We start from the raw sequence: 72089 nt of genomic DNA, 5'->3' as shown, positions 1-72089 counted from the left end.
CATTCTCCCTCGCCCCATCCCCATTGATAACCCTTCATGTGATCTCCATTTATGTGATTTTGTTCCTGTTCCAGTTGTTTGCTTAGTTTTTGTTTTTTAGGTTCAGTTGATGATAATTGTGAGTTTGTTGTCATATTACTGTTCATAGTTTTGATCTTCTTCTTTTTCTTAGATAAATCCCTTTAACATTTCATATAACAAGGGCTTGGTGATGATGAACTTCTTCAACTTTACCTTATCTGGGAAGCACTTTATCTGCCTTCCCATTCTAAATGATAGCTTTGCTGGATAGAGTAATCTTGGATGTAGGTCCTTTGCCTTTCCAGGCCCTTCTTGCCTACAAGGTTTCTTTTGAGAAATCAGCTGACAGTCTCATGGGCACTCCTTTGGAGGTAACTCTGTCCTTTCCTCTTGATTCTATCCTTATCTTTAATCTTGGGTAAGTTAATTATTATGTGTCTTGGTATGTTTCTCCTTGGATCCAACTTGTTTGGGACTCTTTGAGTGTCCTGGACTTGCATGTCTAGTTCTTTCACCAGATTGGGGAAGTTCTCTTTCATTATATGTTCAAATAAGTTTTCAGTTTCTTGCTCTTCCTCTTTTCCTTCTGGCACCCCTATGATTTGGATGTTGGAACATTTTAAGTTGTCCCAGAGGTTCCTAAGTCTCTCCTCATTTTTTTGAATTCTTGTTTCTTCATTCTGTTCCAGTTGGATGTTCATTTCGTCCTTTCATTCCAAATCATTGATTTGAGTCCTGGTTTCTTTGCCTTCACTTTTGGTTCCCTGTATATTTCCCTTTGTAAAGCCTTCATTTCTTCCTTTATTTTGCGACCATACTCAATCATTTCTCTGAGCATCCTGATTACCAGTGTTTTGAACTCAGCATGTGATAGGTTGTCTATCTCCTCATTGATTAGTTCTTTTTCTGGAGTTTTGATCTGTTGTTTCATTTGTGCCATATTTCTTTGTCTTGTTGCACCTGTTACATTGTAAGGAACAGAGCCTTAGGTATTCACTGGGGTGGGGCAACCCACTTTGCTGCATTGTGGTGCTGTATGTGGGGGAGGGGTTAGATCAATGTTACTTGCTAGGTTGCTCGGTTCTTGCCCCACTTTCTGTCATTTCCCTTGCTTCCCACAAGCAGATTGCGCCCTTTCAGGTGCCGATTCCCAAGTGGGTGGTTTTGTGTATGTTCTAGGACCCCGTGGATCTCTCCAACGAACTCCCCTGTGAGGCTGGGAGTTTCTCCCACCACCTCAACCTCCACATGTTTTTATAGCCAGAGGTTTTGAGGCTTTATTTCCCCATGCTGGAACCCTGGGTTACATGGTCTGTCTCGCTCTTCAGTTGTTCCTTCTGGCTTATCTGCCCATGAATGTAGGATATCCCAGTTCACCAGTTGCTGACTTGCTGTGTGTCCTCTTTACCCTGGCTTCCTACCTCCTCCTCTTCTACCAGTCTGGATGAATGTTTCTTCTTTAACTCTTGGTTGTTGGATTTCCATGCAGTTTGATTTTCTGGTGGTTCTGGTTGTTTTTTGTTTTTAAATTGGTTGTTATCCTTCTTTTGGTTGTGTGAGGAAGTGAAGTGTATCTACCTATGCCTCCATCTTGGCTGGGACTGTATTATCAAGTTTAAAAAATTTAAAAAAAATCCTAACTCTAGTTGTTTCTGTTAGTACATGAATTAATTAGAGGGATTACAGGCAAGAAACACAATATAGTCAAACCTCAGTTCTTGAATGTCTCCCATCTCAGACAATCTGTTTCTCAACCAAGTTGCTCACAGAGAAAATGTCTCAGTTGTTGATGAAAACTTCGGTTCTCGACCCAACAACTCTTCATGCTGATACCTGTATGATCTTTAGTCACATGTCTCTTAGGTGACAAAGGACATTCAATTTTTGAACAAATCGTTTCTCAAACAGCCTTCCAGGGTGAATTAAGCTGGAGAACCAAGGTCCCACTGTCTATGCTAATCTTCCCTAGCCCCACCCATGTGAGCATTCAATAAGTGACTCTACAAAGGCAAAGGGTCAATTAAATCCAGCTATAATGTTCATAGAAGGAAGTAGTAGAAACTACTCCCATCTCCTTATGAACTCTTACCTTTGGTTCAGGGGCCAAGGGGTATCTCTTGGTTATGGATGTGACGGTAGTAACTCTCACTTGGTTAAGGAAGTAATGATAGTGATTCCACTTGGACCATGGCTTGGAGGCTACCAGTTGCACAATCTTCTTTACTTACTCAAAGAGAAATAAAGGCGTACAGTAGCCTCCTAACTTCTCCCCTGAGCAGACAGTATTTGTGCAGCTCTTCTCTGTGACGAGGCTCAGTCCTCTTGTAAGGGTTTTCACCACCTGTCATCAGAATCAGATCAAGTTCTTCACTGCTTTGCTTCTTTAAGGATGTGACGTTAGACATAACTTGTTTCCTAGTAATTTATTTATTTTTTTAGATTTATTTATTAGGGGCTAGGATCAGTGATTGACTCAATTCATGTACCTTTGCCTTGTGACAGAAAGTTTGGTTAAACTGAAAACTAAACTTTTTCTATCAGCCCTTGCACTCCACAGCTGACCCCTTTGGTTAACATTATACCCTAAACTTATTTAGGACTTACAGTGTTTGGAATAAGACATTTATTAAAGATAATAAAAGAGCAGTAACAAAATGAGAATGAAGAAAATCCAGAGAGGAAAAACCTCCTTGGAGCTCACAGCTGTGTGGTATCTGAGGGCTCAACAGGAGAAGTGAAAATAATATGATCGTTTAATCCTTGTGATGTGGCAAATCCTTGGCCTCTTATCCATTTTGTTTCTGTTCTTTTATTGTACTTTAATCAACAATATCTGGACCTCAGGCACAGTGACTGGAGTGAATCGGACTCCTCCATTCATGGGGTCATGTCTATGATCCACGTATGCCTCCCTCATGCTTATTTTCTCTTCCTCTTCTTCCTCTTTCCCTACTTCCATTGCCCTTCCCTCTACAGCAGGGGTGTCAAACTCATTTTCACCAGGGCCCCATCAGCCTCACGGTTGCCTTCAAATTCTCCTCCTCCTTTTACTGAGGTGCAATTAATGGGCAGTGAACTGAATATATTTAAAGAACAAAATTTGTTAAATTTTGACATATGTGTATATGTCACCTGTGAATCTGTCACCACTGTGAAGATAGTTAATATATCAATTCTTCTGAAAAGGTTTTTTATGCGTTTGGTAATTCTTCTCCCTCTCTCTTCCCTGTTGCCCAATACTGCCCCCATCCCCAGGCAACCCGTGATTTACTTTCTGTCACTATAGAGTAGATTGTATCTTCTAGAGTTTTAGAGTACATAGTTTTACAGAGTCATTGTGAGCATCATTGCTTTGAGATTCGTCCTTGTTGTTGTGTGCATCAGTAGCTTAATCCTTGTCATTGCTAATATTCCATTATATGGGTATGTCACAATCTGTCCATCCATCCACTTTTCATGGACATTTAGGTTGTTTCCAGTTTTTGCCTAGTAAAAATAAAGTTGTTACGAGCATTTGGGCACACACCTTTGTATGGGCATAGGTTTTCCTTTCTCTTGAGTAAATACTTAGGAGGTAGAATGGCGGGATCATATGGTAGTTGTATGTCTAGCTTTATAAGAAACTACCAAGCTCTTTTCCAAAGTGATTGTACCGTTTTATATTCCAACCAGAAGTGTGCGGGAGTTCCGTTTCCTTCACATCCTCAACAACACTTGGTATAGTGAGACTTTTTAATTTTAGCCATTCTAGTAGGCACATAGGTATCTCATTGTGGTTTTAATTGCCATTTCCTTAATGATTAATGACGTTGAGCGTCTTTTCATGTGCTTTATATGCTGTCTATATATTTTTCTTTGATGAAAGATCGTTAAAATATTTTGCCCATTTATTTCTTTGCTTATTTATTTGAATTTTCAGTGTTCTTTATATATTCTGGATACAAGTTCTTATCAGATATACACATTGAAAATATTTTTCCCAGTCTGTGGCTTGTCTTTTTGTTCTCTTAACAGTGTGTTTCAAAGAACAGAAATTGTTAATTTTTATGAAGCCTAGTTTATCAATCTTTGTATTATAGTTTGTACTTTTCTGTATATTGCTTAAGAAATCTTTGCTTAGTCGAGAGTCACAAATATTGCCTTTGTTTTCTTCTATACATTTACAGTTTTAGGTCTGTGATCTACTTTGATCTAACTTTTATATATGTCATTTTTTTCTTCTTACAGATTCTAATTGTTCCAGCACCATTTATAGATATAACTACCCTTTCTTCATTGAATTTCCTTATAAGCTTTGTTGAAAATTAATAATAATATATGTGTAGGTCTATTTATGCATTTTCTCTTTTATTTACTTATGTGGCCTATCCTTTCACTTCTACCTCACTGCTTTATAGTGAGTCTTGAAATCCAGTAGCATAGTTCTCCAAGTTTGTCTTTTGTTTTTCAAAATTGTTTTAGCTGTCCTAGATCTATAGGGGACTGGTCCCCGTGGCAGTGGCGAATGTAGCTCAGCCCTGGTTTGGAAAACCGACAGGCGTGAGGCGGCACACAGGAGCCAGGCCCACAGATCGACTTTCCCATGGGAAACCAGGCCTGCATTATATCTAGGCTGCTTTGTGGCTTGCTTTTGTTAAAATGCCCTCATCCTGAATTAAGGCAGCAAATGTTTAATGCATATCTCTAAAGTAACTTCCTAAAGACTGTACTAAACCTCCCAAGGATGGAGTATAACCAGTTCAACCACTTTTTCCCCTTGCATTTGCAACCTCCTTTTCTTTGTTATCTGTAAGAAGTAATCAGCAACATCCTTTTCTTTGTTATCTGTAAAAGGTAATCACCTAAAGCAAACCTGTGCATAATGGATGAGGACCTTCCTTGATGTAATGCTCCCAGAAAAGCAATAAAAGCCTGTCCAGGCAAGGGTCAGGGAGCTCTCTCACTCAGAGAGTGGCCACGCTGCCCCTTTTCTCCACAGGACTTCTGCAGTCCTTGTGAATTTGTTTGTCACATCCATGACACCGGGGACACTGCTGGCCAGAGTCCGCATCATAGGTCCTATGATTTTTTTCTGTATATTTTAGATAAATATTTATGTTATTTTGTACATTGATGAATATATATGTGGGAATTTCTAGGTCAGTGGGTACGTTCAAATAGGCCCACTAATTTAAACTCTCCAGCAATATATGACTTAAAGTGCCTATTTCTCTAACTCTCATCAAGCAAAGGTGAAGTGAACCACAGGCTCCTGACGTTCATGAAGACTTCCCACACCTGGCTCCGTCCTCAAAGGGTAATGATGAGCTTTTAGTTAGGAGAAGGTCTTTCAGATTCTTCACATTGAATCAGCTAGAAGACAGATCTTTCCCTTGCTAGTTAGTAACACTCTTCTCTCATAGCAACCTTTGCTGATGGTAAAGTCTCCATTTCCATATTAATACTGAGATGGTGAAGGAAATAAAGGGCTAAAAAAATGATGTGATGAAAGCTAAGGAAGGAGTGATTTTCAAGGTGAAGGGAGCATTCATCAATATAAAATGCTAATGAGATGTAAAGTAACATGATGAGAGAAGAGTATGCAATGAAACTAACCATATAGACATCACCTTTCATCAGCTTTCATTGGTATGCTGGTGACAGATGTGAAATCAATAGGAGGTAAGGAAGTGGAAAAAATGAGTTTAGAAGTCTCTTTTAAGAATTTTGTTATAGCAGGAAGGAAAGAGATAATATCTAAATACAGGGTTATATGCAGTGTCAATATATTTTCACATATATGTGAGAAAATAGCTCATGTTTATAACTTGAGGTAAAAGGTTCAGTTGAAAGGGAAAGATTAAAAATGCATGCAAGACCAAGATCCTTGAGACAGCGGATAAATATGAGACCCAGAGCACACATGGAATAAATAACCTGGGGTAGAAAGAGTGTCTCTTTCCCATGGCAGAGGGGAGGATGGGTAAAGATTCTGATATATTTGAAAGTAATAGGGAAGAAAATGTAGACTGTTCTTGCCTGGTGAACTCCATTTTCTCAGCAAAATAAAAGACAAGGCCACATGCTAAGAATGAAGGAGGAAGTGATAAGTTTGGGATGTATGAAGGTCAGAATTTTGGAATTTTTAGAAAGGGAAAAGAGAGACATCTGCTTAGAGAATAGTATTGCTGGTCAGCACGGAGAGCTCAGATGAGGCAAGAGGCCTTTATGTTTTTAGTGATTTCGGTCTGCACAGTTTCATGATGATTGGCAGCAGCCCACGTCAGATTAGTTGCAGTAACAGTGAAGGCAAATGGTAGGAATGGTGATGGGTGGGTATTTTTTTCTTTAATAAGAAAGGCACTTAAAAAAAGATTTTATTTATTTATTTTTAGAGAGAGAGGAAGAGAGGGAGAAAGACAGGGAGAGAAACATCAATGTGTGGTTGTGTTGGGGACTACTCTGTGGTTTTGGAAACTGTAGACCTGTGAGAGCAAGCTCTGAAAGGGGCTGGTAAGTGTCCCCGGAAAACCAGGTGAAAACGGAGGTGGCAGGCATGATCCGACTCTGACACCGAGGGTTCCCGTGGGAATCATGCCTGAGATGTACATTTTGTTCTTTGAAGCCTGCTCTGCCCAGCGATAAGCTGTCGGCATAACCCAGATGTTTGAGTTCAAGGCATAAGGAGTGAAGCTCCCTGCTTCATGATATACGCATTTACAACCATCTGGTGTCTGCATGTCTCACAGATCCCGACCTGAAAAGATTTCTGTGTTTTTTCAATTGTTATCTATAGAGAGTGTCAGTTTTTTATGACTATAGGCTTTTGGACACGGATTGATAAGCTATGCACGTGTGCTGTATCCCACTGCACTTCCCAACCCTAATAAGAGCCATGTCACAGAAGGGCTTGGGGCATTCTCCACTAGAGGGAATTGCCACCCCCTTTCCTGCTGGGCCAACAAGATTGTGTCTGGGACGACTCTTTATTCTCATCTGTGGCCGCTGGGAGGATTCCACAGGATGGAGCTCCCCGACATGGTTGCCTCTCATGTGCCCCAACCCCCACTGGGGACCTGGCCTGCACCGAGGCATGTGCCCTGACTGGGAACCGAACTGGTGACCCTTTCGTTCGCAGGCTGGTACTCAATCCACTGAGCAACACCAGCCAGGGCAAGGGGGGGGTGGTATTTTACAGGGTGGTTTCAGGAGAGAAAAAAGATGTCAGCAAATAGAATTAGCCAGAAGTAGACAAGAAACCAAAGAGGAGGGGACTCTGAAGTGAGGAACATGCTGGATAGAAAAAGATTTGAGAGTAATAGTATAGGAGATGGGCATTTTTATTCATATAGCCTATTTCTCTATAATATATTCCTAAAAGTGAGAGTCATGAGCTGAAATGTATGCCAAATTAAAAATGCTACCACAAGGGACATAAAGAAAAGAATAAACAAATGGGATATCATCAAAATGAAAAGCTTCTGCACAGCTAAAGAAAACATCAGCACAATGAAAAGAGAACCAACTGTATGGGAAAATATATTTGCCAATGATACCTTAGAAAAGGGTTTGATCTCCAAAATACATAAAGAATTCACACAACTCCACCTCAGGAAGGCAAACAATCCAATTAAAAAATGGGCAAAGGACCTGAACATACACTTCTCCAAGGGGGACATACGGATGGCCCAGAGACATATGAAAGGATGCTCAGTATCACTAACCATGAGAGAGATGCAAATTAAAATAAAACACTTCGCACCTGTCAGATTGGGATCACAAATAAATCAACAAACAACAAGTGCTGGAGAGGATGTGGAGAAAAGGGAAGCCTAGTGCACTGTTGGTAGGAATGCAGAGTGGTGCAGCCACTGTGGAAAACAGTATGGTATATCCTCAGAAAACTAAAAATGGAATTGCATTCTGACCTGGCAATTCCATGGCAGGGACTATACCCTAAGAATACCAAAACACCAATTCAAAAGAACCTATGCACCCCAATGTTCATATCAGCACAATTTACAATAACCAAGTGCTGGAAGCAACCTCAGTGCCCATCAGTCAATGAGTGGATCAGAAAACTATGGTACATTTATACAATGGAATACTACAAGGCAGAAAGAAAGAAGGAGCTCCTACCCTCTGTGACAGCATGGATGGGTCTGGAGAGCATTATGCTAAGTTAAATAAGCCAGCCAGTGAAAGACAAATACCATATGATCTCACCTACAAGTGGAACCTAATCAACAAAACAAACAAGCGAACAAAATATAACCAGAGACATTGAAATAAAGAACAAACTGACAGTAACCAGAGAGGTGGGAGGTGGGGTGGCAGGATAATGGGGGAAAGAAGGGGTAGGGTTGTCAAAGAACATGTATAAAAGACCAATGGACAAAGCCAAAGGGGGGTAGGATTGAGGGTGGGAGGTGGGGGTGGGTGGGGTTGGGGAGAGTGGTGGGGGTTAAAGGGAGACCACTGCACTTGAACAACAACTACTACAACGAAAGTGTTACCAGATGCTACCTGATTACTTTACAGAAAGACTGCAGCAATTTTACCTCCACTAGCCATGGGTAAGAATATCGGACCTCCTCTGCCCCTCTTCTCAGTTCCACACGTTCTCAATGTGTTTAATTTTGGCTTCTTATTATTACACGAGGGAGGGGAGAAATGGCATATCCCAGTTATAGTTTGTGTTTGTCTTCACTTCTAGTGTGTTTGAGTTTCTTCTCAGTTATCTGTGTTTTCCTCTGAAATACCTGTTGTTGCAAGCATTTTCCCTCTATCATTTGCTTTTAGACATTATGGAAATTTTTTCTTTCTATTCATACATTTCAAGTTTTAATAAAGTCAAATCTCTCGTCCCCTCCCCAACTGTGGACTCTGGTGTTCCCCATAGAATCTCCTACCTGGGATCATACACGCATCTTCCATACTTTTTCTGATGTTTACATTGTTACTATTTTGTTCCACATTTTAATTATGAATTCATTTTTGCTGTTTCGAGTGTAGGTCTAACTTGGAGTTGAGAAGATAACTGAGCTCTGGATCAGAGTCCTGGATCGTTGTGAAGGAAGGAACAGGTGTGAGGATGACCGTGATAAGAAGGAGCAGAGTCTGGGGTGGGCTGATGGCATGGGCCTCAGAGGAGCCTAAAATACATGACATAGAATTTATCATTTGAACCATTTTTAGGTGTACAATTCAGTGGCATTAATTATACTCATAATGTTTTGCAACCTTCACAACTATCTATTTAAGGAGCTATTTTTTATAGAAAGTTTTTTAAGATTTTATTTTTAGACAGGGGAAGGGAGGGAGAAAGAGAGAGAAACAGCAATGTGTGCTGTTGCCTTTTGAGCGCCCCCCTACTGGGGACCCAACCCACAGGCCAGGCATGTGCCCTGACTGGGAATCAAACTGGTGACCATTTGGTTCACAGGCCAGCACTCAATCCACTGAGCCACACCAGCTGGGTCGTTCAGTAGTCGCTTTTATATGCTGAAGAAATAATGGCCTGAAATCAGCAAAAGGAACAAGAATGCAAGAGCACAGATGTAGACTTTCCTCTTCTCACCACTTCCACTTCCCTTTCCACTTTGTCGGAAATGTAGCAGCCACATTTTGAGAGGACGTCATTTTTAAAAAAATAGTTGGGTTAAGTGAATGTGATAACCACTACATTATGGAAAAAAAAAGTTGGGTTTCAGTTAATGCAGAGAAGTGTGAGAATATTCTACACAAAGGTTAATAAGACAGGGTAACCGGTTTCAATGTAAAAGTGTTCCATGAGCACACCAGGTAGCACCCAACCTCTGACAGCGCGGTGAGAGATTGGTCAGGCTGTGGAGCCCAGATCAGGCTCCGGGCAAGAGTGTGGACGGGTAGCACAGCCAGGCACAGCATTTCGTGCTGACTCAGATTAGGCACTGCTTTTGGCCTGGTTGGGGTATACACCTGTTACTGCCAGCAATCAATTCTAAAGAAATGTTTGTACAAGTGCACAGAGATGTATGTACAAAGAACTTTGGTATACTTCTACAATAGAAAAAACTGGGAACAATTCAAATATCTATCAATATTGAAATGAATAAATTAGTTCACCTTTTGCTTGCTTTCTTCTTTATTTTTCTTCATTGTGGAACAAACCTTTTAAAATGAAAATCTTTTGCCCTGGCTGGTGTGGCTCAGTGGATTGAGTGCCAGCCTGTGAACCGAAAGGTCATTGGTTTGATCCCCAGTCTGGGCAGAAGCCTGGGTTGCAGGCCAGGTCCCTGGTTGGGGACACACAAGAGGCAACCAACTGACAACCAATTGACAAATGATTGATGTATCTCTTTCACGTCAATGTTTCTTTCCCTCTCTTTCTCCCTCCCTTCCCCTCTCCCTTCCCTGTCTCTAAAACCTAAATAAAATCTTTAAAATGAGAATGTTGTTATCTTATACCTGTGTAACTAGAAAACAATAAAGACCAAAAAAAAAAAAAAAATCCAGTCTGCACCCTCCAACAAAACTCTCACGCTGGAATGTCAGCGAGGAGTTCTCCGGGGCTGGCAGTGCAGTGAGAGCCTGCACGTGGGCTGTGGGCTTCTCCAGAGCTCCTTCCCCGGTGCAGGACTGGTCTGGTTTGGCCGCCACGGGATGGGAGCTGGGCTGCAGCTGCAGCGTTCTGTTTGTGCTGTGGTTATCGAGTGCACCCTCTTCTCCTTTCTCCCCTCCTGCCCAATTGTTAAAATCTACTCTCAAAAGTTGCATTTTTGGTTTTGCCCCTAAAAACAGGTTCTGTCTTCAGAAAGGTCACCTGTTTGGTCACATGGCTGTAGGGTCAGTGACCTCACGGTACACACTCCAAGTTCTGTATTGGATGTCAAGAACCCTCTGAGATTTTGGCCTGTTTTAGCTAATACAACAGCTGCGGTGGCTGGAGCTGCCCTCACGGATTTGGTCCCAAACGCTTACATATGAGACATTTCTCCACGGGTTGGCTAGAATGTGCTCTGTAGATCTCTTTCCAGTAAGGGCCAGCACGGAGTACTTTTTTTCTTAGTTCTTTCTGATTTTTGTGAAAGTAATTTTCCCTGACTGCAAGACCCTGCGTGACTTATAACCAGTTATTTGCGTCTAAGTGCTGCCTGCTGTGACAGGAATAGAACGCTCACTTTCCTGAAACCGATTAGTTACACCGGTTCCTAGGATGGTCATACGTTATATATATTTTCTCTTACAAAATGTTTTGTCCCCACTTGAGAGCAGTGGAGATATAGTGGCAGGACCAGTGCTGGAGTCAGTAAGACAAATCTGTATTCAAACCATTTTTCTAATTATTGCTGTGTGACTTTAGGCAAAATGCTTAACTTCTCGGAGCCTAAGTTTAGCCCTACTATGTGATCATTGTACGTAATTTAGCCAGTCTCCTTACTCTCTGTGACATCTACCTGTTTGGTTCCTTGGAAACTCTCATCGTAATCTGTGATTCTCTTCTTCATGGGTTGCTCCCTTAAAATTATTATTTGCTATGTTGTGACGATGTGCATGCTCACAGTGTAAAATTCAAAAGTTACAAAGGGATGTATCAGTGAAAACAGTTTCTGCTCTCTCCTGTGATTGCCAGCTCACCCGGTCACATTCCCGGGGAAGAATACTGTTGAGTTTTTGTGTTCTTTTCCAGACATAATCTGTTCGTAACACAAGCAGTTAGGTACACGAGCACACACACATGCACACACTTAACTCAAGTTTGCACTGTTCTGAACTTTACTTCCCCCTCAGAGAACAGTGCACCTCGAACCTTTCTGTTCACACTCATTAGAACTGCCACGTTCTTCTCTCTGGATGAATGGGGTCCTAGTGCGTGGATTTAGGATTTATTTGGCTAGTCTTCTGTTAATGGAAGTTTCGATCACTCCTCTCTTTTGTGTTTACGAACGATGCTGCAATATTGTATTTCCACAGGCATAATTCCGTGCTTTCTGAATGTTTGTAGACAGGTCAGTTTGCTCTACATTAATGTACAGATTTGCACTCCAACTGTCCGATAGTTTCATTTTCTCTACATCGTCACCCATGCACTTCTTCATCAAACGTTTTGATCTCTGCTACTTTTAGGGGTAAAAATTGTTTTCTCATTGTGATTTTAATTTGTATTTTTCTTATTAAGAATTATAGCAAGCATTTTTTTCACATGCTTAAGAGCAATTCGTATTTCCTTTCCTGCGAAATGACAATTTATAGCCTTTATCTTTTTTTAAATGGGTGATTGATCTTTTCCTAAATAATTCATAAGAAAAAAGTTCTTTAAGTATTAAATAGCCATTTGAGTGTGATACAAACTGAAAATACACTGTCTTAGTTTGTCATTTTTCTCTTAACTGTACTTGTGTGTGATCATTTTTTTTCCTAGTTAGAAATTTGAGATTTTTCGTATCAAATTCATTATCTTTTCTTTTATGAATTCTGGGTTTTATGTCACTTGAAATTCTTCGTTCTCCATTCTAAAATTAAATTAGCTAGGGGGGCGTATAAGACAATTGACCTCAGAGAAAGGCATAATCATAGAAGCATCAGGAACTCCCTAGAATTGGCATTGTTGTGGGAGGAAGGATGAGAATTGGTGCACCTGCTGGTGAAGCTTTGAAATGAGTGCAGTGCTTACATCTACGAAGGCCCGTCCAGGAGGCTTCAGGAACCACGCACAGCAATGCAGGCTCATGACTCATCAAGTATCGTTGGACTCAGAAGCAGAGCCACACTCGCAAAACATCGTCGGAAGACTAAAATAAGCCGGGAGATGCTCTTTAAAGATGCAAAATTCTGGATAGAAGCTTTCATGTGAATAACCAAATTCGTGAGAGTACGAAACTTAGCCAGGGATGACAGTGAGAGAGTATGACACAGACTTGACTTCTGTGGTCTCAGACTTTCTGCTGAAACCTGAAGCTGAAGATAGTAGGTGATGAGAAATCTTATATTCCAAAGAGAGTCCTTATACATACTGCACAGGCCTTGCCAAGCTGATTTAGGGACAATTACCAACAGCCCAAAGAAGGACAAAATAAAGACTGATGACAGACAAATTCTGTGAAGGAATCTGTGGAAGACGAGCTGGCTGGGGTGTCCCACCCACCCCGCCCCTGCCAAGCCAAGTGAGAGGTGAAGCCAGAGGGCTCCTGGGAGACTTGGGACACTGCTTGCTGGAGGTGGACCCAGAGTCTTACTCCCTGACTCTGTGCGGCTTCGCTATGGGAACTTGTAGATTTGAGGCTGACTGGAGAACAAGAGAGTGCTTAGAAGAACTTGACCTAAGTCCCCTATTGTGGAGGGCATAAAACTTTTTTTCCAAATGTTGTTTAGGGAGTTCTGATCATGAGAAGCTAGTAGAAATTGCCCCTAAAGATGGAATAAGGAGGGGTACAGCAGTGAATGTTAGCTGCCTTTTCACTGTTGCTGAATAGGTATATGAGCCCTCCTGACCCCCGAAGTAGCAGAGGTTAATGGGGTTTGAATGATCGACAAAGGGCTTCATCCAACAACACTGCCTGCCAGGTGAGGAGACCCCAGAAGAAAGAAGTCAGGGTGAAATATTCCACCGTAAGTTGAGAGTTAAGGTATAGTCAAGAGGCCTTTCAGAGAGAACATCAACTGTATCAGGAAATGAGGCTCTGCAGAAATTTCTCAGAGTTGTATCTGTGTGTGGGATCTCCTAAAACCCACAGAAGTGCCGCATGAGAGATAATTAGTATTGAATATTGTATCAGTCAGAGTTCAACAAGAGAAGCAGAGTCAGTGGGCGATATATATTATGAAATTTATTGCAAGGAGTTGGCTTATGCAATTGTAGAGTTCACTAGGCAAGTCCCAAAGCCAGAGGGCAGGCTGTCAGGAAGGGCGGGTTAGAACTCTCTGGCGGGGGCCAAAACTGCTGTCCACAGTGGAAGTGTTTTTCGTCATGGAAGCAACACCTTGGCTCTTCTGACCTTTCAACTGATTAAATCAAGCCCGCCCACATTTTCTATGATAATCTCCCTTACTTAAAGTCAACTGCTTATAGATGCGTTTCACATCTACAAAGTACCTTTAAAGCAACATCTATAGTAGTGTTTGAATAACAGGACTGTTGCCCAGTCAAGCCGACACACCAAATAATGGCCAGAGCACAACCGTCGGTAGGCACGGCCCTTCTCTTCTGTGTCTTCGACACAGATCTTCAGGTTATCTGTGTCTTTAAAGAATAAGATGTTATTGAATTCCCCCACCTTATCTGACAAACAAATGCCATGCTAGCCATCCTTCTGTTTGTTTAAATGCCTCCCATTTTGTGTGCCCATGTCAGGAAATCTTTCCTTGGCATTTTGTAGGAAGCATTAGATTGGAAATCAGGAGAGTTTTCACTATTTGACTGCTTTGGATCTACAAAAATGATACTTCTATATGGTTCAACCTAAATATTTATTATCCTGTCATTAAATAGCCGTTAAATATAAGCGATATATTCAGAATGTCAGCTAGCTTTTCTGTTCTGTGCCTGCCTCCCATGCCCACCTCTGGTACTCAGTCTTCCTAAAACTTATTTCCATGGAGAGTGAAATTCTTCTGATTCACTTTCAGACTCCCTGTTCTTATACACAGTTTTGTGGTCTGTGACATCACATGGCTGTGGGTGACCGTGTCCGTGGAGGGCCTCGCTATTGTCTCTAGGATTGCTGGCCAAGCTGACAACGTTGTGCAGGGCTTGATGCTAACACTTTTTTGCTCTTGCCAGAAGTTGTCAATGAAGGGTTTCAAATGACAATCAGAATTCCAATTCCAATTTCATATGTTATTAACTGATTCAGTGACTGAAACATTGAGAGATGAAAGTTGTTCAGTGGCATGTATCAGGTTACTCAGAACATTTCCCAAACTGAAAGTCAAAGAGAAGACAGACTGAAAAAAATAGAACAGGATATCCAAGAACTATGGGACAAATATAAAGGGTGTAACATGCATGTTATAAGAATAACGGAAGGAGAAGAAAGGCAGGAAGGAACAGAAGAAGTACTTGAAGTCACAATGACTAAGAATCTTCCAGGTATTAACAGATACTGAACCACAGATTCAGAAAGTTCAGAGCACACCAAGCGGGATAAATACCAAAAATGCAGGAAGAGCATTTGAATAAAATCCAGCATCATGATCAAAACTCTCACCCAAATGGAAATACCGGAGAACTTCCTCCACTTGATAAAGAACATCTACAGAAAAGGCCTACAGCCAACATTATATTACTGGTGAGAGACTAGACCCTTTCTTATAAAATATGGAACAAGACAAACATATCCTCTCTCTAACCATTGCCATTCAAGATCATCTTGAAAGTCCTAGCTAATGCAAATAAAAAGCATACAGACTTAGCAAAGAAGAAATAAAACTGCCTTTGTTTACAATTACATGACTGTCTACGTAGAAAATCCAAAAGAATTGAACCTCAGGGGAAGTTTGGGGCAGGGTTCCTGGTTTTCGATTAAAAAAAAGGTGGGGGGGAAGAACAGAATTTGAGAAGAAAAGCCAAATAAGAGACTAAGGTTTATGACTAAACTGGCTAAAAGATTCACATGTGTACTCGGACTAACACAGTTTGTCCAGGCTGGGCAGGAGGAGATCAGCGGGTTCCCTGGGGACTTCAGAGGGAAGGTCTGCCTGGAGCATCCTCGGGGCTAGATGCCAGGCCCAGTCACTCATGTTTGTTCAAAGATTCCTGTCACCAAGAATGACAAGGAGGCCACGGAGTGGAGGGTCTAACAGGGTCACGTGGACTACAGACAGACGATGGCAGTGGGGTGGGAGGAGGCGCCTTGATGCTATATTCGGTCACCAGGTAGGAAACCCCCAGGGTATCTGAGATGAATTTCCTGTAGTCCAGAGGTGCTGTGGTTCAGAGTCACAGTTCGTTTGTAGAAAGCAAAAAGTGGATTATTTCTTATAGAATACACTGATTCTAAAACAAAATAACAAAACAAAAACAGCCTCACTCCCCCCCCCCCCCCCCGCCCCCCCCCCCCCCCCCCCCCCAGCACCGCCTTTAGCTAACTATTCCCAGGACTGTGAGTACTCACTCCTCTGCCCACAGGAAAGGACAATTTGTACTAGGTACCGTATTTTGTTGTCTTCTTCTTTTAAGTTTCCATGATTATTTTATTCTCATTCTCTCTTTCCTTTGCCTAACTTTTTAAATTTTTTACAAGTGTTTTTTAAAAGGAAGAATAAAGCAGCAGTACTCATATTTTTAACTTTTGCTGCCACCCTGTGGCTATCTTTCATTATTGCACTCGAAAAGAGGGCGTCTCAGAACTCCTGCGAAGTCATCAAAACAGGGACAAGCGAAGGGAAAGCACATTAAAAAAAACCTTGCACAGCTTCCAAAGTGGTATCGCACCATAATGCTTAGGGTCTTAAGCATGCATCTAGTACGTGCTATCTGTGTCGCTTATGTATCAGTATTTATGCTTTAAAGTCTTACTAGTCTATGCTGAACCTTATTTTCGTAGTTTCTCATTTCTCATCCTAGTTCCAGCTCAGATGCACAGTAACTCGGGACACATCAACGTTGACCCGACCTGCCAGTTAGTGTCAGCTGGGCTTTCAGTGGGCTCCAGAACCGAAGGTGCTCAGGACACTGAGCCTATCTGCAGTAGGCCCCTATCTTAAAATTTTTTTGTAGAATTTCATTTCGGTCTAGAACTCGTCCTCTGGGTGCAAAGCATTTTGGCTTTCCCTTAGTGGTAAGAATTAAAGAATATAGTTTTAATACATGTAATATATTCACAGCCTATTTACAGGGACATTTTTTTGTGAGAAATATGTGTAGTAATCTCCTTGCCACCTCTCTCTACCATTCTAGCCCTTTTCTGTTCAAATAGTTCCATTTCATTTGTTGCTTTCAGTTTTATATACAACATATGAGTGAAATTATATGGCTCTAAACTTTTTCTGTCTGACTTATTTCACTTAGCATGACAGCCAAGGCCCATCCATGTTGTCCAAATGGCAGTATTTCATCTTTTCTTTTGGCTGAGTAATGCGTATGCCGTTGTGTGTGTGAACCACAGCTCCTTTATCCGGTCATCTGTCAGAGGACACTTTGGTTGCTTCCATGTCTTGGCCACAGTGAATAAGTGCTGCAATGAGCATAGAAGTGTATATATATTTGTAAATAAATGTTTTCAATTTTTTTGGTAGATACACAAGAAAAACAAACAAACAAAAACTGGTAGATACAGACAATGGTATGTTGGTTACCAGAGGGAAGGGGGTGGGCGCATGGTGACGGAAGAAGACTTGACTCTGGATGGCGGGCACACGACACAGTGTACAGATGATGTGTTCTTTGGTACACTGTACACTTGAGACTGTGCACTTGACTGTACACTTGAGACCTATACAATTTTGTTAATCAACTTCAATGAATTTAATTTAAAAATCAGGTAAAAAATGTTTAAAAAATTGGAAATAAAACATCGGATTCCTATGACTTATAGGGTAATACGCAGACTTCTTTGAAGACCCTTGGTGAACCAGTACCAACCAATCTGTCTGTATATTAGAATCAATTTCAAAATAAAGGGTGCTGCTTAGACCCCATATCAGGCCAATTAAGCCAATTAAATAAGAACACCTGGGCACGGAACTATGGGATTAGTGAAATAAAACAACCCAAAACCTCCTTAGGTGATTCTGATGCTCAGTCAGCGCTGTGACGCTCGGGCCTAACGTGTAGCTCATTGGTTCTCCTAAGGTGCATGCGGGGCACGTGAAGGGCTAATGAAACTAGATTGCTCAGTTCTACCGATAGAGTTTCTGATTTGGTAGGTTTGGGATGGGGTCCTACGATGAGCATTTCTGTCAGGTTCCCAGGTGATGCTGATGCTGCTTGTCTGGAGACCACTCTTTGAGAACTGGCTTAAAGAAATGTTGAAACTTGGCTGTGCTTTTAAATTATCTGAGGCCTGAGACATAAGAAAAGATGCTCAGCATCACTAGCCATCAAGACAGATGCAAATTAAAACCACAATGCGGTACCATCTCACACTGGTCAGAGTGGCCAACATAAACAAATCAACAAACAAATGTTGGAGAGGATGCGGAGAAAAGGGAACCCTAGTGCACTGTTTGTGGGAATGCAGACTGGTGAGGCCACTGTGGAAAACAGTATGGAATTTCCTCAGAAAACTAAAAATGGAACTGCCCTTTGACCCAGCAATTCCGCTGCTGGGATTATACCCTAAGAATCCTGAAACACCAATCCAAAAGAACCTATGCACCCCAATGTTCACAGCAACACAATTTACAATAGCTAAGTGCTGGAAGCAACCTAAGTGTCCATCAGCAAATGAGTGGATCAAAAAACTATGGTACATTTACACAGCGGAATTCTACACAGCAGAGAGAAAGGAGCTTATATCCTTTGCAACAGCATGGATGGAACTGGAGAGCATTATGCTAAGTGAAATAAGCCAGGCGGTGAGGGACAAATACCATATGATCTCACCTTTAACTGGAACATAATCAATAGAAGAAAAAAGGAAACAAAATATAACCAGAGACATTGAAGTTAAGAACAATCTAAAAATAGCCAGAGGGGAGTGGGGAGGGGACAGTGGGAGGAAGGGTTTTCAGGAAGTATTATAAAGGACACATGGACAAAACCAAGGGGGAGGGTGGGAGCTGGGGAGGGAGGTGGGTTTGGCTGGGGTGGGGAGAAAATGCAGGCAACTGTAATTGAACAATAAAATAATTTAAAAATTGAAAAAAAGTTTTCTGAGGCCCACATTCTAGAGGACCAGCTTCTACTAGTTAAAATACCTAGTAATATCACAGTTTATGCTAAATTATTTAAAATAAATGACAGACATCATAACGAGCCTGTGAAATCTTAGAAGACTTCTTAACCTATGTCTCAGGATGTTGACTTAATACTGTTACTGTTATTTACTTAATATGTAAAGAAGTGAATTATGAAAGTCTGCCCTCATCTCTTGGATGTCATATTTTCTTTGTAGAAATATTTGATGGATCAGAGTAAACGTGTGCTATTTGATTTTAAAGAACTCTTTGGACAGCCCTGACTGGCGTAGCTCAGTGGATTGAGCGCGGACTGCAAACCAAAGCATTGCCGGTTTGATTCCCAGTCAGGGCACATGCCTGGGTTGCAGGCCAGGTCCCCAGTGGGGGCCGCATGAGAGGCAACCACACATTGATATTTCTCTCTCTTTCTCCTTCCCTGCCCCTCTCTCTAAAAATAAATAAATAAAATCTTTAAAAAAAAAGAACTTATTGGACAAAGGCTGAGGATGAAGAGATATTTGGGAAAAGGAGGGGAGTCAAAGAAGACTCAAAGGAGAATTAGAGGAGAAAGTGAAGCAAGAGCAGAAAAATACTTTTCATGAAACAAAATATGAAGAGTTTGGGATTGAAGACGAAGTGAAGATTATGAGGTAAGATTATCTTTAATTGTACTTTATAGAGTATTCTTTCTCCTTATACAAATTGGCAAGTACCGAATTCAATATTTCTTCTTAGTCTAAAACTTTTTATTAATTGGATTTTAGTTTAATTTTCAGAATAGTAAATATGTTCACATGTCTCAGTAGTTAAATAATTTAAAATGGTATGTAGGAAGTAGTATCCTTCTCATCATCAAAAACTTCCACTTATTTTCCCCTGTTCTTAGAGGTAAGTAAACACTTTTTTAGTAGCTTTTTTTCCTGGTAGGTATCCTTCCAGTCCTACTTTATGTAAATATAAAACACATGGACACGTTATTTCTGCCCCCACCCCTTTATTGCACAAAAGATTCCATAATTTGTACCCCATTTTGTGCTCTACAGTTTTCTGATAACATAATATTGGGTGTATTTCTGTGTTGGGATATAGAATGCTTCCTCATTCTGTTTCAACTACATATTTTGCTATTATTTAGATGTTTTCTAATACGTATCCTGAATTCTTGCCACCCCTTTCATAGAATAAATTGTTATACTGTAATCTGTGCATTAAATTTTGATTTATCAGTTGGATCTAAATAAATTTAAGTCATTTATTCTTACAAGGTAGACTCAAGTATTCTACTTTTTTCTCTTTGAATTTCTATCACAACTGCCAAACTCCCCTGAGGCAAATGGGTGCCTCCGACCCACTGGCCCAAAGTGGGGAAAGTTGAGTTTGATGACCAGGCACATATAAGCAAATGTAAGAGATGATTATAGTTCAAAATAAAATACAAATAAAGTACAAATTTTTTGATAAACTGACCCCCACACATCTCTATCTTATTCCCTGTCTTGCCTCCATGTACTTTTATAGGAAGAATTCACATAAATGCAAAAAAATAGATTTTGTCAAGACTTACAACTTTATAAAATCCTGCCTAATCTTAGTTACAAAATTCCCATGCCGCCAGGTTGGTGGCACATCCATTGTTAATTATAATTAGGCCCCTTCCCTAGGGTCATATCAGAATTTGAGTGTGATGCCTCAGACCTTGAGGTCATTTTATCTCTGGTTCATTGTGGTAATAAATAGTTGTAGTACTTATCACGTAATATTACAATGATCCATGTACTTTTTTTTTTTTTTAACTCTGCACTGAGTTTCTCAAAGGGAGGACTCCTAGTTTATTCAGTTTCGTATCACAGCATGAAACATAAACGTTTTGGGAATGAATCTTGGTTCAGGAGCTACAACTAATGATTTGCAACCGTACCCTTTGTAGTCATGATTTCCATATGAACACAGAAAAAAGTAACTGAATTTATTGTAATCCCTTGGCTTGTTTCCTTTAGCCTTACCCCTAATTTCTCTCCTATTTCGAGTTCTGGACTGATGCTTAACAGACACCGATTATGTTTATTCAGCATCAAGACATGTTTTCTCAGAAAAAAGATGCTCCAGTGTAATACTCCTATTTGGGCTTCGAATACCCCACATTTCTTCTAAGAAAACTCTCTTTTACATGTATCACCCCTTCAACATTTTCAGTCTATCATCCTTTATTGAATTTGAAACCCAAGGTTAACTGACTGATTATATGTATTAGTCAATGGTAGCTTTGGTTCTGAGGACGCATAATTCCCAACTCAGCCCATGTCCCAGTTAATTACGCTGTGTCCCGATGCACCCAATTCAATTTTGTGTTTCATTACTTCCCTGTAGTGTGGAAAGTCTTTTCTAGTTAAGTCAGTCTTTCATTTTCTTATAAAATCCACTCTTTGACTTTTTCCTAGGTATTCCCATAACGAAACACATTTTACACTCTTTTAGTATACAGTTTAATATTTTCCTCTTTTCCCTTCAACTCCTACGTGAAGCCTACTTAGAACAACCTCACCGTGCCATTTTGTTTCTGAAGTCTCTCAGCCCTTGAGTGCTATGAAACTCTATTTCAGGATTTTATTTCATGAACTTTATTTCACACAGAAATGTTATAAGTGTTTATTGAGTGGCTGTGGATACAGTGATAGAGATTGATTAGAAAAAAAGGTTTATTCTTTAAGACTTTGGAGATACAAAAACTATTTCCTTCCATGGAGACCTGAGTTTGTGGATCAGGGGCTCCAGCAAATCAGTTCTCATTGATGTAGTCTTCAAGCATTTCCTTGATCTGTGATAGTGGAAAGAATAGAAAATTAGGATGTACTTGGTTTCCTGAGCAGTGATGATTCCTTCTCTTATATCTGGGTAGTACAGTGTGCCTATGGAAACCAATTAGTATAGTGGGAAACAAGACCCATTACTTATGATTATCAAATGAGCAATCCTATGAACTATTTGAGGTTTGGCCATCTGTGGCCCTCTGCAAACAAATGCATTTTTCTACAATAAGTTGCACTATGAGCAATATCATGCCTTTGAAGAATATTGAGCCAGAATTTTATGGAGGAGGTTTGAGGGACAAGACAAAGGGGTTCTGACTGCATTTGGGAGGGGTGTGAATTGCGTACCTTTGCTGCAAGGAGCGTTGTAATCAGCAATTGCAAATTCACCTGAATAAAAAGACAATCACCAGGTGAAGGAAGAGGGCTAGCAAACATTTATGGGACACAGGGCAGGGATAGGATATTGTGGGAAACATTGTGTCAGAAACATCAGCATCATTCATTTGATACATTGCTGGCTGCCTTACATTGTTAACTTTTGAAATATAGTTATGTTAAGTTTCTCTTTACCCTATACTTCTGAAGAACAGTTCAGTGTTGTACTTATTTAAAACTAATATTGTCATATAGTTGATTTAGTTCAAGAAAAGGGCACTAAATATCCTATAGGTGTTTTGTATTAGTTGATATATTTATACTATAGGCAGTTTCTACAACGTATGGAGAGAGGACAAAGAGAGGAGAATCAGATTTGATAGAAATAAAATGGAACTATGAGACCTGTTAATATGATAAATTGCCTCTACAGATTTCTGAAATCTCAATTTCTGTGGTTGGGATTTAATTTCTGTGTGAAAATTGCTCCCACTCACCTGTCTCATAGTAATCATAGACTTTCACTACGGCCGGCTTCAGATCTCTTACTGGGATGTCTTGTAGAACTATGAAGGACAAGCTCAGCGTCTGATTTGTCACCTGGAAAGCAAAAGGGAATTAAATGAGCTTTCTTCTCTCTTCTTTGAATGAGTTTAAGTATTCATTTTCTTTTTGAGGAAAAAAACCTTTTTACAAATCAGCTAGCAGGGTCCTTAAATTGTTCAGAAAGCTCCCAGAGTAAAAGAACCCCTCTAAAAATTGTTTCTTAAGTAACTAAAACAATTCATCTATTCCCATCAACGCTAGTATATGACTTTGTTCATAGGGGGTGAATGATATATGATTTTTATTGGTTGAATAGCCATATTCATTTTTGAATTTTGAGAGATTTGGCATAGTTTCATTTTTTTATCTTGTAGAAATACTTGTGTTGACTCAAAAGGGAATATAAAAAGTCAATCATTGTAGCCTTGTTTAAGTTTCATAAAGTTGTAAACTATAATATATTCATCAATCTCTAAATGAATAAACTATGCTACAGAGCATAACTATAAAATTACATTAATTTAATGGTAGACTGGTCTTATTATTTTATGACCTAAGTCCTTGTTGAGATCGACAGTATTTTCCCCTTTTATATTGTTGATGTGTTATTGATACAATAATTCGCTAATCCCATGTTACTTTCTTCCATTACTCATTGTCTTCAAGATAACTTGAGGACATAGTAAGCACATTTTGTGGAGAATTTCTTGCTGGTGGGGTCCTAGAAATATTCATATCCCAATATTATAATAAGCCACTTCTTTACATAGTCCTAGGTAAAACATATAAAGAAGGAGAGGAGAACATTTACGGGAATTAATATTAGAATTCTCAAATATTTAGCATGGAAGTAATGTCTCCAAAATGCCTTTCTTCACTTCTCAGATACCCTCCTTCAAGGGATTATTATCTATGTCTTTTGCAACAAGAGTGGCAGGGCTCTCACCTTATCCAGGTAAATCAGAACATGGTTGCTGCTGACTTCTGTTCGGCTCACATCATTAGAGCTTTCAAGCTGAAGAAAAGTAAGGCATTACAAATGGGAATAAACAGAAGAAAGCCCTGGGGAAACCCAGAGGAAAGAAGACCTTTTGTTACCAAATTAAACCTGAGGGTAACATTTCTTCCAATAGTTTTTGGAACTAAAGACAATGATGTGGTAAAATTAAAAATAAAAGGTAATTGGGCTGCAGGGTTTAATATTAGTAAAAATCATGGCCTATGTGTAGAGTTGATTTATTTGAAGAAAAGGGAACTAAATATTATAAACTTAGGAATCACCTGTATTTCAAGGTTTATTTCACATTCTATTCCTTAATAAAGGAGTTTTTTCTTCTTTTGCTTGCTCAAACTTAAAGCAATCTCATTTTGTCTAAACTTCTGTAATCCTTATAGTTTATATCAATCTGTCACTCATATTTTTCACTGGTTCATATGTAGATGCTTTACTTTCAAGACTATGAAAGTAGGAACCTGCTGACATTTTTTTCCTGATAGGTGTGGCTTCTAGCAGTGTGTTATGCACATGGTGGGCACCAATAAACACTTGCTAAGTTATACTTCTGCTTTTGGAGAAAGTACCAGTCTTTTACAGAGGCTGATTTAATAGGATTATAATATTTACATTGTCTTAGTCTGGAGATATATAAAACAGTAAATAAAATAGGGAATCCTGGGCTCATAGTAAACCTACCATTTTCACTGTTGGTTTCAGGGGAACGAAGCCAGATACCATCTTCACATCAACAATCGCCATGTTGGAGGCAGGGCGCTTCCCGGTGTAACTGAAGATCCAGGCAAAAAAGGGAGAATTGGGGTTTTGTTATTAAATAGCCTTTAAAATTTTTTTCTACAGTAAGCACTCGACAGCCCTGAAAGGTGCATGGGAATTTTCCTAAGCATCCTACCCAAGTGGTTCAGAAAACTGCCTCTGCCTGAGAAGCTTCAGGGATCCTGTTAAAGCCGCAGAGAGCAGGCCTGCTTTAGACCCGATGAATTAGAATTTCACATGGGGGGACTCTGCAGATGTGTGTTTGGAGAAAGCTCTGCAAATGATGCATAACTGTGCATGAGACCTCTACTCCATGTCAGCTTTTTGTTACATATACATTATCTTAACGTTTTTCCTGAATACTGTCTCCAACCAGGTTATAATATTCTTGGGAACAGATACTTTTTTTTGGTCTATTGAGGCATTTTATTTCCATGTATGTATTGCATCCCTAGAAAAAGAATCCCAGGGTTTTCCTGCTTGTGTGTATTCGTCTTGCTTCTTCATTGGTCCATGACGCCACTGAGGTTGTCAGTGTAATGAAACCAAACTGACGGGACGGAAGCAGGTTGTTCTGCCATCTTTCTGCATCTTTGAGCAGCACATAAGATCTGGGGCTGATTACTCCACACTTGTTCAACCTGCCTGTGAGGTTCGCAACAATTTTCCCAGCTCTGTGGTCATCAATAATTTCAAATTCACCAATGTATCCGTCATCACAGTTAGAAAGCAACGACTTTGGAGCACAGCCTAGCAAGAACCTGGTGTTTGCCTCTCTTTTCAGCATTGTTGATACTCAGAGAATATTAGCTAGGACATTCATGTGCACCATTATGGTGGCATGAAAAGATGGCAGAAAGAGATATAAAGACATATTTTTTGTAAGTCCTGTAGCTCTTTGAATATTGTATTTTTCCCTAAGCTGATTTTTTGGGTATATAATCTGATACGTAATTATTGCCAGTAGAAATTCTAACTAAAGAATCATGACGAGCCTTCTATTTGTGTGTTTCAAGAATTCCTCAGCTTGCTTTTCTTCCCTGGCTGCTTGAAGACTGGCCACCATCATGAAGGACACAATATCCAGACCTAACACATGACTTCAGTGGAAACAAGTGGTCACTGACATCCTGCACCCTGGGAAGGCAACAGTACCTAAGACAAAAATTCAGGAAAAATGAAGAAAAATGTACAAGACCACACCAGCTGTCATCTTTGGTTTTAGATTCAGAAACCACTTTGGTGGCAGCAAGTCAACTGGCTTCGGCATGATTTATGATTCCTTGGATTGCACAAAGGAAAATGAACCCTAACACAGACCTGCAAGACACGGCCTGCGTGAGAAGAAGACCTCATGAAAACAGAGAAAGGAATGCAAGAATGGGATGAAGAAAGTCGGGGGGACTGCCCAGGCCAATGTTGCTGCTGGCAAAAGCGAGCTGGAGATGGGACACAGAAGGAGAGTCTTCAGTGACCTGATCTGTGGTGACGATTGTGCAGAGTTTTCACGAGAGGATTCATAAACTAAGAACTTTAAAAAAAATGAAAAACATTCCTTATCTCTGTTCTGGACAGGGCAAGAATAATATAGTATTTCATTATAGTAGGATAAAATTAGGATGAATCATTTCATTATACTGAAGTCAGAAATTCAGGTCAAAGGCAAGGGGTGTGTTCTTTCTTTAGTTATTATTGAGGGAAATTAATAACCTTTTCATAGTGAGGTGTGGCAATACTAGATTCTGGATGTAAGGGATGTAGAATACAAACCTCATCACAGAAATCCGGTATCAATGTGAAAACACACCACTTTTTGGATAAATGTAGTGCAAGCATTTGCCGCCTCAGTGCTCTGCTTAATGAGGAGGTCCAGTAAGAAGACTGGTTGTTATACTCAGAATCAAGTGATTCAGTAAGCTGGTCTTACCTGACATTCAGTGAGATCTGGAAGCTGGTGTGGGCTTGGAGTCCATCACAAGTTTGGGGCAGAGTCTGCACCTCCAAAGCAAATGGGAATTCTTCTTTTTCTGGGAGAATATTATATTTCAAGGATGTCTGTGGAAGATCAAAGACAAAAATCTGTGTTTCTCTCTTCCCCAGTATTTCCCCAAACTTCCTCAACTCTTTTTGGTTTGTTCCATCATTTCCTGATTTAGGACTTTTCAGTGAGAATGGTTATTTATTTATTTTTTTAAGATTTTATTTATTTGTTTTTAGAGAGGGGGGAAGGGCAAGAGAAAGAGAGGGAGAGAAACATTGACGTGAGAGAAACATCAAGTGGTTGCCTCTCACATGCTCCCTACTTGTGGCCTGGCCCACAACCCAGGTGTATGTCCTGACCAGGAATCGAACTGGCAACCTTTTGTTTGCAAGCTGGTGCTGAATCCAGCAAACCACATCAGCCAGGGTGAGAATGGTTACTGTTGACTCTCTGCTCTCACCTGCCCCGAGTCTCACCTGGAGGTAGACACACCCTTCTCCTGTGGCTGTCACGCTGTATTCTCCAGGCACCTTTGGCAATGAGATCTGCTGTAGTAGCAAGCGGTTGTTGTTGTTTACTTGGAAATCTGTGGAAAATGTCCCTGAAGATTTGATGGTTACTTGTATAGCCTTCCCAGTCCTGGTAAAAGTAGCTGCTCCATATTTGGACAAAGCATGGAGAGCCACCACTGTGTCCTGAGAGAGATAAGTGAGAGAACCACTTAAGTATGATAAAGATTTGAGGACTCAGAGGCCCATGTGAGCTGCTACAAAGGGGCTTTGATTGCTTATTTTGTATTTTCCCCACTTCTTAAATATTGGAGTTCTAATTTCTATATTGGTTATAATCCTTAAATAGATGATAGCGCCGTAACATTCACATGTCTGCCTTGGGCTCTATGTCCTAAAGCTTGTTTTATCTCCCAGACCCAGTACATCGATCCTTTTCTCTGTATAAATATACATGGGATATAAAATGTACAAGATATATGTGAATAGGAATCATTTATTGGAATTAGTTATTTGCCTAAGTATTTTTTTTTGTTTTTGGTGAATAATGTTTTTTCTTCATCAGACAGAGTTTTTTTGGGTCAGAAATATTATACAGCAAGTAATTATGCATTTTTCTTTTGGATGCTTCCTAAGTATTAATTACCTCTAGATATTAAAAATCTAGATTATCTATATAATTTTCTTTTCACTTCCAATATACATATTGAGAAAAAGGATGAAAACAAGTTCAGTTGTCACTCTGAAAGCACTTGAACACTGGACAGCTGTGGTCCAGTGGTTGGTTGTCACCACCCAACCAAAGGTCAGCTGGGCTCTCACCCTCAAATTAAATTCGGCTCTGCTGCGGAAGTCAGTGCCCTGAAAGAGCCCAGGGTCTTTTGCAGCCATGATCAAGGTCATGTTTCAGTTTCCCCCAAGAAAATAATAATTAACAGTAAGTAGAATGATCTCCTTGGGATGTTGACATTTTTATTTGGCTTTTCCTTTTTTACTGGAAGTCTGAATTCTCCTATTCATGCTCCTACTTTCAATTCTCATCAACACTGAATGTCAATGACATCCTTTAAATAACATATTTATAAGAAATGAATACTAACTATTCTAACAACATTATTCAGTTTTTTCCATTCATATGGAGAAATAAAACATCAAGGACAATGGAGAAAGGATGGAATGCCATTTTTTTAAATAGGTGTATAGGCTAACATCTAAATTCCCTGAAGATAAATTCCACATATTGATGAATTTTTTGGGTATAAAATTCACATCTAAAGTTGAGTTCAGGAGGTTGGATCAATAAAGATACTTCTTTATGCTTCCATGAATAAGTAGACAGAGGAAGCATGAAATGCATCTGTTATAGAAGGAACCAGTTTAAGGGGACCTAAGAATGAAGGAATTTTCAGGGAGAGATTATTGGGTTTTGAATAGTATTCCCGGGACTACTTTGAAAGAACCTCTTATAACTTCCAAAAGATTGACAGATTTTAAAATTCATTCTGCTATGGCTATTGATAGAGGTGCCCTGTTATTGGTTTAGGGAGGCAGAGTTGTTACTGGAACGAAGACACTGTGATAATAACACAGGAATGTGTACAGAATTCTTGGCATTTTCTTTGTGGCTTTCTTTGACTTTTACTTTTCTTTATTTCTCACTATCCCTGAATTCTAATAATATTTTCCTCATTTCAAGTTATTCTTACCTTTATGTTTTATTTCTGGGTATGTTTTTATCTTGTTCAAACCTTCTTATACCTACAGGTGAAGAAAAAGGTTCTGGGAAACTATTGCACAAACCTGGGTGGAGGAGAAGCCCCCTTGAGAATTCTGTTGCTTTGTGATCCACTTCACGATGTGTGACGCAGAAGTCAGCTCCTCCGAAGTTGGGGCAGGGTCGGCCACAAGGTGAGCGAGGAGCACATAGGACGTCATCTCTACCTCAGCAGAGGGAGCCTTGGGTTCATAAAAATACTCCACTGGTGCCTGGGGTTTCTGAGGTCGTGTCCAGTGAACAGAATTATCTGGGGGTGAGAAAAATAAATTTATAAGTGACTACATATTCCCATTTAATTTAAGATGAAAGTACCTAAGCCAGACCTGAAGTGAGACTGTATGCCTGTGATACCGTCTTGAACCTTATCTAAATGATTTCCTTCTCTGTAAACCTGAACTTGGCTTGTTTCAGCCAGGCTAAGGAAGAAAATGTTGCTGGAGTCAGAAGCGCATAGCCACCTAAGTTTTCAAATGGTTGCCATCGCTGGGTTGGTGACAGGGCAAAAGAGCTGAGCAAGTTCTCTCACTGTGGTCATACCTTCTTATTTCTGACATTCTGCAGACCTAATCTGAGGTTTGTTAAATTTTCCGTAAAGCCTGCCTTTGTCGGCGTCCAACCCGTGGCCCGCAGGCTGCACACGCCCCAGGATGGTAATGAATGCGGGCCAACACAAAATCGTAAGTTTATTTTAGACCTTTGTTTTGCTAACAGTTTTCGTTAGTGTTTGTATATTGAATGTGTGGCCCAAGACAACTCTTATTCTTCCAGTGTGGCCCAGAGACGCCAAAAGGCTGGACACCCCTGCTAGAGGCTTCTTGTGAAGATTGCAGATACCTTGAGATAATGGGGTTCGTGCTCATTAGATTGGAAAAAAATGGAGTGATCCTTAAAATACCAAATATTGACAAGGGTGTGAAATAATGGGAACCTATTTACACAGCTTTGGGAGGCAATATGCCAGTATCCAGCGGAGGGGAAGACGTGCTCAGCTTACTCGTCAGCGATTACGCTTCTTGGAGTATGGCTTTGAGAAAGTCACACTCACACACAGGCAGACATGTATGTATCCATTGCAGCATGCCTTGTTATAGCAACAAATACGAAACAGTATCCACAAGGAGAGACTCTTCATATAAACTGTGACCTTTTATATACGGTAATATATTATGCGGCAGAGAAAATTAATTAACTAGAGGCACAGGCACCCATGTAGGGGACTTCTGGTGGCATAATGCTGAACTTCAGAAAAACAAAAGACAAACAAACAGGTAAGAAAACAAGATGCAGAAATACTTAAATATATGATGCTGTTTTATCTAAAGATAAAAAATGTAAAAAATTTGAATGTTATTTAGGGATACATGTGCAGTAAAAATATTAAAGAACTCAACAGAAATTGTGATGACAAATTCAGGATAATGATTCCCTTTGAGAGTGGGAGTGGTACACAGGGAATTTTTCCTACAATGGTAATATTTTCTTTCTTAGTTGGAAGGGAGGTAGAAAGATGTTTGCTAATTATTCTTTATACATTTTTATGTATCTGAAATATTTTCTAGTGCAATTTTAAGAATAAATCATTAATGGCACTGTCAAGGGAGAAAGGTGGAATGTTTCATTGGATCTCTTATTCTCGTTTGCATTTTCTTTCTTTTTTTCTTGGATCCCTGCCTTCCATACAGACTGTTGTTTACATAGAAGTATTGTGTGGATATGAAAAGATTTGTCAATGTCACCTGTCTTGTAAAATGAGCATAAAATACCAGAATTTTTTCATGGGGTTACTTTCTCCAGTCCTTTCTTATATTTAAAATGATATGATACATCGGGTAAGGGTTCTGTATATATTAAGAACTGATACCTTAATCACAGTAGCTTGTACTTTTATAGGACTTACTATGTGCCACATACTCTAGCCACTGCTTTACGTGCATTCACTCATTTAACTCTGACAAGAACCCTATGAGGTATTATCCACACTTGACCAATGAAGGAACAGAAACACAGAGAAGCGAAGTGACTAGCTCAAGGTCACATAGGCAATGTGCTTTGGAGCTGGTCTCCTGAGGCCAAGCTTCTCGCTACCACGGCATACTGTCTCTTATCTTTTGATCTGTGACTTGACTGAGAAATGTTAGATTTTATAATGACATAGACACAAGAGGGGAGAAGAAAGGGATCACGGGAGGTAGGGGTAGGGGATTTTTGCAATGTAGTAGTGCTTGGTACAGAGAGTGTGCGATGGGGGTTTCAGGTGCGCTCTCACCTTCCTTCACTGCTTCCTCATTAAGTGACTTGAGTACTTCGCTCCTTTTTTCCTGGTTACCTGCCAGGGCAAAAGCATAGGCCAACAGTGCCTTGGTATAGACATGGCTTCCATGGGGTCCTTGCTTTGCTGAATTCCAGGCTGACTCCAGGCAGAACAGGGCATTGCGGACGACAGGGTGCTGTGAAAGGTGAGCAAGAAAGGAAGTGAGTTACGTGAACAGGAGGCTAGCATTCCCAGGTGAAGACGCAGATTGCAGCACAGGAGGTAAAAAAGGATTTCAAATGCGTTTGCCCATCTATTCTCATTCTTATAGAAAAAATAGTATTTTTTTATCTGTTATTCTCAGATCTATGAGGCAGGAATATAAGCCATATCTTTAGAATTCATTGTGTGTGGGGGTGTTTGGGGGGATGCTGTTAGGGAATAAATAGCCTAGGAGCATCACTGGGAAAGGCTAAGGGGTGTCCAACAGGGGACCCATGGACCACATGCGGCCCAGGATGGCTACGAATGCTGCTCAACACAACTCATAAACTTACTTAAAACATTATGAGATTTTTTTGTGATTACATGTTGCAATGTATTTAATGTGTGGCCCAAGACAACTCTTCTTCCATTGTGGCCCAGAGACGCCAAAGGTTGGACATCCCTCGTAACAGATGGACCAAATTCTTTACTGATCTGGGAAGCATTGCACTGCATAGCAGGAAAGCTGACACTTGGCTTCAGTAGAGCGACATGCCAGACAGCAGGTCAGTAGTTTCATTGCAACCAGAGTTATGCTTCAGCAGGGAAGGAGGTGGTACCTACAGTGATGGGAAGAGGAATCTCCAGAAGGGCAATGGTGATGTAGGCAGAGAGGGTCTCTTCGTCTTCTACTCCACCCTGTAGATGTGAGTGTGAGAGAGATTTGAGTAATTTAACATCTGAGAAGACTCTCAATCAGCTCTTTGTTTTCTGCTGTGTCATGGAATTTATCCTTACCCATGTTCATCCCCAGGGGGCAAATTAACTTAAATGGCATCCCCTCTGTCTTGGTGCTATCCAGGTTTTATTTTTGTTCCAATACTTTCCCTAAAGAATTTCTTCATTGTTACCTCCTCTCCTCACCGTTGTACGCACCATAATCGACAAGTCAAAGCTCTGAGAACACTTTACCTTAATGGCGTTGTTGAGCAGTGACCCAGAACTTCTGAAACAGCCATTGTCCTTCTGCTTATGGGACAGCCAGGTGAGGGCTGCGGTAATGTGTGCCTCATCAACGAAGATGTAAGTTCGAGCCTGGGCAAAAGTCTTCAGTACAAAGGCGGTGAGCCTGAGGGCAGACGGAGGGATGATAGTATTTATGTTGTTGCATAAATGGTTTTACCAGCACTTGGCAGCGACAGGCTTCACAGGGCACTTCTTACGCTGATATAAATCATCGAACAGGAATTCTTGTGTACACTCAGCTCCCATCTCCTTCGGACTAGTGGATTAACTTGCTAGGTCTAAAATTCCCTTGCGGACTCACTTCCTCTTTGCTACGAAGAGTCTAAGTACATCTAATGTTACTTAAAATAATTATTTAAGTTTTAAATTCTTTCTTCTCTTTACAGATTTCCCCCTGTAGATGGAAGAATCTTCTCATAGAGCTGTTACATGCAATAACAACCTCTAGTGTTGGTTGCCTTGGAGATTTTAAAACAGTTTCATATTACTGGTCCCTCTCATTTCTTCCCTCCCATTGGTGGATTTATTCTCAGCTAAGTTGAACACGATCTAAACAATATAATAGAATCTGAAGTGAACATGGTTTATCTAGAAGTTATATGATATGTTCATTGGCCATATCATTAAAATGCTCATGGTAATGGGAGTTATTTTAGGAAAAAAAATAGCCATTTTAGAAAGAAGACCTTGATGTATTATTAACAGGATGAATTTTGGGAACAAGTGTAACATACATGCATTGGAACCTCAGCTTTTCTGATTATTACCTCAGTAATCTTGGTGTATTTATCTAGTATAACCAACTATAAGTTTAATAATATATATCTGATAGGGTTATGGTCAATATAATTATGACAGTATATGTAAATGAGCTGGTACAAAAAATAGAAGCTCAAAAAACTCTGTGTTACCAGGTGTTGCCTGCAGTCCCACCATGCTTCTCCCCAAAGGTGCTGTAGGAGCCATCGTAGTGCTTGTAGTTCAGCTGTCGCTGGTAACCTGGGATGGGAGGTTAATGAAGCAGCATGAACGATCGTATGTGCTGTGGCCAGAAAAGTACCAAAATGCTTCGGTTTCTCTTGTGGTATTTCCTAAATTATGCTGTCATATGTTGGAAGGCTCTGAGTCCTCCAAATTTTATTGGAGGTTGGATGCAGGATAGTTACTGTAAAATTAACTGTCATAGTATTCTTATCATAAAAACAATCAAAGTATGACAAGCTGATGTATAATAATATTGATAAGGAACTCAAGCCTATTGGGAAATCCAATCTATTGTTAAAGTAACACTGAAGTTTTCACTCACTCATTTAATCACTCACCAGTATTGAGGAAGCCAATGGCCTTGGACTTGAGCTCTGGAGTCAGTTGTTGTGTTTCATTTAGATAATTTAGAACATAGATGTTAGGAGCAAAGAGGACCATATTCTGTTCTCCACATCCATAGGGCATTTGGAGGAGATTCTGTGTGTTTCTCATGGCAGAAGCTAATATGTCTCCTAGGGGATGGGAGAGATTGTAACCTATCAGAATCATTAAGAGGAGATAAATTATTAGCTGAGGTAAAGAAATGAGGATTTTTAGGAAGGGTAAGTCTTCCAGGGACAGAAGTATGATTGGAATCAATAAAGAAGCCTTCAAAAGGAGAGAAGAAAGAAGTTTCAATTACAGTTGTTATTTTGAGAAAGTATTTATGGAAAAAAATAGTAGAAACTGTTAATATAGAGTAACCTATGGGGCTGGAGACTCACCCAAGACTGAGAAGGAGGCTCGGGCAGATTCTTCTACCACATTTGATGGCAGCTTCAGAGATAATTGATCAGGCACATCAGCACCTGGAGAAAAAACAAAAGCAGCCACAGTTAAAATTATTTCTGCTATATAGCTTCCTGAAGAGCTCTAAGACCAAGAAGTCAGAACTATGCCGTAAACTTCTGAAAAGTTGTCTCTCAATATTCCAGATTTTTATATCTTAAATGTGTATGAACAGGATTCTGAGATTCCTAGAACTTCTCCTTCCCCAACCATTTTGTTCTCCCTATGTACAGAGTTGCATTCCAAAAGAAGTCTACACATTTACAAGTGCCCCTGATGTCATCCTGTGGCTAACATGAGATGGTTATCACAAGATGATATATTTAATGTTCATCCCCAACCTCCTTACTCAACAGTTGTGTGAAAAAAACACATTATGTATACATAAGCAAATTAAAAATATCCCCAAAGTTCCTGTATTCTACAATGCATGCTGTCTTTTTTAAAAAATTACTTTATTGTTGTTCAATTATAGTTGTCTGCATTCCCCCCCCCCCCCCCCCCACTACTTGGCAGGGTTTGGAAGGGTTATGTTCCACCCCAGCCAAACCCACCTCCCTACCTTGCTTCCACCCTCCCCCTTGGTTTTGTCCACATGTCCTTTATAGTAGTTCCTGAAAATCCTTTCCCCCACTGTCCCCTCCCCCCTACTCTCTGGCTATTGTTAGACTGTTCTTAATATCAATGTCTCTGGTTATATTTTGTTTGCCTTTTTCTTCTGTTGATTATGTTTCAGTTAAAGGTGAGATCATATGATATTTGTCCCTCACTGCCTGGCTTATTTCACTTAGCATAATGCTCTTCATTTCCATCCATGCTGTTGCAAAGGGTAGGAGCTTCTTCTTTCTCTCTGCTGCATAGTATTCCAATGTGTGAATGTACCATAGCTTTTTGATCCACTCATTTACTGATGGGCACTTGGGTTGCTTCCAATACTTGGCTATTGTAAATTGTGCTGAAGGAGGACGTACAGAAGGCCCAGGGACATATGAAAAGATGCTCAGCATCACTAGCCATCAGAAAGATGCAAATTAAAACCACAATGAGATACCACTTCACACCAGTCAGAATGGCCATCATAAACAAATCAACAAACAAGTGTTGGAGAGGATGCAGAGAAAAGGGAACCCTAGTGCACTGTTGGTGGAAATGCAGCCACTGTGGAAAGCAGTATGGAATTTCCTCAGAAAACTGAAAATGGAACTGCCAATACATGCTGCCTTAACTTCTATCAAATTTCACCAAATAAGATGATAGTATTTTTATGGAGACTCTAAATATGGGGGTGAAGATGAACAGTATTTGTCTCATTGAAAATTAATTAAAAAATTGCTGCTGATAAGCATACATTTATTGTCATTTTAGTGTTTGTGAATTATATGAAGATAAGAAAAGAGAAATGTTATATTTATCTTCATACTACATCTGTTGCTCATAAAATTAATACAACTTTTGTCAAATGGTACAAAGTTTTAGTTATGCCAGATGAGTAAGTTCTAGAGATGTACTGTACAGCACAGTGCCTACAGCTAACAATATTGCATTTTGTACTTAAACTTCTGCTAATAGATCTTATATTTCATATAAGATCTTATCATAAAAAATAATAAATGGTGGGAGGAAACTTTTGGAGATGATGGTTAGGTTTATGGTATAGATTGTGGTACATACTTAAGTCTCCAAACTCAAGTTGTATACATTAATTCTGTATGTTTTTAAATTATATTAATTACATATGGTTACATAATTAACTTTAAATTCAATCATGTAATTAAATATATACTATAGTTATGTATTAAATATCATATTTTGCTGTGTATAATGTGCACTATTTTGCCCAAGTGTTTGAGGGAAAAATAAGGATAGGCATTATACACGGGTAATACCTGAAATACCTTGTGTCTGTTCTTGTGTTTTGTAATTATTTGTTACATAGAATTTCTTGTACCATACTATGTTTAAAAATAAATGCTAGAGTTCCTTTATAACACAAAAAACAAGTATCTAAATATAAATAAATAAATAATTGAATTAAAAAATTAACACAAAAGATTTTTCCCTGAAAGTTTGGGCCAAAAAACATGGGTGTGCATTATACATGGGAGCGTGTTATACATGGCAAAATATGGTACATACATGGTTATACTAATTATGAATGTATTATTCATGTGTCAAAAACTCTATTACTTTCCAAAACACATTGCTGTAAGGAAACAGATGCCATAAATACAGTAAAAAGACAAAGTACCAACTGAAAGGAAATATTAGGTAAGATATTCGATAGATGAAGACTCAGTGTCGTACAGCTGAATCAGAGAAAAGACCAACTACTCCCACATGAAGGTCAAGGATATGAAAGCAATTCATAACTATGCACAAGTAAGTTCACCCTCACTCGTGACTAGAGAAATATAAGTTCAAACAACAACATATTGTTTCATCCAAATATTTGGTTAAAATGAAAACTTTTATGGTAACAGATGGTGGTGATCATCATGGGGAAGGTAAAGTGGTAGAAATATAAATTTAGGTAATAAAGAGAGAGAAATGTTTTAGTTCCATTAAAACTATGAATATATACACACTGCCTTTCAACAGGAAAGTCACAGTCTGGTATCGACTTTACGTGTACTCGCCTGTGCACGCAAGGGACCGGCTGAGAAACCAGGCAGAACTGTGATCCTGCCAGTGTGGAATTAAAGGGGACTAGGAGGAATTACCTAGACTTATAACTTAACATGGGAAACATTTCAAGACCGTTTGATGCGTAAAAAAAAAGGTGTTATAAAATGCAGCTTTGACACTTATGCCATATACGTAAATCATAGTCCACCAATTCATCTGCACGTTATTATTTCTAAACACACAGGTGTGGTCATAGAGGTGTTGAAAAAGACTGTGAGGGGGTGATACTGGCCTGTAATATGAAGTTCTGTTTTGTTTCGTTTTGTTTTTAAAGGGGAATGCGTTTCTGTATTACATAGGTAATTAAAACTAATTCTAATAAAACTGCTTGATGATTAGCTCTGACATACAAGGGATACATCAAAATGAAGAACTCAGAACTGGAGGAGAAACCATGGTAAAAGGCTTTGGCGGTAACACTAAATTCACTTAAATGTAGAAAGAAGGCTAAACAACCAGGCAGTTACATATTTGGAACACTTTATGTGTTTGAAGTCTAAGTCTTGACAATATAAAAATCATATTGGATGGAAATTGGTAGGTAGACAGAGAAAGGCAAGGAACACATATATGATGTTGTTTTGACATTGATTTGAGGTAAGAACACATCGTGCTGATAAATTTCTTGTACTAAATTTCTACAAAAGTTTTTGTTTAGACTAGGAAATTCTTCACTGAGATAAAGTTGTATCTTTCACTGTAAGCTTCTTCGGTCCCTGGCAAATGGCGGAGAGAGCATTAGGTACAGGTTTGGCATCAAACGAATACTGGTATGATGGTAATGGTACAGGCTGCAACAACTTTTGTTTTTGGGAAACAGTGTGGTCCCATTATCAAATGCTGTTGCTTCTGCATATGTAAGGGACACCTGGACAAAGCCAAAGTGGGGGTAGGATCAAGGGTGGGAGGTGGGATGGCCGGGGTGGGGAGGGAAATGCAGACAACTGTACTCGAACAACAGTGAGACAGAGAGAAAGTTCTTAGTTTTTCCCAAGGAAGAAAATAAACTATAGTGAGAGTGGATCAAGAAAATAAAAATAATGTTGGTTCTGAAAAACTCAGTGGTGGGGTAACCTGAATTTAGCTATCCATATATTGCATTACTAAGTATTCAAGGAAATATCCCATTGGCAATATTCTGATTCTACCCACTTTCTACCTATAACCACATCATACATACTGGTCAGAAAGACATTTTGGTGGTCGCACAGATGCTGTAAGAGAAAAAAGAATCATAATGCATGAGCTAGGGATACTCTCCTGATCCAATTACTTGGCCTCTCTAAGACCAGTTTTCTCATTTGCAAAATGAGTTGATGGTTCTTTGGGTCTTACTGGCCTTATAGGGTTAAGTGCAGATATAATATATAAAATTCTTTGATCTTCATATGTTACACAAACTGTAGTCAACGTTATTTTAATTATTAAGGCTGATTCTTACCTGATGGGCAAAGCAGGGAGTTGAATGTTATTTCCTTCTCTAGTCCTTCAGGCTTTGTGTGGAAAAAAAGAAAAGTCAGAGGTGAGAATGGACTCACTTTCAGAAAAATTATATTGATAGGGTAGCCACAAATTTCTTGATAGTAAACAGGAGAAGTAGAACTGATTTCTCAAATGTATTATATAAACAAATTTTACAAGTAAAACAAATGTGAAGGAGACAGGTCAATAGATGAAAAAGTGAGGGAAAAGTGTGAAAGTAAATTAAGAGAAGAGAGAGATGGAGAGACAGAGATAGACACGTACAGCTGTTTATATTGATAAAATAAGACTATGAACGATCTTATGACCATATATTATTTAGCCCTTCTTACCTAAAAGTTATAATCTTAACTGGATTCATTATTGTTTTTATTAACTCATTATGACCTGTCTAATGGGTAGGCTTACTCACTTCAACCAAAAGGGGCTTGATGATTGTGTCTTTCATTCCATATTCAGGGACCACGGCCACCTCAGACCCACACAGTTCTTGCGACTTCAGTGCCTCTGCACTCACGGTGAAATTCACACTCCCTGAAAAAACGGGCCAGTGGAGATGAGCACTGTCACCCCTTTCCTCCATACCTTTAAACTCCAAGATTTAGAAATGTTCTGTAACATTTTTGTTGTTGTTATATAAAAACACAAGACCAGGAATGGAAGTGGCATAAACTAGAGAATAATGATACTGAGTATCCAAGGTGGTAAGGAGATGAGGGAAATAGGAATATCCTTCTAGACACCCTAGAATAAGAAACAAAGAAAAAAATTCTACTGTCTGGGAGAAAAGGCATCTTTGCCTAAGAGAAGTAGAACTGGATATAAGAATCCCACTGCTAAAAAAAAAAAAAGAATCCCACTGCTATACAAACTTTGAGCAGGATTGAGTAGTTCCTAGGAATCTGTCTCCTACCTAAGGACTTCGGGGTTACTGCCCAGGATACGGTTTGTCGTCCATTCTCGCAGATGCAGTAGGAATCTTCCTTCTCCACTGCGACAGCTTGGAATGCAGGAGAGGCTTCCAGGTGCACACTGACCTGAAACCATACATGAGGCAGAGACAAGAGGTCAGAGGAAGAAGAGGACCGAAGGGAGAATGGCTTGTAATAAAGCATTTTGGAGACGTGGTTAGATTTCTGAAGACCGTATAGGTAGATTGGAACCCTAAATATTAGTATTTTGGTATAATCTACTCTTTCCTGTGGTGGGACCAGAGGTGAGGAAACGTCACGCTGACGAGATTCCTGGGAATCTTGACCGTTCTCCAAGCTTTCCCAGCAGAGTATATAAGATTTATAAACAGGTATGGTTTCAGCAGAAATAAGATCCTCACAAACAATTTTTAATGAATGATACATGAAAAGTTAAATATATGAGAATATGGAGGTTGAAACCTTGAAGAATTTAAGACACACAAATGGAACCTAATAATTTTGATGTCCATATCAGAACTCTTCATAAGACACAAACTTCCTAACCTCAGAAGATTATGATAAGGGTCAGAAACTTGTGACAACATGAATGGACCTGGAGAATAGTATGCTAGGTGAAATAGTCAGCCAGAAAGAGCTAAGAACCATATGATTTCACTCATTTGTAAAAGGCATGGACACAGACAACGGCATGGTTGTTTCCAGAGGGAAGAGCAGATGGGGTGGTAGCAAAGGGTAAAGGGGACTAAATATATGGCGAGGAAAAATGATTTGAGCTTCGGTGGTGGGCACAGAATGCAATATACAGATCATGTATCATAGAAATGAACATGTGAAACCTCTGTAATCATATTAACCAATGTCACCCCAATAAATTCAATTAAAAAATCTTAGAAGGAAAAGAGAGTCAGAAACTTATTTTAAGTTGCAATCTAGTATTTGGAGATAACAGCAACCTTAGTGATGAATATGCAAATATTATAAATATCTGATAGTATTCTTCCTCTGGTGGGCACATTTTACACACAGGAGTTTGTTAATATTCCTGGGATGAAATTTATGATTTAAGTAACCTTGTGTTTAATTTAGGAGAGAGAGATTCTTACCCGAATGCATTTGGAAAGGTACTTTACGACAGTAGCCTTGAGTGTGAAGGCCTCTCCACGGATCACAGAGTAGGGCATTGTGAGCTCCACGAAGAAGGGCTGGAAGGCTCGGAGAGAGGCGGGAAGAGAGAGACCAAGTCCAGTGTCATTGGACAGGCAGAGGGCCCCAGCCTTCCACTCAGTGATGGTATCGGGGACTATTACTCCTACTTCAGCCACACCCGATGAGCTGGGGAAGATGGCAAAGTGAGGAACAGAAAGTGAGCAGGTAAGTAAATACTTTCAAGGAAGAGAACCCTATAAATAATTCTGTTATCATAATTTGTATGCACTCAGAAGAAATGCCGATAATGAGTATAAATAAGGCTTAAAATAGGAATATATAATTACTTTCCTTCCAACTTTTGTTTTCAATTTCAGTCTATATCTGAATTTCCTATAGACATATAGCTATAGTATAGTCTATTATAGACATAAACTATTATAGACAAAGTTTATGGCTATAAACTAAATTTGTAATTTGAGATTGTTCTTAAATTTTCCTCTCTAAATTATTGTTCCACTGAGGGCAGGTTTGTAATTTTCAGTTTTATTACTACTGTATATCATTGACCTGACTGATTCTGTGCTTAATTTAACATTGCTGACCCATGAAGGATCTCTTCTAAGTGTTAATCTATGCAGTGCTTGGTTATATTCAGTCCTTATGCCTATTTTCTGGAAATCTTTGAATTAAATTTATGCACAATTTCTTAGCGCTGATGTAATTATATTAGTGAGATGTCATAGCAGAAGCAGTAATACTCAACCTCTCCTGAAAACAGCAATGTGTCTAAAAGAAAATACATGGATGGTGAAAAATTAGCTAAAAATGGACAGTTTTGAGGAATCTCTATTGTATCTCATATAGAAAGACAGTTACTTACTCTACTGCCACCAAGTCCCAGATCCACGTCTCAGGGAAGTACTTTCGCACAGTCTCTGTGGGAGGCTCTGAAACATGGACTACAGAACCATCATAGTCACTTTCCAATGCACTTACATCTACGGTGGGTGAGGGATGAGGCAGAAACGATAAATATAAAGATCAGCTAATAAGAGATTGTAGTAAGTGCTACAAAAGGAAGAAAAAGGGTGATGAAATAGGCACCAGGAGAAGACACTTGGGTGTTAGGGAAACGCTTCTTTGAGGAGGCAATGGTTTAGCTGAGTTCATAAGTATTAGAATAAGCTGAGAGTGAAGTGGGGAAAGAATCACAGAGAACACAGAGGCTCAGAAGCAGAAAGTGGCTTGGACTTCTGGTGGGGCAGAATGGAGTCGTCTGTGGCTACCATACATTGTCTAAGTGGAGATTTCTATGATATGGGGGTGGGAGCAGGGCAGGAGTTAAACTTTTCATTTAGTATGATTTTCTGTGGGAGCAAAAAAAAATCATATCATCATGACAGTGGCTTTGAGAAATACTTTATATAAGTGAAAGGATAAAAGATTTAAAAAAGCTCTTTATTCCCTTATATGTCAAAAGATCAGAGTTAGAATCTCTCATTTTATTTACCTTCCGTTAATGGTGTGCTGGTAAATATTTAACCACCAGCTCTCTGGAAAAATATTTGTGCATGTGTATATATATAAGTTAACTATAAATCTATAGTTATCTATTACAGTTAACTATAAATTATATTTGATAAAGGGTTATCAAATATAATTTATAAATAGTAGTAAAAATATACAATAATTTTTGTTTAAATTCCACATAGCCAATTGATTCTCACTGAATGTTTTCCTTGATTTTTGACAAACTCTTTAGTTTGTACTATGTATTTAACCATGATTTGACAATCTCAGACAATAAGCAAATGCCTGATTACTATCTGACTCACTCATCAAAGAGGTAGCCCATATCATTGACAAATGAGTGTGATTTCAACATGAATATTGGCTAATGTTTTGGGGACATTAAGGAGCTTCCTCAGTTGATTGGTGAGAATGTAGTCTTTTTAAAAAATATATTTGATTGATTATTCTATTACAGTCGTCTCAACTTTTTCCCCTTTGTCCCCCTCCACCCAGTACCCCCCTCCCCTCCAGCAATGCCCCTCTTTAGTTCATGTCCATGGGTCATGCATGTAAGTTCTTTGGATTCTCCATTTCCTATACTATTCTTAACATCCTGATGTCTATTTTGTACCTACAAATTATGCTTTTTAATCCCTGCACCTTTTCCCCATTCTCCTTGTTCCCTCTCCCAGCTGATAACCATCCAAATGATCTCCATACCTATGATTCTGTACCTGTTCTGGTTGTTTGCTTAGTTTGTTTTTTTAGATTCAGTTTTTGATAGTTGTGAATTTGTTGCCATTTTAATGTTCATAGTCTTGATTTTCTCCTTTTTCTTAAATAAATCCCTTTAAAATTTCATTTAATAATGGCTTGGTGACGATGAACTTCTTTACCTTATCTGGGAAGTACTTTATCTGCACTTCCATTCTAGATGATAGCTTTGCTGGATAGAGTAATCTAGGTTGTATGTCCTTGTTTCATCACTTTGAATACTTATTGCCAGTCTGTTCTTGCCTGCAAAGTTTCTTTTGAGAAATCAGCTGATAGTCTTATGGGAACTCCTTTGTAGGTAATTCTCTGCCTTTCTCTTGCCCCTTTTAAGATGCTCTCTTTATCCTTCACCTTTGGCATTTTAATTGTGATGTGTCTTGGTGTGGTCCTCTTTGGGTCCAATTTGTTTGGTATTCTCTGTGCTTCCTGGACTTGTATGTCTATATCCTTTGCCAAATTGGGGAAGTTTTCTTTCCTTATTTTCTCAAATCGTTTTTCAATTTCTTGCTCTTCCCCTTCTCTTTCTGGCACTCCTATGATTCAGATGTTGGTACTTTAGGAGATGTCCCAGAGTATCCATATACTATCCTCATTTTTTTGAGTTCTTTTTTCTTTTTGCTGTTCTGGTTGAATGCTTATTTTTTCCCTTATGTTCCAAATCATTGATTTGATTCTCTGCTTACTCCCCTCCTCTGTTGGCTCCTTATAGATTTTCCTTTATTTCACTTAGTGTAACCTTTACTTCTTCCTTTATGTTGTTGCTGTACTCAATGAGTTCTTTGAGCATCCTGATCACCAGTGTTTTTTAACTCTGCATCTGATAGGTTGGTTATTTCCATTTTGTTTAGTTCTTTTTTTTGAGTTTTGGTCTGTTCTTTAATTTGTGCCATCTTTCTTTGTCTCCTCAAATTGGTAGTTCCCTGTGCTTGTTTCTGTGTATTATTAGGTAGAGCTGCTTTTACTCCCTGTGTTAGTAGCATGGCCTATTGTAAAAAAGGCACCTGTAAATTGTGTAATAATTAGGTAATTGCCAGGGTGGGGCAACTCACTTCATTGCTTTGTGGCTCTGTGTGGCAGGAAGGCAGGAGAAGGGACAATGCTGCTGCTTGGCTTCTGGAGGTTTGCCTGGCGCTTGCCCATTCCAATTACTTCACCTACTTCTCGTATATGACTGGTGGCCTTCCAGCTGTTGCCCTGGTGCTGAGTCCCAGAGTGGGAGGGTTTGTGTTTGTTCTAAGTCCATGTGGGCTCTTTAAATAGAGTTTCTTGAAAATCTGGCAGTTTCTTCCACCACCTCAATCCACACTGGTTTTTACAGTCAGAAGTTTGGGGGTTTATCTTCCTGGCACTGGCTTCCTGGGCTGTATGGTCTGGACTGGAGCTGGGATTGCTCGCTCCCAAGGCCAGACTGCACAGGCCAGGGATCCAATGCCTCTCAATTTTTATCCACCATATGTGAATGTGGGACCGTCTGTTCTGCCACTGCTGTTGCTTCTCCACAGCACGCCACATCTCTGCACCTCTCTGCCTGTCTGCGACTCCATGCCTCCTACCCTTCTGAATGAATGTTGCTTCTTTAAATCTTTGGTTGTCAGATTTCTATACAGCTCGATTTTCTGACAGTGCTGGGTCTTATTTGTTTTGAGATCTAGTTGTAATTCTTTCTGTGGTTGTGCGAGGAGGCGAAGCATGTCTACCTATACCTCCATCTTGACTGGAAGTAGAATGTAGTCTTGAATTATGAACATTCTGTTTCTGTTTACACAGATCATATGCCTAAAACTTTCTGCCCCCTTTTCAAGTCCACATAGCTTTATTTACTAGATACAGACTCTTTATGACTGGCTTTCCTGATTCCTCAATCAGATTTAACTTTCCCTGTCTTCTAACACTGTTCACAATCTGGCTTATGTTTGCTCCCCTGACATAGTCAGAACTTTGGCATTTATGTTGCTATGTGACCTTGAGCAAGAACTTAATATATCTAAATGCAAGATTTTTGGGGGGTCAATTTTATCACATTTTATCTTAAAAATTCTTTCATTTGTTTCAATATATTAGACAATTTATTATTATTATTATTATTACCTGAATAAGATAATAATCTTGGAGAACTCATCATTGAATAGACTGGATGGTGTAAGCATATTTTGGGCTTATGAATCTTTGAGTTGGTAAATACCTTTAAGCCCATATCCTGTGAAGAAAATTATCACCTACTCAGTACATAAATATTTTAAAAAATATACAGGCACATACTTCTTAAAATTGAAATTAATAAACAATCAATTAGTTTCATATTAAATTTTGATGTTCGGATCTGTAGAAGGGACATTGATATACTTATGGAGGTAATTTCATTATTTTTTAAAAAATACCTTCAACAGTAATTATTTTATATGTGTGATATATGTAAGTACAACAAGGTAATGAATTTCAGTAAATAGAAGAAAACTTGATTAATAGCCCAAAAAGTCATAGTACTGGCTCTCTTTGCTGTTAGTAGATCTGCTATTCTTAGTGACCTTGGACAAGTCACTTGATCTCTCTATGTCCCATTACTCTCAACTGTGATAGGAAGGCATTACAATAAATAATTTAAAAATATATGATATTCTGTAAGCCCTAAGAACCCACCATCTACAATATAAGGAATTTACCTGCAGGAAGCTATACATATCTTTTTCATTTGTGTTGGATACTGGGGAGTAGACGATTCCGTTGACATAGACGTGGTGGCTGACACAGTCTCCACTGTCTTCCTCCTGCTGATTCAAACTTGCAGGGAAACCAGTGAGGTCCTTTACTGGTAAGAGGTTGTAAACCTGTACAAATGCAAAGGACAAAAGGACATACTTATTTGTGGTTTATTTTTCTTAAGTGGAAGGATAAAAAAAAGAATAATCACCATCAGTCCTAGAGTGTCTCCATTGCTTACATATATTATAGAGAAGAAGATCTTGAAAATGTTTAACAATTTTAGGGACAAAACACTAAAATATTCCCACCTAAGCCAGGGTCATAATACTTTGCTACATAGTTCAGAGACAAAGCTTAGACTCCATACCAGAATGAAATATAACTTTATTAGGAGACATTGTACAAAGCTTTAAGATGATAGAATGATATGATAGTTTTGTCTCTATCTTGAAGTTAGCAAGTGACTCAGTGTATATGTGATAAAGTTAATGGACACATTGTAAATAAGTACATGAATCAACATATAAACAGGAGAGTATTTTCTTAGGTATTATTTATAGGAACAAAATACTCCAGATCTTCACAAATACATAAACTTAAACTGTAAAATACTGGAAGTGATATGTTCATATTCATTGAGGAAGGCCCAGTAAGACAGACATACAAATGCTGACGGGGCACTGCATTATATTCCTTGAAGTATGAAACTGATTGATAAGAACAGATTAGCAGAGTGAGTAATGCAATGAAATTAGACATCTTCTCCAAGGCAGCTGTCTCTTACTATTCTAGATCTTCCTTCACTGCTAATTTTTCTCTGGAGCATATTATATGCTTGTCTTTCTAATCTATGAAAATGTTAGTTCCACATGAGCATGGATTTTTGTCTTTCCAGTAGTTCACTACTAGATGCCCAGAACTTCAACACAAAGTAGGCACACCTAGAACACAGTAGGCGCTAAATAAATGTGTTGAATGAATGGCTTATGCTATTTGGAGCAAAGCGTTTCATTAGTAAAACACTATCAAGGGTTGAGAGGAACTAGTGTGGTAACCCAGGTCTACTACTAAATACTTGTAAGCTTTTGCTTAATTATTAACATGTTAATAGGATTTTCTGCCTTTTTTACCCACTGGGGTTGTTATAATTAAAAAAAAAACTCTGAGGACTATAAAATTTTATTACACAAACACAAAACATCAGTGTTATTTTTCCATATATCCTCTTACTCCCACTATTAAAATGTACTCAATTCTTTCTTTAGAGGTATTCTAGATTGCTGGGGGTGGGGGGTGGGGACAGGGGTATAAGGGGAATAAATGGTAATGGAAAAATACAATAAAAATAAGAAAAAGAAGTATTTTAATACTTTCAATTAAATTACACTGGAAGGACTAAAAAGCAATCCTTCCTATAAGTTTTTCTTTTAGGAAAGTAAAAATATAAATTTCTCTTTGGAAAATTTTGATGGTAAAAAAAATCAGTAAAAGGCTCTTTCAATTGGTGTCAGAGTGAACATTTGAAGATATGAGCAAGTGACTATTAGAACACGCTGTTAACAGTTTCTTACTGTTCCACTCCAGCACACCCTTCTGATATTTCTTGTTAACCCAATGTTAAAAGAATTCATTTATTAACATCACTTATCATATAGTAATTCATTTTTCTTAATTTTTACTCATCAGAGACAATACAACATCTTCCTTCAGAAATTGTGTTCATCTTGGACATCCAGTATTTCAACTGATATACTTCAAGGTGCACATGAAAGATCTCAAAACTATTCTATTCACTGGTAGGTAAATATAATTGTAACAGACCCTGTCCTACTCAGAAAGGCATTTCGTGTTGCTTGGAGACCCTTACCTGCCCTTCCCGACCCGAGGCTGAGGGAACTCACCGAGGTCGGGGAGAGCTCTGCCTCAGGCTTCATGAGCAGCACGCTCTGGTCCACTGCGCGGAGGGCACAGAGGGACTGCGGAGAAGCCGTGACGCGCAGGTGGGCGCGGGAAGCAGGAAGAGTTTGTGCTGGGCTGAAGCTCAGATCCACCTGCGAAATTAAAGAGAAAGACCAGAAAAACAAATTTTCTGACTTAATCGTGTAGCCACCAGCCTTTTCTGCGTGCTGCTCACATCCAATGCATAATCACTGACTTCATGGGAGTGGGCACTGTGTGAGACCTGACGCTTTTTGTCCCTTATAGTTCATTTTGATTTTTTCCAAGAATCAGTGGAGCCATTATAATGACATGTACTTATTCTTACAACCTATTAAATTTGAGGTGCCACATTTACCTTTGACACGTGGTGAAGTGTTCATTAACTAATGGTCCCAGTCTAGATGTTCTTGTATTTTTCGTTTGGCTCTTTAGTAGTCTTAAAAACTTGCTTACATATTTCCCGATATTTCATCATAGAAGAAGGGAACAAGGTACTCTGAATCATATCATATGGGAAGAGATAATGCATGAGAATTTTGCACTAGGAGTTAAGTGACACGGTTCCTTCGAGTGACTCTGCCATTACCTTGCTGAAATCCTCTGTGAAGTTCACTTAACTCCTTTGGTCTCAATGCTCAAATGAAGAAAATAATTAATTATGATAGTAACTTCTAGTTTAATGTTAAAAAATTTATGGTATGAAGCACCCACCTTGTTGGCCAGACAGTTTTCAACCTCATATTTCGCAGAATCCCCAACCACTTCCCCATCAGGTAAAACGGCATAGAGGAGCAATCGAGCGACTGGAGCAATGTCTGACTCCACAGGGAATGACACAGAGAAGTGGCCTTTCACTGGAGCACAGGAACAATGAGGAAGCGATTATGGGTTAGACATCGCCCCAGGTCTAAAATGAAAGTTTCTATTACACAAAGCCACTCTAGGAGCCTGGCCTGGCTAATGGTTGTTTCTAGTAGTATGTGTAATAGATATAATAAACAATACATAACAAATGGATGACTGCCCCTAAGAACTCTAGTGTTAGGGGAAAATGCCTTATTGAAGCCCTTCTTGGCTGCCATTTGATCCAGACCTCACATTAGAAAAGGGAAATAGACCCTGAAGTTGTGAGTTATAATAGTAAAAGTTTAACACATTGTATTTATCCTTACATCCTCTCCAATCCTCTATGAACATAATATTCTTCTTAAGAATAACACTGCTTCTTTGGAAGTTATTTTTTGAGTCTACATAGATTCTTTAGAGGTTGCATTAAACTTTGTAAGTCTAATTATGGTGCTTCTCCTGTGTTGCTATAAAGAAGCAACAAAAGAGTAATAATTCACTGACAGTTTTATAATAAGTGATATTTTAGACTTTCTTAGAATAGAAGAAACCATCAGAGATTTATATTGTTCCATATTTGTTCATGAGGGGAGCCCAATTCAATCAAACTCTTCATGAGTCATAACTATCTTTAAAAAGGAAAAATGCTATGCAAATGTAAATCAATCTGCACAAAACCTAGTATACAGAAGGCACTATAAAATTTACCTTCTCTTCATTGATTAAGACAATTTTGAAATGTCATTTTGTGAAGATGGTGCATGAATATTTGTAGTTTGAAAATTTGGAATAAGCATGGATTATAAAAACACTACATCTACATTTTAAATAATCTGAACAGAAAACACTGAAGGAGAAAAATATTGGGTGAAAAAAAGAAACATTGCTTTCTCCTCTCAACTTCTTCTTTATTGGGGTTAGATGCAAAATTTCTCTCTTTATTTTAAACTATTCCTGGTATTTCTGCAACATAAGGTTGAATGTGTCAGAGAGGGGTGGGGATGTGGAATTATGGAAATACTCACTGTCTCCTTGCTCCACAGGCAGTACATGAGTCCCAGTTCGGACAATGCCTCCCTTTGCCATTATCTGCAACAACAACAACAACAAAAAAAAAAAAAGGAAAAAGAAAAAAAAGGCAATGAAAAGCATCTTATCTCAAGTCTTGCCCTACATGTGATATGCTTGTTTTCTTGCACCCCCGCTGGCATTAAGTAGGCCGAAAAGAAGCCAAACTTTCAAAAGAGAAACAGACTTTCTAAAGAACTTCAGGAATCCTTGCTCCAGAGAGGGTGTTTGTTTACAGATGAGCCAATGCAGTGGCCTTCTTCTCACCAGGTAATAGAATGAGAGCTCCTTTAGCTCGCGCAGAACCTGTCCATTCAGAACATAATGTGCTTGGATGGTCTGAGTTTGGCCGCAGGGTAGTTCACGAGATAGGGGTTCGAGGTGGACAAAACTCTTGCTTGGAGAGAATACAAGATCAGCAGTGTGATGAGCTTCTTCGTATTCTCCTGACAGCCATTGGTAACTGTAACAGGGACTATGATCCTTGTGTTTGACCTAACAAATTAGAAAAAAAAATATTATTTTATAGGTTGCATCTCATAGAGAATCAACGTTCTCACAAAACTGCGTTAGTTGACTGTACTGCCTAAACTGGTACTAGGAATCTTTTGCTCCCAGTAAAAAGGGACAGAGAAAGCCCCTTCCCCTTTGTTTGTTTATCTGTATTTCAGGCATGGTTTGTGCCTTTACACTCAAGAGGCTCCTTGGGTGGTATTCACATTTTTGAAGAGCATAAAAGGAGACAACTTTTGCTCTGATTAGCTGGCTTGACATTTCTCTGACCACTTTATTACAGACACTGGAGCTATGAAACCTCTTTGAGGAGACTAAATGATCTCCAGAAACTGAAGAATTGCATTTCAGAAAATCAGTGTCTCATTTGTGATGAGTTTCCAATAGGTATTAGGAGTAAATGTAATGCACCCCGAGGAGTCTGAGAATACTTGCTGCATTCTGGTTCAAGCATTGAGCTGGTGAATTGGCTGAAGCCCACTTCCCTGAGCTGTCTTAGGCTGATTCTTTTAATGCTTCCTGTGATTCTGGATTCTTACGCTTCATAGGCACTATTTGGGTTGTATTTCAATTTCTCTCCATGTAAAATTGTTCATTAGTTTTTTTTCAGGCTTCCCCTACCCTCATCTTCACCTCCCAAGTGGCATGAGTGAATTCCTGTGTCAACAGTATATCAATGTATGTTCTAGCGATATAAATGCTCATCAAAAAGAGTGATCATTTAAAAATAACATTTTCACTTCTCAGGACTAGCACAGTGCCTAGCACATAGAAAGTATTCAAGATACTCCTTGATGGAATAAATGAATAATTATTTAATTTTTAGTTATTAGAAGTATAGGCTTTTATGCCTACTATTTAAAGATTAATCAATAAAATATATTATTTGTCCTTTTTTATATTTATATGAAAAATTTTAAGAGGCAGGGGTTTTTCATCACTATTTTATGTAATAGCTATTGTGAAGCCATATATTGATAAATGTATATCTATATCTCCATTGATGAATAGAGGACTGTATAATATACAAAGCAGATTGCATGGGTATGGACAGAATCTGGAGAAAATTAGAATAGCAGGGCAAAAATAAAGTCAGAACAATAACTTATGGAGTGTATATAATTAAAACTAAATGCTGATGATGTTAAAAATGGGCTTTTACAGTAACAATGTTTAGCAGTTAAAGGAGGCTTACCAGGTGCTTTAACATGTAATATCTTTAACTGGTACTAATATTGCACCCGTTTTATAGATAAGAAACTGAAGTATGGAGGTTTTTAGTTATTTGCTCTTAGAGAGAGTTGAGCCAGGATTTTAATCTAATTTATTGGATTCTGGAACCTATACCTTTAAAAAAGTTGTGGTAAGAAACACACAACATAAAATAATCACTTTAACCATTTTAAGTCTACAGTTTGGCAATGCTAAGTAGTGTGCAACAGATTTTCAGAATTTTTCATCTTGCAGAACTAAAACTCTATAGCCATTAAACCAGAATCCCTCATTTTCCCCTTCTTTCCTGCTCCAGGTAGCCACCATTCTGCCTTCTACTTCTATGGCTTCGACTGCTTTAGATACCTCGTGTGAGTGGAGTCATACACTATTTGATATTTTGTGACTGAGCATTTCCTTTAACATAATGTTATCAGAGTTCATCCATGTTACAGCATGTGACAGGATTTCCTTCCTTTCTAAGGCTGGATGCTCTTCCATTATGTGTATATGCCACATTTTGTCTATCCTTTCATCTGCTCGGATATGTGGGTTGCTTTCACTTCGTGGTTGTGATGAACAGTGCTGCTATGAACACGGGTGTGGACACCTGTCGTTGAGGCCCTACTCTCGATTCTTTTGGCTATCTTCCCAGAAGTGGGATTGCTGGATCATACAGTAGTTCTATTTTTAATTTTGAAGACCTGGCATACTGTTTTCCATAGCATTTGTGCCATTTTATATTCCCAGCAGTAATAGTACACAAGAAGAACTCACACTTCTAACCACAAAACATACTGCCTCCTTTTAAATAAACTTTTTCAAAGTTGATCTTGACTTGGTTTCTAGTTTCTAGGGTTTCCCCCTCACCCCCTCCATAGGGCTAAACACAACTTGGGAATTTCATTACTTTTAGGTTGCGAACATTTGCCAAGGCTACTTCATGTTTTTGGTAACTTCTTTACAAGCTTACCCTGACAGTGAGGGAGGAGTCCTTAATGTTGGCGGTGTCGATGGAGAACTGCACCAGGCCGCGCTCATCAGTGGTGGCATTGGAGTGATAGTTAGCAGCATTTGCTATGATGAAGATGAGTTCATTTGGCATGGGGACACCTTTGCCATCCACTAGGCGCACCTGAAGATTAAAAGCTGTGCCTCAGTTATACGGCTAATCCCCAACAGGCACCAAACAAATTCATTTTATTAGAAATATTTATTGAGTGCATCCTATAGGTTGAACATGGTTCTAAGCATTGAGACTATAGCAGTAAACAAAGTTCCTTCCACCATAGAGTTTACAGTTAGTAAGAGGCAGATATTAGATAAATGCATAGACAGTGTGCACTTATTTTAGTAGTAATCAGTCTTAAGAAGAAAAATAAAGCAACACTGTATGGGGCCAGGTGGATACTTGAAATAGCAGGGAGACCGCTCTGTAAAACTATACTGTACATCTGAAACTAATGCAAAATAATATTGAATGTAAACTATAATTAAAAAATTAGAAAAATAAAGCGGTGTACAAAGGCAGAGTGACAGGGATCATACTAGGGTGTACTGAAAAGTGTATTCTGTGGGTATTTTGGAAATGCTGTGCATCACACAGCACAAGAGTCATAAAGGAATGAAAAATTGTAACCCATCAGCCAAATTTAATTGAGCCCCTCTTATTGTGTGGCAGACAACTGACTTTTTGTGGATTAGTGTCCTAAAGTATAATAAGTGCACAAGGAAGCAATTAGTACCTTGTTTGGTATGAATTTCTAGTTGTTTTATGTACGATATCTGCTTCTCAACACAGATTTTCAGTCTTTTGGAAGTGAGGCAGATTTCATGAGGCATTTCCCATGGGGAAAATGTAAAATTGAGGAGCACACAGTATTAATAAAAACTTAAAGTCACATTACTGCTAGTATTAAACTCAGCAGATGAGTAGCCTACTTCCGACCATGAAGATGGTGATTCTTTTTCAGGATAAGCTACTTTTCACGGTAGAAAGAAGCAGAGCAGCAGACTGGGATCAGTGTTCGTAACTGATTAACCAAATCTTAGTTTGTCAGTGAACTGTTGGCTGCATGTAGAGAGATAAAGATAAGCACAACGTTCTGACTTTTTCCTCTTTTGATGAGTCTTATGACTAAAGGAATAGTGATTTAGCAGGAATACATTATCAAAAATGTACAACGTACCTCTGAGAAATTTAAAAACATGGAATATACTTTCCTTTTAGGGTGTGACCAAAGTTTCTGACTGTGTTTGCTGTCATAACAGAATCAAAACGTTCTAAAATGTACCCCACCGCTCATGCGCTGGGTCTAGCCCCTCTGTCTTGTACACTTTCCGCTGGAAATCTTACAGCGTTTCCCTTACGAATACGATGCACAGTAATTATACATGCAATACATACAATTACACAGTAATTAAACACTGACATACTTGCGACTGTCACCTCAGACCTCTAGAGTCAGAAAGGTCCATTGCACTCTGCTCACAATAGGAAAATAACAGTACAAGATTTTTTGTAGATCTGTGAGAAACTTTATATTTTTTAAAGCCTAGTACCTTAAATAACAGTATTTTACCTTTGTGTGTACTGTGTTTTGAAACAGTACTTGCTATCATAAAAAAGTATTATAAACATAATATCTATGAAAGGAGTACTAGGTATGGTGGAATACGTAGGCCTCAAAAGAACAATTAAGACCACCAACCCACTCACTTCCATGTGAAGTTAGTGTTAGAAGATAATGTATGTGGCCACCATGAATTCTGAGATTCTTGTGAGAAAATATCATAAAAATATAAGATTGCCTGGTAAATCATGGGAAGGACATTCAGTGATGTCATACAATGCTTTTCCAAGAGTGAAAAAAACTTTCTAATTTTGATAGTACTCTAGAATGATTTCATGGATATCATAAACAAATTTACAGAGGAGCAGATGCATTTTTGTGTGGTTTTATACTTTTGCTTATATCAATCAACAGGTAACAATAATCAGGTGTAGTTTTAGCAAATATGTTGTGCTTATGAAGTGATGATACACAGGTTGATTTGTGAACTGAAAAATACTCCACCTGTCCAAAGAAGGGGATCCCTTGTCTAAAGTGTGGGTCCACTTTCACAAATGAGAGTTTGGACATGGTTCTTGTTATTTCACTGGTCCCTCTTCCAGTAAACTCCACCTCTGAAAAAAAAGGAGAAAAAAAGTTTTTTGGAAGGATGATCTCCCTGAACATCTTGTACTGCCTCTCTCCTTTCAGCTCATACATTGGCAAGGAGAATGGAACAGTGCCTGTTGTCTTTTCTCCCATACGCATGTGGGACACAGACCTGTTCCTTCTTCTTTGATCTTGGCTTCCACTTCAAGTTCCATGTTATACCCTTCTCTCTTCAACTGGAAGGCCTTGGTTTTTACTTGTTGAGAGAAGCAGCCCTCACTGTTTAGCTAGGAAGGAGTAAAATAAAATATAATATCATAATACTAGACAGATCAGTGGTCAGTTAACCTGGTGGGATTTTGGTGGGTGGGGATCAACAGAACCTAGGTATTTCCGATGAGATCGGGCATGTTCAGGGTGGTATGGCCACAGACAGAACCTGGGTATTTCCTGTAAGAACACAGTACTTATTCTCTAGGGATTGGTTATTATTACATTTCACAACAGTATCTAGTTTATAATTGACAGGTTTATTCCTTAGTTTTTGAGTGAACGGGCTAGAAATGTCCTAAAAATTTTGGGGTAATCTTACTATGACAGGCAGCTAACCCTTCATCAAAATCTGGCTCTGCTTCCATTGTGGACAGCTATGGCTGGAAAGTGACAACCCATTTGGGGACTGCATTTCCTACCTTCCTGGCACCTATGTGAGGCCACATGACAAGTTCTTGTTCACAGAGTAAAACTGACACTCTTCCCAGCCAAGGTGGTTAAGAGGTATGTGTTTTTTCTCCTTCCTTCATACAAGTGGATGCCAAAGATGGCTTGGATGCCAGGTATTGGAGTTGGCTCAGCTTCCACCATTCTGTGTGGTTGGTGCACCAACAACACCCATAATGGACAATTGTAAGAAATAATTCCTATTGTGGTGACTCACTTATTTTTAAAATGATTACAGCTAGCATAGAATACTTTTATAAATTGCTCTCTTCCTGAGTTAGCACCATGTTGTAACTCACGGCTTATTGGCAGCACCTTAGTTGTTAGTCTCTAGAAACATTTTCCACCTACCTTCTGACTGAATTTCTCACAGACAGCCTGTGACTCTCCACCATAGCAGCTAGAAGGATTATTATACTTTCTGCACATGCTCACAGTCACATGTCCTGGGACTGGTTTCCCATATGTGTATCTGTCATAAGAACATTGCCAAATGAATCAAAACAAACATTGAACATATGCATTTTCCACAATTTCCATATTTATGTTTCCTCTTTTAGCTACAGTATATTTACTCCCTGCACGTCCCATCTGCAGAGCTCAAACAGTGTTGAGCACAGGTAAGGAATGACCCTTCTCTTCTAGAATTCTCCAGGCTTCTTTTAACATGTCTTTTTTTTTCTTAATTTTTAATTTTCAGTTCCACCTTTAAACACTACCTTTTGCATTACCAAAGCCCCACCTGTTCTTACAAGAAAAACCAACCCCAATAAAAACAAAACAGAGGGAAGGAACAAGCGCCCTCAATTCTATCTAGGACTACAAACTGTTAATATGATGGCGTCTCTCCTTCCATCGTCCTCTTGCCATGTGTACCCATTTCTTTTTACATAGAATTTTACTTGCTTACATTTTATTAAAAAATGGGGTTGTCACCAGTCAGAGTGGCCAACATAAACAAATCCACAAACAAATGTTGGAGAGGATGCGGAGAAAAGGGAACCTTAGTGCACTGTTGGTGGGAATGCAGACTGGTGAGGCCACTGTGGAAAACAGTATGGAATTTCCTCAGAAAACTAAAAATGGAACTGCCCTTTGACCCAGCAATTCCGCTGCTGGGATTATACCCTAAGAACCCTGAAACACCAATCCAAAAGAACCTGTGCACCCCAATGTTCATAGCAGCACAATTTACAATAGCCAAGTACTGGAAGCAACCTAAGTGCCCATCAGCAAACGAGTGGATCCAAAAACTATGGTATATTTACACAATGGAATTCTATGCAGTAGAGAGAAAGGAGCTTATACCCTTTGCAACAGCATGGATGAAACTGGAGAGCATTATGCTAAGTGAAATAAGCCAGGCGGTGAGGGACAAATACCATATGATCTCACCCTTAACTGGAACATAATCAATAGAAGAAAAAAGCAAACAAAATACAATCAGAGACATTGAGGTTGGGAACAGTCTAGCAGTGGCCAGGGGGGAGTGGGGTGGGGACAGTGGGAAGAGGGGATTGCAGGAACTATTATAAAGGACACATGGACAAAATCGGGGGGGATGGTGGGGGAGGGAGGTGGGTTCAGCTGGGGTAGGGGGGAGGGAAGGGGAGAAAAGGCATACAACTGTAATTGAATAACAATAAAAATTAAAAAAAAATGGGGTTGTGCCCTAAATATACGACTGATAATCGCTGTCTTTTCCAAAGTATTTATTGCCCCTATTTAAAATTTCCTCTCTATTTCTCTTTGCAAGAGCTTTGGCTCACCAGGTATGTAGCACCAGGAACTTGGTGGCCATGACTCTGAGACAGTGCTAGGGCAGAGACCCAGCTGAACAGAGAGTGCATTACATAAGCAGGGCTGGTTACATCACTGTCTGTGCTTTCTGCTAGTGCTGCTGCTGGGCTACTGGAGATGGGAACAGAAGCTCCTGGGAACATAAATTTTCAGAGTTGGAAAGGACCATATGGAGAGAGGTATGTAACATGCCTTAGGTAGACTGATGAGTTAGATGAGACTTCTGTATGTCTACCTCAGCAAATTCTGAATCTAACTTATTTTCGCACCATGTATGCAGGCTCAGGTAAGTAATGGGTTAGTGATTGAATTTCCTCTATAATCCAATGAAAGGAAAGCCACTACCCTTCGATACCATCTATTCGTGTGTGTGTGTGTTTATGTGCATGCACGCACGCAGCGCTGTAACTTCAGAATCCTGGCAGCACAGTCTCTCCAGAACAGCTGCCTGTGCCGAGAGTCGTAGTAATGCTGGTAAGACTATGAAAGAAAATCCGAAGGAAACATAGGGAAACAACAGCAGAGGAGAGTTCTAGAGACGGGATGCTCTCACTTATTTAAAGGATTTGCACTGCCACTTTTCCTACAGAAACTAGCCAAAATATCCCAAATGGTGAGTCTTTTATTAAAGATAATTCCCCTCCAAAGATTAAAAAAGTACAAACTCACATGCCACACACTGACACATTCACCACTTCTTCCACAATCGTGATTATCCTCGGCATGGTTACTTGCACTTCAAACTTAGGAAGCACTGTTGATTGGAGATAAAGGAAGTTTGGGATTAGTTTTCAAATTTGGGGGAACTAGTATTTTCATGTTACCTGTAATAATTCCCTGATAATATTTTAGGCCACTGAACAGGCAGCTCTCTTCTCTAATATTTCTATCTTCCTCTCAAATGGAGACTGCTTGAAGGACGATGACAGATCACTGCAGCCTTAATGAACTAGGGAAAATTCCACTAATACAAGGGTGGGATACATGTTTTGAGATTAAAAATTGCTATACAGATAATGAAGTTATAGGAAGTCCTATTCACCAATCATTGTCCTCATTGGAGTTTGGTATATAATTGGTTCTACTCCAAGCCCAATCTCACCCAGGGGAAATGAAAAGACTCCAAATAAGCTCAAATCTTAGGCCCTAGAAATTTAAATATGAAGAAAAATGTTCCATGACTTTCCACAATCCATACCAAATTCCTCCACGGTGAAGGGGTGCTCTGTCGTTCTGCCTGATTCCTTCTGTACCACCACCTTGTAGGAGCCCTGAATCGGCTCTGATGAGAGGGGAAAGGCCAATTGCTTGAGTCCGCTCTCTAACTTGAGTTTCTGCCATTGCGCGATGCGATTTCCTTTAGGGTTCTATAGATACAGTAGTTGAACCTTACAGAAGAGCTTAGAGCGTTAGCGGCAATATAAGAAATCTGTGAAAACTCCTGTGTTACTCAGAGAGGAAAAGGGGGTGGTGATAACGAGAGGAGAGGGCAGAGGAGTTAGAAGCATCCGAGCTCTATGAGTTTGAAGGCTTCTCCCTTAATGACGAGTTTCTGGGATATTGTAGGAATCTCTCAGATAAGAACATTTCCCCTACACTGATTACGTTACATGTAATTATGGAATGTTTCATTTTGCTTACCTCAATGTATACCAGTGGAATCTGAGAGACAAAAGAGAAAGAAAGGAGTTTAGAATTGTTCACAAATATTCTCATCTTTGATTTATAAGCAAGACAGTTTTATATAAAGTAACTTTACCTGTAGTAAAACTCACAAAAATGACAGGTTAAGTTTTACAGAACTTTTCACTAATCATCATAAGCAGTTAATAAATAATGATAAGAATTTAATTGGCTACATTCATTAAGAGTGTGTATACCATCCCAGTGAAGAACACTCTTTTGTCCTGAAGTTTTATGGACTGAGAAATAAAATTCTAACACAACTATAAGTAACCATTGTCAGACCTACATGTTAAGATGGGTAGTTCTAAGAGTAATGGGGGATGGAAATAGCTCCTCTGCTATCAGTGGTTATTCACTACTAAAAAGTAGTATTTATTAAGCACCTGCCATGTGCTCTGTGTCATTCTCAGTTCTGGGGATATAGCAATGCACAAAAGAACAATGTATCTGCTCTCACAGAGCTTACTTTCCAATATGGAATCAATACATACGAAACACACGCATACATGCATATAGGTACATATAGTTGAGATTGATATTTTGTAAGTATATTTGAGATATATATGTTTGACATATGTATTTGACATGTCTATATATTTGAATCTATATCTACATCTTTACCTATATCTACAAGTACCAGGTAGTGGTAAGGATCAAGATATAAACATGAAGCAGGGTTAAGCTGATAGAGTAATGGCTGAGGTGTTTAATGCTAAATAGAGAAGTGAAAGTAAAAACCTAGACCAGCTTCAAGGCTTGTTTAGAGGTGATGTTGGCCAGGAAGAGGTTGCAGCATGCAGATGGAAAGAAGTAGTTTGGACACATTTTAAGCTAACATGATTTTCTGATGAAGTAGGATTATGCCATAACTTTTTGCCTTAGGGACTGAAGAAAAAAAAAATGCCTCTTTTTGAAATAGAAAAATGTGGAAGAATAGATTTGGGGGAGAAAATTAAGACTTTGGTTTGATGTTTTCATTAAAATTAAAATAGCTGTTTTTCATCATAAATACCAAGTGTTAATCTTAAGGAAAAACATTGATTTCATTCATCTTCCTTTTTAAAAGAGGTTTTGGTAGGAATGTTTGGAAAAATTCTAAATCTTTGAGGAGTTCTTTGAACTTAATTTATTTGAGGATTTAGGTGTGTGTTATTTAATACATCTCTCTAATTTACTTAATTGATAACTTTCTAAAGAGTAAGTTTAAGTGGGTGACAATGCCTAAGTATCAGTACAAAGACAGAAAGACTTCGCTGTTCTCTTGATCAGGGATGATACTGTTTAACATAAGGATCTTACATTCCCAAACCACCAATAAAATTATATATATACATATATGTGCATATATATATGAATATATAATGAATATATATATATTCATAGCAGTGCTATTTACTATAGCCAAAATTTGGAAACAGCCTAAGCGCCCATCAGTGGATGAGTGGATAAAAATGCTGTGATACATTTACACAATGGAATACTATGCAGCAGTAAAAAAGATATAACTCTCACATTTTGCAACAGCATGGATGGACTTGGAGAAAATTTTGCTAAGTGAATTAAGTCAATCAGTGAAAGAAAAATACCATATGATCTCACTTTTCTGTGGAATCTGATGAATACAATAAACTAATGAACAAGATAGTAACAGAAGCTTAAATACATAGAATGGACTGACAGCTGGGGGAAAGGAGGGGTGGGGGGAAGGGATGAAAGATGGTGAAGGGATTAACCAAAGAACCTTTATGCACAACTCATGGACATGGACAACAATGTGGGGATTGGCTGGGGGTGAAAAGAGGGGTGGTTTGGGTGAGGGAGGGAGAGGGGAGGAAAGTAGGAATAACTGCAATAGCTTAAACAATTAATAATAATAATAGTAACAATAATAATAAAGAATAACAAAATTTAAAAAATAAAATAAGGATCTTACATTATTGTAATGTCAGAAATTACTGTTATTGACACTAGATTCTTTCTTTCTCTGGTCCTCCCCCAACACCAAAAACTGGCTTCCAGCCAGGTGACACAGATAATAATGATTCTGTATAGATATTAGGAGACTCACCAACTCATTCAGGGGGTGAAAATTTTCATCCAAGGAGACAACACGAAACTTTACTGAAACAGAAATATTTTCCATTAGTCCCAGAAATCTTAAACCAGGCTTATGGGCTGGTAAGAAAAGTTATTAAGGAACCAGAATTATAGGGCTTTAGACTGGGGAATATGAAGGAGAGGGTCTTTTCTTTTTGAAGTTGCCCTGACTGTAGGCCTCTTTATACCTGTCTGCCCGGGTCTGTAGATGGGTTTGTCTGTCTGGACAAAGAGCAGGCTCTCTTGGTTTTTAACCACCACCGTGGTCCGTCTCCTGAATTCTTGGGTTGCTCCTTTCACTTGGACAGTGAGAAACATAACCTCTTCAGAGGATGAAGACCTTGGGACCTGAAATACAGAAGAGATCCCAAGAGCTCATTCAGTCTTCCACATTTCCTCCCCCCATCCCTGTTCCACTCCTCCCTGGAGATCTTGCCTCTTTTGCTTAACTTCACTCCCTCATTCTTATCATAGAAAATTGGTATGGGTAGGAATTACTTCTGTCATTTTACCAGTAGGGAGGCAGAACACGAGATGGAGGAAAACACATCAGTAAGAAAAGTCATCAACAAGAGTCACATCACCTTATGGATCAGCCAGTACAGTCTTGATTCAATTATACACTGAACTTTGCCAAGTTTTTGTAATGAACCAAAAGGGCATTGTAGGGGCATTTTAAGGCCATGAGAAAGAAAACTACACTATTTTATTGCTATAGGTTATAAGCATTTTACATGTGGGCAACACTGAAGAGCTACTGGATATTTGCTCATGGTAATTTCTACAACTTTCCCTCTTAGAAAGAGTATGGGGTGATATCTTCCTGTCAGCCCACTACTGGGGGCTTATGTTGAGCATTGGCCTCATTTGCTTCATTAATATTTTTTCCATTTGATTTTAAGAAGAGGTCACATTTTCCCTTTGTCTAGTATATACTGCTTCCCCACCCCCAAGCTAATAGGAATTTTCTTTGATCATTAAATTAATTCTTAATATGCTTATAAATATTTGCCTCCCATGGTTGGAAATTCCTGCATTGCCTCTTAATTTATACTATATTTAGATTTCTTCCCGAAGTCCTTGTCAGCCTCTAAAGCCTTGTCTTGACTGAATTCTGGATCCCTATGGCCCTGACCAATAGAATCAAGTGTATTAAGTCAAACAGTCATACTCACAGTGAAGGAGACACAGTGGAATAAGTCCTTCTCTGCCACCAGGTCAGTGAAGAGGCTCCTGTTCCCCCTGAGACACTCCAAGGAAGCACTTACAGTCACTGTCTCATTCAGGTGGCTCAGAAGGAGACAGCCCTTCTCAGGGGTCTCAGTGTGGAGCAGGGACGGGACCAGCACCATATACTGCCTGGAAATGGGAAGTCCAGTTACAGGAGAGTGTAAAAGGAGAGGCATTGTTATCAGAGGCACTATTTTCTATAAAAATTATTCATAATATCATTAGTTTTACACCAAGAGAAGATATATTGATAAGCATGAAATTAATCTTTGCTGTTGAATGGTGTGTATGAAAGTTATTTTTCTGTCATCACCAGTGCCATAGCAGTGAACATTTTGCTTGAAGTGAGACTTAAATAGATTAAAATCTGCAGGTTTACCTTATTTTAAGAAACCCCAAAATGAACTTCCAGCCAAGATGGAGGCATAGGTAGATATACTGTGCCTCCTTGCACAACCAAAAGCAGGACAACAACAAATTTAAAAACAAAAAACAACCAGAACTGCCAGAAAATTGAACTGTATGGAAGTCTGACAACCAAGGAATTAAAGAAGAAACATTCATTCAGACCAGTAGGAGGGGTGGAGATGGGCAGCTGGGCGGAGAGGACTCCTGCCAAGGTGGCGGCTGGAGGACTGGGGTGGGTGGCAACTGGCAAAGTGGGTGGTCCCACGAATTTGTGTGCGGATAAACCAGGAGGAACAACTGGGAAGCAAGACAGACCAAGCAACCTAGGATTCCAGTGTGGGGAAATAAAGTCTCAAAACCTCTGACTGAAAAAACCTGTGGGTGTTGCAACAGTGGGAGTAGCTCCAAGCCTCACAGGAGAGTTCATTACAGAGAACCACAGGGTCCTAGAATGTACACAAAACTGCCCACACAGGAATCAGCACCAGAAGGGCCCAATTTGCTTGTGGGTAGTAGAGGAGGTGACTGAAAGCCATCAGAGAGCTGAGCAAGTGACATTGTTCCCTCTTGGACCACTCCCCAACACAGGGCAGCAACATAGTAATGTGGGTTGCCCTGCCTTGGTGAATACCTACGGCTCCACCCCTTACTATGTAACAAGCATGCAGAGACAAAAAAAAATATGGCCCAAATGAGAGAACAGATCAAAGCACCAGAAAAAATACAATTAAGTGATGAAGAGATAGCCAACCTATCAGAAGCAGAGTTCAAAACACTGGTAATCAGGATACTCACATAATTGGTTGAATATGTTGCAAAGTAGAGGAAAAAGTGAAGGCCATGAAAAGTGAAATGAAAATGCACAGGGAACCAACAGTGACGGGAAGGAAACTGGCACTCAAGTCAATGGTTTGGACTAGAAGGAAGAAAGAAACATTCAACCAGAACAGAATGAAGAAACAAGAACTCAAAAAAAGAAGGAGAGGCTTAGGAACCTCCAGGACAACTTTACACTTTCCAATATCTGAGTCATAGGGGTGCCAGAAGGAGAACAACAGCAAGAAATTGATAACTTATTTGGAAAAATAACAAAGAAGAACTTCCCCAATCTGGTGAAGAAAATAGACTTTCAGGAAGTCCAGGAAACTCAGAGTCCCAAAGAAGTTGATCCCAAGGAAGCACACACTGAGGCACACCATAATTACATTATCCAAGATTAAAGATAAGGAGAGAGTCTTTTTTTTTTTTTTTTAACTCAGAAGTCTCCATTTATTTTACATACACTTCTGGGTGTGCAGCTATATTCACATCTATAGCTGCTAACAATGTAAAACAGTATGTATACCCACCCTTGCATGCAATCTTGTAAGAATGGTGACCAGAGTCCCAGAATTTGAGTATCATTTATTTTATTTATTTATTTTTAAATTAATTAATTTATTTTTATTCAGTTACAGTTGTCTGCATTTTCTCCCCATCCCTCATTCCGCTGTTGGGATTGTACCCTAAGAACCCTGAAACACCGATCCAAAAGAACCTATGCACCCCAATGTTCATAGCATCACAATTTACAATAGCCAAGTGCTGGAAGCAACCTAAGTGCCCATCAGCAAATGAGTGGATCAAAAAACTATGGTACATTCACACAATGGAATACTACGCAGCAGAGAGAAAGAAGAAGCTCCTACCCTTTGCAACAGCATGGATGGAACTGAAGAGCATTATGCTAAGTGAAATAAGCCAGGAGGTGAGGGACAAATACCATATGATCTCACCTTTAACTGGAATATAATCAACAAAAGAAAAAAGCAAAGAAAATATAACCAGAGACATTGAAGTTAAGAACATTGTAACAATAGCCAGAGGGGAGTGGGGAGGGAATAGCGGGGAGAGGGGTCTATAGGAGCTACAATAAAGGACACAAGGACAAAATCAAGGGGGAGGGTAAAAGTGGGGGGGGAGGTGGGGAGGAGAGAATCTTAAAAGCAGCAAGAGAAAAGGAGACTGTTACCTAGAAAGGAGTTCCCATAAGGCTATCAGCTGATTTCTCAAAAGAAACCTTGCAGGCAAGAAGGGGCTGGAAAGAAGTATTCAAAGTCATGAAAGGCAAAGACCTACATCCAAGATTACACTATCCGGGAAAGCTATCCTTTAGGGCAGATAAAGTGCTTCCCAGATAAGATCAAGTTAAAGGAGCTCATCATCACCCAGTGCTTATTATATGAAATGTTAAAGGGACTTTTCTAAGAAAAAGAAGTTCATATATCTGTTCATATATCAAAAATATGAACAGTAAAATGACAACAAACTCACAACTATCAATTACCGAACCTAAAAAACAAAACAATACAAACAAACAAAGCAAATAACTAGAACAGGAACAAAATCACAGAAATGGAGATCACATGGAGGGTTATCAGCAGGGAGGTGGAGTGGGGAGAATGGGGGAAAAGGTACAGGGAATAAGAATCATAAATGGTAGGTACAAAATAGACAGGAGGAGGTTAAGAATAGTATAGGAAATGGAGAAGCCAAAGAACTTATATGTATGACTCATGGACATGAACTAAGGGGCTGGGGAATGCGGGTGGGGGGGTTGCAAGGTGGAGGGGAGTAAAGGGGGGGGGGGAAACAGGACAACCATAACAGTATAATCAATAAAAATATTCAAAAGAAAAAAAAATAAAAATAAATAAAAAAAGAAACCCCAAAATGTAAGCACCTGAATTCAAATTAAAAGTATGCTAATTATATGTAGTCATGTTGTAAATCTATTTTACATTAAGATTGCTGTAAAAAGCATGCAAACTCTCAGGTGAGACACTGAAAAAATCAATTTATAGAACTTTCATTGAATATCTATATCTATATTTAATCTATATCAGATATCTGTCAGATAGATATCTGATATAGATTAAATATAGATATATATTTATATCTATCTATCTATCTATCTATCTATATTCAACAAGTCTGAGAAAATGGCATGGCAAGCACTTACTTTCCACTTTACAGATGTGGAATCTGAGACTTCAAGCAAGTGAGTCATTGGTTGAAAGTCTCAGTTGAGGTAAACAACTAATGAAATCTTAGTGTGTTACCTAACCCTGTATGTTTGCATTTTAAATATTTGCTTTTCAATTCCTGGCTAGACAATGGCTCCACTCAGAAATGGTCTTCTAGTGATTGGATTTTGGGTCTTGGTAACTCGTTAGCAAAATAGAAACATTTCCAATTCTCTTGTATGTACCTTTATTGACCCTGGAGTTTTCAAACATTTTTTATTGAGTTTATTGGGGTGATATTGGTTAACAAAACCATGCAGGTTTCAAGTGTACAACTCAACAAAGCATCTGCCACTGCATCATGCACCCATTGCCCAAAGCGAAGTTGTTTTTCATCCCCATTTATTCCCCCTTTGCCCTCTTCTGCATCCTTCCAACTGCCCTCCCTCTGGCTATCACCACACTGTTGTCCATAAGTCCTTCTTCCTTTTTGCTCAACCCCTCTACCCCCTAACCTCCCCACTGCCCCCCTAGCTGTCATCTATTCTCCATCTATGAGGGTATATAAATTTAACTTTAACTCTTCTTTTAAATTTAATGTGACCATAACCCTAGCTCATGTGGCTCAGTGGGTTGAGTGTTTGCCTGTAACCAAAGGTTGCAAGTTCAATTTCTGGTCAAGGCACAGGCCCAGGTTGGAGGCCAAGTCCCCAGTTGGGGGCATGTGAGAGGCAACCAATTGATGTTTCTGTCCCTCCCTTTCTCCCTCCCTTCCCCCCTCTCTAAAAATAAATCAGTAAAATCTTTAAAAATTTTTAATGTGAGCATAAAGTTGCAAATGTTGAACATTTTCTTCTGGTTTCAGTAATTTTCAAAAGTCTTATTCACATACAACTGATCAAAACAAAATAAATGTATTTCAAATTATAAAACATACACATTAGATACAAAATCAAAATGCTTTTGAAGCACATCTTTAATGGAATGATGAACTTTTTTATATATCAATGGATGGCTATTCTCTATTGCAAGAATTAAACAAGGTCTATCATTATATTTTTGGTTTGTATAGATGTAAATGCCATGAAAAAATATTCACATAAGAGTAAGTGACAAATGAAACAATTATATATCATTATTATTAATTTTTGTAATTTGTAATTTACATGCCAGAAATCACCCAGTGCTCTATTATCAAGAATTGCTTGTAATCAGCTATTAACTGGTGTTTTCTTTAGATCTTCCTTCAATTTTGTTGAAACAAAAAAAATTTGTCACTACATGATTTGCAAAAGGATTCTCTCCCTTGTCCTTAGAATCCATTGCTTTCTCAACATCAATATCAACATCAGTATTTCAAATTGTTCCTTTCTTTGGCATCCTAAAGATATTTATACTCCAGGAGTCCGGCCAAGATGGAGGCAGAGGTAGAAACCCTTCACTTCCTCGCACAACCAAAAGGAGGATAACAACCAATCTAAAATCAATATAAACAACCAGAAGTGCCAGAAAATCAAACTGCATGGAACTCCAACAACCACAGAATTAAAGAAACAGTCAAACAGAACATCCAGACTGGTAAGGTGGTGAACGGAGAGAACCTGCTGTGAGGCAGCAGGCTGCATGGGCGGGGCTGACAAGGGGAAACTGAGACTCGGAGGTGGCTGTGGACTACGGCAGTTGCTGCAGCGAGGGAAATTCCCAGTCTCACAGGACAGTCTGTTGGAAAGTGGGGCTAGGCCCAAGCAGGGGAGCTGCATTGTTCCCTCTCCGGCCCCTCCTCAACAGGCAGCAAGCACCATAGTAGAGCAAGGAGGTTTGCCCTGCCTGGGTGAATACCTAAGGCCCTGCCCTCTTACAACTTAACAGGGGCCCCAAACAAAGAAATAGGTCCAAAATGAAAGAACTGAGCAAAACCTTAGAAAGACAGCTAAGTGAGGAGGATATAGCCAACCTATCTAATGGATAATTTAAAGCCCTGGTAATCAAAATGCTCACAGAACTGATTGAGCTTGGTCAAAAAATGAAAGATACCCAAAATGAAATAAAGCAAGATATTCAGGGAACCAACAGTGAAAGGAAGGAAACCAGGACTCAAATCAACGATTTGGAACAAAAGAAAGAAATAAACATCCAACTGGAACAGAAAGAAGAAACAAGAATTCAAAAAAGTGAAGAGAGTCTTACCAACCTCTGGGACAACCTGAACCATTCCAATATCTGAATTATAGGGGTGTTAAAAGGAGAAGAACAACAGCAAGAAATTGAAAACTTACTTGAACAAATAGTGAAGGAAAACTTCCCCAATCTGGCAAAGGAAATAGACTTTCAGGAAGCCCAGAGAGTCCCAAAGAAGTTGGACCCAAAGAAGAACACACCAAGGGACATCGTCATTAAGTTACCCAAGATTAAAGACAAAGAGAGAATCTTAAAAGCAGCAAGAGGAAAGGAAAGAGTTATCTACAAAGGAGTGCCATAAGGCTATCAGCTGATTTCTCAAAAGAAAATTTACAGGCAAGAAGGGGCTGGAAAGAAGTATTCAAAGTCATAAAAGGCAAGGACCCACTTCCAAGATTACTCCATCCAGCAAAGCTATCATTTAGAATGGGAAGGGCAGATAAAGTGCTTCCCAGATAAGATCAAGTTAAAGGAGTTCATCATCACCAAGCCATTACTACATGAAATGTTAAAGGGACTTATCTAAGAAAAGGAAGATCAAAAATACGAACAGTAAGATGACAACAAACTCACAACTATCAACAAAGGAACCTAAAAAAATAAAAGAATAGAATCAGAGAAATGAATATCACATGGAGGGTTTTCACTGGGGAGGGGGAGGGGAGGAATAGGGGGAAAAGGTACAGGGAAAGAAAGCATAATTGGTAGGCATTAAATAGATGGGGAGAGGCCAAAAATGTTATAAGAAACAGAGAACTCAAAGAACTTATATGTACAACCCATGGGCATGAACTAAGGTGGGGGTGCTGGAGGGTTGAAGGGTGCAGGGTGGAGGGTGTCAAAGGGGGAAAATTGGGAAAACTTTAATAGCATAATCAATAAAATATACTTAAAAAATATTTGTACTCCAGACAATGCTCCATGGTAACATCTGATCGAGAGAGAGGTTTTTCTTTCTCTTATGAAGTGGGAGATGGGCAATTAGGACAGAGGAAGTAAGAAAGGATAAATACCACAGTCTCAAGCAGATCAGTGTGAATGTGAGAATCTGAAAATTGATTCCTTTAAGAGTATCTATTTTTAATGCCCCTTAGAAAGTCTTAGTATATCCCCAGATAATTTAGAGGTTCAGAGATCCAGAGAATTTAAGAAAAATGGTTAAGAATATGAATGAATAAACCAGATTTATGAAATCTCACCATTGGAAGAGACCTTAGAGGTAAGAAGATGGCAGTTTCATAGGGAAGATAAATGATATAATGGGGAATCTGGAATAGAGGAAAAGATTCTTTCTCTTAACTCTTAAAAATATATTTTAATAAAGCAAGCAAGAATTTAAAACATATATAAGTGGTTACTCTGCAGACTATTTCAATTCAAAGCAGAAAAAAAGTAAGGAAAGGACTCTAAGTTTATGCTCTATGGGGAACTTACGGTTGTGCGGAGGCTGAGGCATCTGTAGGCAGGAAGACCAGAAGGAGAAGAGTAAGACTTGGATGGAGTTTGTTCTTCCCCATGCTGCAGGGAGAAGGGGCCGGAGGAAATCAGACTGTATTGTACCCGGCTCCCTGCAGTTGGTCTGGGACCAAGCATTCCTCAGAGCGACTAAGCTTTATGCTGCTCTCTGAGCAAACAGGAAGTTCCTCCCATTCCAGGTGTCTAAACAAAGTTGAGGTCTCTGAACATTCTCTGGAAAGGTCATTGCTCTCAGGGGCCTAATTACGGTCAAGGTTAATTCCTGGCAGGCTAAACAGAATTCCTGGAGGGATAAAATCCACATTCCTGTAAGTACTCACTTTCTCTGGGTTTTACTATAAAGCAGCTAATTGGCTTTAAAACCCCTTCTTTCTCTTACTTCTGCCTTCCACTTCCCCATGGCACATTTTATGGCTTTCCTTACATCTTTTGCATGAATAGTTGGTACAGGAAGCTACAATTTAAACAATACTGGACAGGTTGAAAATAGATATTTTACTGTGAGCCTGCAAGTCCTCCATTAGATATGCCTACCTTAAATGTTGAAGCCGTTTCAGAATTCAGTTGTCTTCTATGGAAACGATACTGGACTAAGCTAATAGGTTTTTGACCTTAGGGATATTACTGGACTGCAGATCAAGAGCCAGTCCCTGGAAAAATGGTAATTGAAAACAGTTTCCTGTATTAAAAAATTGAAAGATGAAAGGAGAAGTAGAGGACCTCAACAAAAGCTTTGACCTACTGTGCCTAACAAAAAGCCCAGTTGCCTTTACCATCTACTATACAAATTTTGTTACAGACTTTGAAACATGCTGCTCCTTACCAGTCTTTAATCATATAAGCTATTTCTTTTATCCTCCATCCATTTCTTTATCCAACTACTGGATTTATTTTATTTCATTTTAAAAATATTTTATTTCTAGAGATTGGGGAAAGGAGGGAGAGAAACATGGACTGGTTGTCTCTTACATGCCTCCAGCTAGTGACCTGGCCTGCAACCCAGGCATGTGCCATGACTGGGAACCGGCACCCTTTTGGTCCGCAGGCCAACGCTCAACCCACTGAGCCACATCAGCCAGGTTTTTTTTTTTTTTAAATATATTTATTGATTATGCTATTACAGTTGTCCCATTCCCCCCCCACTCCACTCCATCCTGCCCACCCCCCTCCCTCCCACATTCCCCCCCCCCCCCATAGTTCATGTCCATGGGTCATACTTATAAGTTCTTTGGCTTCTACATTTCCTACACTATTTTTACCCTCCCCCTGTCTATTTTCCACCTATCATCTATGCTACTTATTCTCTGTACCTTTACCCCCCTCTCCCCCTCCCACTCCCTTATTGACAACCCTCATGTTCTAGTTGTTTGCCTAGTTTGCTCTCATTTTTGTTTTATGTGTGGTAGTTAATAACTGTGAGTTTGCTGTCATTTTTACTGTTCCTATTTTTGATCTTCTTTTTCTTAGGTAACTCCCTTTAACATTTCATATAATAAGGGCTTGGTGATGATGAGCTTCTTTAACTTGACCTTATCTGAGAAGCACTTTATCTTCCCTTCCATTCTAAATGATAGCTTTGCTGGATACAGTAATCTTGGATGTAGGTCCTTGCGTTTAATCTTGGGTAATGTAATTATGATGTGCCTTGGTGTGTTCCTCCTTGGGTCCAGCTTCTTTGGGACTCTCTGAGCTTCCTGGACTTCCTGGAAGTCTATTTCCTTTGCCAGATCGGGGAAGTTCTCCATTATTTGTTCAAATAAGTTTTCAATTTTTTGTTCTTCCTCTTCTCCTTCTGGCACCCCTATAATTCGGATGTTGGAACGTTTCAAGGTGTCCTGGAGGTTCCTAAGCCTCTCCTCATTTTTCCAAGTTCTTGTTTCTTCATTCTTTTCTGGTTGGATGTTTGTTTCTTCCTTCTGGTCCATACCATTGATTTGAGTCCCAGTTTCCTTCTCATCACTATTGGTTCCCTGTACATTTTCCTTTGTTTCTCTTAGCATAGGCTTCATTTTTTCATCTGTTTTTCGAACAGATTCAACCAAGTCTGTGAGCATATTGATAACCAGTGCTTTGAACTGTGCATCCGATAGGTTGGCTATCTCTTCGTCGCTTAGTTGTATTTTTTCTGGAGCTTTGAAGTGTTCTGTCATTTGGGCCATTTTTTTTTTTTTTTTTGGTCTTGGCGCTTCTGTTACTTTAAGGGGCGGAGCCTTAGGTGTTCACCGGGGCGGGGTAATGCTGGTCGCTGCGCTGTGACGCTGTACGTGGGGGAGGGGCCGAGAGGGAGCAATGGCGCCCGCCTCACTGTCCTCCGGATTTCAATCTTTCACTCCGATACCCACAATCAAACTGGGCCACTCTGGTGCTGGTTCCCGAGTAAGTGGGCCTGTGCACACTCTAGGCCCCTGTAGGTCTCTCCAACAACCTCTCCTGTGAGGCTGGGAGTCTCTCCTGCTGCCGCCCCAACCCCCAGGGGTGCTTTCAATCAGAGGTTTGAGGCTTTACTTCCCGGAGCTGGAGCCCTGGGCTGCGCGGTCTGCTTCGCTGCCCGCTGTTCATCCAGTTTATCTGTGGGCGAATGTGGTGCCACAGGGTGCTACCCGCCACTCTGCCTGCCCCACTCTCCGCCACTCTGAGTCCGGCCCTCTCGGTTTATCTGCGTGAATGTGGGGCAGCAGGGTCTGCTAGTGCTTGGACTGCCCGCGCCATTTGTCCCACACTCCGCCAGTCTCAGTCCCGCCACAGCCACGAGAGTCCTCTCCACCCCGGTGCCCGTCTCCGCCCCTCCTACCAGTCTGGATGAATTTTTATTTTCTATTTTCTTGGTGTTGGTCCCCCTTGCTGTTTGATTCTCTGTCAGTTCTGGTTGTGCAAGGAGGCGCAGTGTGTCTACCTACGCCTCCATCTTGGTTCCTCCAGCCAGGTTTTTTAAATAAGTATTTTAGAGCCTAGTAGGACTAGGTATCATGTAAAATCATGGAGATAGAATGTGAACTGGTACAATTATATAGGTGAGAGATGAGAGTATTTCGAACTAGGGTATTCATAATAAGTTTGAAAAGTGGTTGACAGATGTATAAAATATTTAAAGGTGAAATTACAGTTACAATGAATATATGAATGTGATGGATAAAGGAGAATGTGGTTTTCCATTTTCTTGCCTGTTTACTGAGTGAATTGTGTTGTCTTTCACTGATTGAGTGAAACAGGAAACACACGGTGGGAACAGAAGGACAGAAGGGCTGAAGGGTAGAAAGATAAAGAGCCTAGTTTTAGAAACTGGGATATTCAAGAATTAATATTCATACTATTATATCATTTCCATCTAGAATTTAGAGCAGTGTTGTCTAATGGAAATAAAGGTGAGCCTCCTATGTAACTACTTTTTCTAGTAGCCACATTAAACAAACAAAAGAAACAATAATTTTAACATTATGTTTTACTTAGTATATCCAAAATATTATTATTTCAACCTTTAGTCAATATAAAAGTTATTAATGAGATACTTTACTTTTTTTTTTTGCACTAAGTCTTTGAGATTTGGTGTGGATTCTACACTTACAACACATCAATTTAGATTAGCCGCATTGTAAGCACCTAATTGCCCCTGTGACTACTGGTTAC

The 72089-nt window shown here is 39.3% G+C and overlaps 1 protein-coding gene across 2 annotated transcripts; it reads right to left on the bottom strand.

Annotated features, from left to right (window-relative positions):
* Positions 1–21452: 21452 nt before the first annotated feature.
* Positions 21453–68601, bottom strand: LOC112321860 (alpha-2-macroglobulin). Of its 2 annotated transcripts, none has more exons than XM_024579462.3 (36): positions 68424–68601; positions 61344–61527; positions 60357–60516; positions 60140–60192; positions 58027–58047; positions 57584–57752; positions 57055–57139; positions 54937–55057; positions 54038–54152; positions 53782–53891; positions 51678–51839; positions 49247–49474; positions 48937–49000; positions 47777–47919; positions 47026–47175; positions 45085–45249; positions 44513–44621; positions 41019–41136; positions 40093–40321; positions 38968–39091; positions 38467–38588; positions 38014–38065; positions 33824–33907; positions 33395–33571; positions 32984–33071; positions 32019–32175; positions 31671–31745; positions 30858–31038; positions 28615–28838; positions 26782–27000; positions 26252–26379; positions 24247–24337; positions 23500–23568; positions 22505–22607; positions 21978–22019; positions 21453–21637 (listed from the first exon to the last, which is right to left on the bottom strand). In XM_024579462.3, the coding sequence occupies exons 1-36, from the start codon at positions 68504–68506 to the stop codon at positions 21621–21623; spliced, it is 4422 nt and encodes a 1473-aa protein (XP_024435230.2). In that variant the 5' UTR covers positions 68507–68601; the 3' UTR covers positions 21453–21620. The 2 variants fall into 2 exon arrangements, with proteins under 2 accessions (XP_024435230.2, XP_053777806.1); XM_053921831.1 differs by having other exon boundaries at positions 41019–41097.
* Between the last annotated feature and the right edge of the window lie 3488 nt (positions 68602–72089).

This window comes from Desmodus rotundus, chromosome 3 (genome assembly GCF_022682495.2).
Source record: "Desmodus rotundus isolate HL8 chromosome 3, HLdesRot8A.1, whole genome shotgun sequence".
Taxonomy (NCBI): domain Eukaryota; kingdom Metazoa; phylum Chordata; class Mammalia; order Chiroptera; family Phyllostomidae; genus Desmodus; species Desmodus rotundus.
Note: the sequence above shows the minus strand (reverse complement) of the source record. Positions and strands in the feature narration are given on the sequence as shown.

Coding starts and splice junctions, on each gene's coding strand:
- LOC112321860 (XM_024579462.3), bottom strand. CDS start 68,506: ATGGGGAAGAACAAACTCCATCCAAGTCTTACTCTTCTCCTTCTGGTC. Junction 58,048..60,139: donor TTCACCCCCTGAATGAGTTG/GTGAGTCTCCTA, acceptor TTTGTCTCTCAG/ATTCCACTGGTATACATTGA. Junction 22,608..23,499: donor TTCTGATTTACCTGGATAAG/GTGAGAGCCCTG, acceptor TTTGCTTTCCAG/GTGACAAATCAGACGCTGAG.